The sequence below is a fragment of the Rhinolophus ferrumequinum genome, chromosome 21 (genome assembly GCF_004115265.2).
Source record: "Rhinolophus ferrumequinum isolate MPI-CBG mRhiFer1 chromosome 21, mRhiFer1_v1.p, whole genome shotgun sequence".
Taxonomy (NCBI): domain Eukaryota; kingdom Metazoa; phylum Chordata; class Mammalia; order Chiroptera; family Rhinolophidae; genus Rhinolophus; species Rhinolophus ferrumequinum.
Window position 1 is genome coordinate 4,609,584 of NC_046304.1, and position 72,089 is coordinate 4,681,672.

Below are 72,089 nucleotides of genomic sequence, written 5' to 3' on the forward strand. Positions count from 1 at the left end.
GGGCTGATGTCACTCCCAAATGTCACTCCAGGTCTTTAACCAGTCGGTCTAGGGGTCTGGGTCTGGCTCCCAGCTGGGCCCTGGCCCCTGTCACCTGCAGCCTATAAGCAGCTCAAAGAGTCCCTTCAAGCGAAGGAGGGCTTTAAGGGCCCCGTCTTTGGAGGTTCTTGTGAAACCGTGAGGTAGGTCAGCTGCCATCCCCCACACTTCAAAGCTCTCCCGGCCCCTGGCCTGTGCACATAAACATGTCCACAGTCTTCCTGACACTTGCCAGAGAGAGGACAGAGCCTTCTCAGACTTCATCTCCTCCCTTGCCCATGCAGGCCCGCCAGCATCGCCCAGCATCCAGGCCAAGCATGCTCTGTCCCTTGTTTGGAGAGTCCTTCATGAGACCCGACAAGAGGCGAGAGGCATGGGCGTTACAGAGTGGGAGAGGACTCAAAGGGAATGTGGGACTGGATTTGAAGTGGATCTGGAGTCGGGAGAGAAGGGAGGATGAGGGATGGAGGGAGGCTTTTGGAGAAGAACAGCAGTGACGAAGCGTCTGAATGAGGCTCTTGCTCAGACAGTAGGAAAGGTGGGTATGTGGTAGGGAACATTTAGGGTGAGTTTTCCTACCACTTAGTGATAATGCTGCGACAAAGAGAGAGAGCTTTTGCCTTCCAGTTCTGGCCTTTTTCCAGCATGTGCCTCTCTCTCCAGATTCCAGAGAACCCTGAAGAAGATGAGACAATGGGAAGTGCTTGCTTTGGTTGCCGAGAGGCCAAGGGAATTTAGGTTCCTGGCTGGAAAGGGTGTGGGCAGAGACTGGAGAGGTGGGGGACAGAGAACATGGCCACTGGGAGAAACATTACCGAGGAATTACCAGTAGGGCACGATGATTCTGTAATAGAGAAGTCCAGCCTGGCTCCAGGATTCTGTCCGGCGGTTACACGGCCATACTTCTCAGCCTGCTCTGTGCTGGTCCTCCTCAAATCTTGGAGCATTTTTCAGAGTTGGGGGTCACAGGTGAGATTAGAAAGTGCAAACGTGCCCCATTGCAAACACGGACAGGTCACTGGACTGGAGGGGAAGGGGCTGATTCTAAACAGCTTTTTGGTGTCAACAATTCTCTCTCCTGTTCATCCAAAGAGCATCTTGTTTCAGAAGAATACTGAAAAGAGCTTGTTAGAAAGGCAAATTCTTGTGCCACATCCCCGATCTCCTAAATTAGAAAATCTGGGGTGGGACCCAGAAAACTGGGTCTAATTAGGCTCTCTAGATGATTCTGGAAGTCAACCACCGGTCACACCCATCTCTGTACCTGGCCAGGTCTAGTGCAGAGTAAATGTTTGTTAAAATGAAATGAACTCAAGTATCTCATTTGCTCCTCTGGTATCAGTGATTTCAAATGAGATCATGCACATGTAAAGCCAGCACAAAGTAGGCCTTCACTATAGTGGCAGGAAGGATTGTTCCAACTAGTACTAGGGTCTGAGGACCGCATGCTTGGATTGGGCTGGGCTCACAGCAGGAAGAGAACAAGGTTAGAAGATTCAAGGGTGGGGGCATGGCAACTGCTGATGTCACAATGTCCCCATTTACCCCTGACTTCAGGCTCCTGGGCCAGCTGTGGGTGGCAGAGAGAGGATGTGTGGCAGCAGAAGAGAGAGGACAAAGGGGAAGTGGGATTGAGTCTCGGGGACTTTTCCAGACCAAACATAAGCACCAGGCAGGAGAACCACGAAGATACTGAAGGGAGCATGGGGGATCTCAGAAACCCCTCAGGTAGGCCTGGGTGGGGCGCTATGTCACATACAGGAACACCAGGTGTCCCCATGAAGAGAGTCCAGCGGGAAGGTAAAACTGCAGGGACCCAACTGCCAGGAGGCCGCGCCCTTCACTGGAGCCTCTGCTTGTTGAGGGTTGCCAGAGTCTCCGGCATTTTCCTTCTCACTGGTTCTAATTCTGGTCGCACACACCCCTGGGACTCTAAAACATAGTGATGTCAAACCTCATGGCCCCGATTCTGCTTAATTGTCTGCAGAGGGCTCAGTTTTTAAAAATGGTCAGGTGATTCTACAGTGCAGTCAGGGAGACAACTCTATTTAAACAGGAAGACAAAGCAAAACAAACGCGCACACACCATACCCAAGCTTCCTCCTGGGTGGTGGGGGGCAGGGCACCGTGTTGAGTTTCCTCCACAGATGCCTGGTATCTAGACAGAGCTCAGCAGCAAGGAAATGTGAAGCTAGGACTGGTAAGTGCCTTTACTATGCACAACCTGTAGAAACCTCTAGGGAAGATCATGAACAGCCACAAGGAACAGTAGACTTTTTGAAAAGTAACAATGAATATTCATGTCGCTTATTTAAACATAATTATAAACAGGGAATGAAAGGTATAAAGAAGAACAATTGGCAAATCTTATCATCAATGACGGCATTGCAGGGTAGATGTGGGAGAGGAGAGGAAACTCTCCTTTCTACAGAGGAGGAAGTGCTCCCCTTCCTGCCTCTGCCCATCCCCCAGGCACCACCCCAAGGTGGCACTTCTGGCAGCCAGAGACCCCAGAGGCCACTCTGTCTGTGTTGGCAGCTCTGGTTTTACACTTGCTTGAGCTACATCAAGCCAGTATGAGAGACGCAGAAAGGCAAAGAAGGGCAAGGACATGGGAAGCCAGGCTTTCTGGGTTCAAATTCAGGCTCTGCCCAGTGTCAGGGAGCGGACCTTCTGGGTCCCAAGGTCACAGTCTTCCTCCAGACCTCCTGACAAGCACTTCCCTCCCTTCCTCAGCTGACGTTATTTCAGGGATGTCTTCCAAATGCTTACAGCTGGGACTTGAGCAAAGTGTGGAGATGGCTTCCTCCCCCGTCATGGAACGGTTAGGCCTGGAACATGCGGACCTTCCCTAGGTGTGCCAATTGTAGCATTCTCACTTTGCTTTCCTGGGTCTGCCAGCATTAGAGGTCTGGAGTCGTCAGGCTGAGCAATGGATAGCCCCGGGGTTTTCTCCTCAGCTCCTCTAATCAAACTGAGAACTTGTCTGTTGGCTGCTTTATTGCACCGTTAGTGTGTGTGTCTGTGTGTGTTTCTGATGTGTCTGTGTGTGCCTGTGTATTTGTATGTTGGTGTGTGTCTATTTCTGTCTGTGCATGTGTTTCTGTGTGTGCGTGTGTCTGTGTGTGTATTTCCATATGTGTACCTATGTGTGTGTATGTTCATGTGCTTGTGTGTATATGTATCTAGGTATGTCTGAGTGTCTATTTTTGTGTGGCATGTTTGTGTGTATATTCCTATGTGTATTTCTGTGTGTGTGTTGGTCTTTCTGTGTCTGTGTGTCTCTGTGTGTCCGTATGCCTGTGTGGCTGACTCTGTGTGTTTGCATGTGTGTGTATGTGCCAGTGTGTGCATATGTTTATGGGTGTGTATGTTTCTGTGTGTACCCATGGGTGCATGTATGTTTGGTCTGTGCTTGTGTGCTGTGTGTGTCTGTGTGTGTGTATGTGTCTGTGTGTCTCTCTGTGCTTGTGTGCGTGTCTCTGTGTGTGTGTGTCTCTGTGTGTGTGTCTGTGTGTGTCTGTGTGTGCGTACGTGTGTGCCAGCACACTCACACTTTCTAGAGCACCCTGATGGCTGGGCCTTCTGTCCCTTCCTGTCCAGCGACTGTCAGGGTTCTGAGGATGAACGAACACCAGGCTGCCGGGCCTTGGGGAGTGAGGAAAAGAGCAACAGCTGGTACAGGCCCCTCCCTGGGGAATTTTGGCAGAGAAAAGGAGAAAAATAGAAGTCAGGAAGCTTGGGGTCAAGGGAAGAATTTTTCAGAAGAGGGGATTCTTGGGAATGTTTGAAAGCAGAAAGGGAGGGGACAATGGAGATGGACATTTGGAAACGCTGGAGAAGAGGCAGGGAGTGAGGCTGGATGGGAGAGGCATGATGAGGGTGGAGAGCAGAAAACGGATGTCAGCACAACTGCTCTCCGTCCCAGGACTTGTTACCAAGCTTGGCCCATGGTCTTCAGCCCTGCTCACGTCCCTCTCCATATCCATCCCTACCCCAGACCCATCTCCTCCCCTCCCCTGCCAGCCCCCGTCCCCATGTCCATCCTCATGCTATCTAATCCCCCTTTCCATCCTCATCCCCATCTCCATCCTCACGCCCATCCAATTCCCACTTTTCCAGAAAAAACTGAGGTCAAGAGAGGTCAGTAACCAGCCCAAAGTTACACAGCTGGCAGATGCCAGAGCCAGGACGTGAACCTAGCATCTGGCACCAGTGTGCAAGCCTGAACTCCCATGCCATATTCCTACGTGGTGGAGCTCCTGCTCCCTGGCCCCTGTCTGCTCTCTGACTCTGTTGTATGCTTGACCTTCTAATATTGCTTGTCTGTTCCTGACCTGACCTTTCACTGTTCAAACTTCAACCAGCCCGTGCATCTCAGGTCAGACTTCTCAAGCCCCCGGCTTGACCCTCACCCTAACTACTTCTTCCCCAGGACCTCATGGGATTTCCACAGTCCCGTGTTCCTCACGCCACAACATCTCTGATGACAGGACAGGCAGACGGGCAGGGAGACAGGCTCAAAGGAGGGTGTAGAGGAGGGGGTATTTTAAGTTGGAATGGGCCACCATCCTGTCTGTGGCCTCTAGTAAATGGCCAGTAGGGAGTCTGCAGCAGAGAGAGAAGATGGGCAGTGAATCCATGGCTCCCAGAGGGTGGAGCTGTGTGGAATGTGCCAGGGAATCAATGAGAAAGGAAGAAAAGGTTTGCCAAGTTAGAGTGAGTGCCTAGCTGAAACCAGACACGAGGAATGTGTAGCAGGTCAGGCCTGCTGCCTGGGAAATACTTGGCCTACTTTGATTTTCAATGTTCATTGTTTATTTCTAAAATAAATGTTTATTTTACCTTTGCAATTTCTAAGGTTTTTAGGAACATGGGAAAGAAAGATTTTGTTCTGGTTTTAGACACTTACTTTTGGCCTTAGAGAGACAAGGGCCAATTTGCTAATTACAGTCCAAAGTCACTGGCTGATGGCCAGGTCTTTAATAGGTGCGGCTGCCTGCAGTACATCTTTGGTGGCTGTGTTCTTCTCCAGCCAGGCCCAGGGATCATCATTTCACTCACACTCGCAAAGACCCTAACCCTCCCCTCCGCATTGCCCCTTGTTTTCCACCACACCCGATTTTTTGTTTCCTCTTCTTCCCCCAAACTCAGTCCAAGTCTCCTCACTGAAGCTAAAGAGAATCTCTCTGTCACACCCCCACACACACCAACACACGTACACCCACCCACACACATACGAGTGTCCACACACCCACACATAAACACCCACGTCCACATGCACGCACTCATCCACACCCACATATACTCACCCCCCACACTCACACCTACACACAGATACACCCATACACACCCACACCTCCCAACACCCTCCACACATACCCTCACACCCTCATACACATACACATAGCCACACTAATACATGCGTTACTGTAGGCAGAAAGAACAGGGCCTTGGGAAGAGAGGGGGGAGGAAAGCAAGGAGGATGTGAGGGGAGACAAAAGAAGGAGGAGATGAGATTATTCTTAAGAAAAGGGGCAGCTACCAGACCGGCCAGAACTAGATTTTGGTGGCTCAGGACGCCATCTTGCCCCTCAGGTGAACTTTAGCTAATTGTAATAGATTGTAATATTATTAGCATTACAGGCAGGGAAAATCTCCACCCCCCGTGTTGCCATGATAGTTCTGACAAAGGCCAAATAAGGACAAGACAATCTTACCTCCCAACGGGAAGGAGTGGGAATGCCTACAACGCCATCCCTAAATCTTGACTATTTTGTGCCCTCATTCTCATAAAATCCTAGGCCTCTTTGTTCTTCGGGGCACTTGCTGTTCTCTTGGCCTGCCCACTCCCATTATTTTGGGAATGTACGCTTCCTTTCTTTTAATAAATTCTCTGCTTGCTTGGCTTTGTTTGCTTGGCCTAATCGGTGTGTCCTTGAATTCTTCCCTGTGACTTTCACCAAGAACCCATTTTCCCACAACACACACACACACACACACACACACACACCCCAAAGCCCCTCCCCTCCACTGGTAACCCTACAATCACGCAGTGGCTGGGTTATAGATAACAGCCAATAATTCTTCCACGCAATCTTACATTTCCCTAGTTTTGCTTTATGTCTGTCCACTCTTCTCACTCCCTTTCTCAGCCCTGCCATCTTTATTTCTTAAAAAAATTTTTTTTTAATAAATTTGAAATTATACTAAGTGCGCAAAGACATACAGCTTACATGTTTGTGATTTATCAAAAGTGGACACCTGGTAACAACCAACCATGTCAGGAAGTAGGACACTGCTAATCCCAGAACTGCCCCCATCCTCTCCCATTTCTTACCAGTTCTCTAATTCTCAAAGGTAACTACTGGTACTCTCCTAAATTTGTGGTAATCACGCCCTTGCTTTACACTGAGGAAATGTATTCCCAAACACTGTTTTACTTGACTTCTTTCACTCAACAATATGTTTGTGAGATTCACTGGGGTTGCACATCAGTATAGCTTATTTATTTTCATTGCTATGTAGCGTTCCATTGAATGAATGTTCCGCTGTCTGTTCCATTCCATTCCATTCCACTATTTTATTCTAGGTAGATATTTGGGTTATTTCCAGTTTTGGGCTATTATAAGTAATGCAGTTCTAAATCTTCTTTGACATGCATTTTCATGTTACACATTTCTGAACCTGAATGTGGCATTGCTTGGTCATAGAGTGTGCATGTTTGTCTTTAATAGATGATGTCAAACTATTTTCAGTTTACATTCCCACAGGTATTATGGGCAGTCTCATTGCTGTGCAGCTTCTCTCTACTTGATGTTATCGGTGTACATAAATTTTAGCCATTCTTATGGGGGTAGATTGGAATATCATTGTGGTTTTAATGCGAATTTCCTAGAGGTTGAATACCTTTTCATTTGTTTATTCTACCGTTTGGGTATCATCTTTTGTGATGAGACTAGTCAAATCTCTTGACCAATTTTCTAGTTTTCAAGTCTTTTAAAAATTGATTGTGGGGGATTTTTAAACATTTAAAATATATTCTGTGTACAAGCCCTTTTTGGGTATAGGGAGTACAAAAATCTCCCATGCTGAGGCTTGTCTTTTCTTAATGGTATCTAAATTTTATCAATGGTATCTGTCATTGAACAGAAATTCTTAACTTTAAGAACTCTTTTTCGGTCCTGATGGCATGAAGATATTTTCCTATGTCATCTAGAAGTTTTATTGTTTAGTTCTAACATTATAAACATTTGTGAGTACCACCCACCTGGATTTGATTTTGTGGATATTTTTGAGAGGATGGGAGTTAAATGTAATTATTTTTCCATATGGATATTCAAGTGATCTAGCACCATTTATTGAAAATACTGTCCTTCACTCACTGCTGAGCCATAGAGAAACTTCTCTGAGATTTCTAGTCTATGCTATTTGTCTATTTATCTGTTGTTTCAACAATTCTACACTGTTTTAATTATTTTATTAAATAATTATATTTAACAAATTTAAATTTATTGGGGGCTTGGAAGTTTTGAAATCCAACATACTACATTCTTCAAGTGTGTGCATCTTTAAGATTGCCTTCTCTATCCTTAGCTCTTTTGTGTCCATATAAAATTTAAAATCAGCTTGTCAGTTTCTACTAACAATTCTGTTGGGATTTTGGTTGAGATTACATTGAATTTTATGGCTCTGTTTTAGAAGAGTCGACATTTTTACAATAAACATGGTATTTCCCTCCATTTATCTAGATTTTAAAGATTATTTTTTCAATAATGTATAATTTTCAGTAGAGAGAACTCACACATCTTTCGTTAGATTTATTCTTAACTTTGATATTTTTGAAGCAATTGTGCACACTATCATTTTAGGAGTTTTATTTTATGTTTATGTCTGATATTTAGAAATGCAAATGATTTTGCTATGCTGGTCGTATATCCAGCAGCCTTGCTAAACTCACTAATTCTACTAGTTTATTTGTAGATGATCTGGGTTTCTACATGTGCTATCATAGCATACTAGTTAAGAACACCGGTTTTAGGATCAGATTGACTTGATTTTGAATTCTAACCACTTATTCAATGTAGGACTTTGAGAAAGTTGCTTGATTTTTGTGAGGTTTATTTCTCTCTCTGCAGAATGGTGACATTATCTCCTAGGTTTACAGTAAGGAATAAATGAAGCATATATCATCTCAAGGCAGTCCTGGCACAGATAAGCCTCCATTATGATTTGTTATTACAATCATTGTCCTCGTTTCCTCCCTTCCCATTAACTCCACAGCTCTCCAAATTCTGGCTTTTATCCTGTCATTTAATGGAATTGCCCTCATAAATGCATTTCTAGTGTCAACTTCAGTGGGCTCATTTGGTCCTTGAGTTTCTTGACGTTTCTGTGGTCCCTGACATATCCTCTCTGTGATATCTTTTTTTCTGACAACAGATGTGTGGGGTTTTCTACACCAACCGACTCTTCGATTCTCCAACACCAACTGGGTGTCCTACTATTCAATTCAATTCCGACACCAACTACCTGGAGTTAGCACAGATCCCACAGGCTATGGTCTCAGTCCCACAGGCTGGCCCCACTTCCCACACTCGTTTCAAGTCTCAGAGGCTATCTGTCCTTCTAACTGGCTATAAATTTAAGAGTTCCCATGGCCCCTTCCTCAGGTTCGATGATTTGCTAGAATGACACAGAATTCAGGAAAATGCTTTACTTACGTTTACAGTTAATTATAAAGACTACAAGTCAGGAACAGCCAAACGGAAGGGATGGGGGTGGCACAGAGCTTCATGTCCTTTCCAGCGATGGCTCCTTCTCAGCACATCAATGTGTTCACAAACCAGGAAGCTCCCAGAAGCTCACTGTATAGGCATTTTTGTGGAGGTTTCATTATGTGGCCCAGATTGATTAGATCACTGACCATTGATGAACAGGACTCAATTTCCATCCCTGCCCCAACCATGGAGCTTCAGGTGGGGCTGAAAGTTCTAAGCCTCTACTCACAAGGTTGGTCTTTCTGGCCACTTGCCCCCCACCTTGAAGCTATTTAGGGCTCTTGCCATGAGCCATTTCAGCAGCATACAAAAGGCAATAAGTTCCAAAGGTTTTAGGAGCTCTGTACGAGGAAGAGGACAGAGAAAAAACTTTTCTTTTTTTTAATTTAAATTATACCACAGTCTCCTTGGCAGGTATTTTCTCTTGGCTTCTTGAGAGTACTCCCACACTTCTTTCTTCTCTCCGGTCGCTTCTGCCCTGTCATGGTTCAGTTCTCATTCTTTTTCTCAACTCATTTTATGTAAATGAGATATATGACAATCTTTAGTCTCATTCCCCTCACCCCCAAATCTATATCTATAACCATCACCGTTTTCTTGGATACCAGATTCATATGGACAACAGCTCACTGGGCATAACTACCTGGAGTTTGTATAATATCCCAAATGAAACTAAGCATCCTTCCCCAAATTGGCTCTCTGCTATTGTTTGTCTCCATCACCCAACTCAGGGACCCGAGCATCACTCTAGACCCGTTTCTCCTTTATCCCTATAGTTAGTTGCGATCACATTCTGTCCTGTGTTCATTCTCACTGCCATTAACTTGGTTCAGTTTCTCATAATTTTTTCCCCAGTTGTTAAACAGTTTATTTACTGATCTCCTTCCTTCAGCATTGCTGGCCTTCAGTCCATTATTATAGCAAGGCCATAGGGATCTTTTAAGATACCCCAGATGCTATAACAAATAACCCTCCACTTATCAGGGACTTAACATAATAGAAGTAAAATTCAGTTGGGTGTTTTGTGGTCAACTGCCATGCGGTTATTCAGGGATCCATGTGCCTTCCATGTGTGCTTCTGCAATCTCCTGGGACTTTGGATTCTTTTACTTCGAGCTTATGAATGGGGAAAGGAAAACAATACAGGGTCACATTGGAGCATTCATGGGCCAGGTCTGCAGGTAGCCAGAACTCAGACACAAGACTACCTAGGTACTAGATGGGGGGCATAGAATTCTTGGCTGGGCAATTGACTCCCAGTATCAAGTTGATACAAAGGACGGGATGTGCAAATCCTTGGTAGGAAGCCATAGGTCTGTGCCACAGGGATCTTTCTGAAAGGCAAAGCTGATAATGCTACTCTCTGCTTAAAGCCTTTCAAGTCACTGTAGTGCCTGAAAGATAAAGATATAACTTTTCAGCATGAATGTTCTAGGCAGAGGAAACAGGGAGCACAAACCCCAAGGTGGGATCCTTATGGTTTGACTTTCATCTTTGTTTACAATTCAGTTCTCTCTATAATCCTTTCCCTCCACCCATGTGCACCCTATGTGTTCGCCATAATTTTTGTAGTTCTCTGAGTATATTATGCTCACTTTGCTCTTATTCAGCCTGGCTTTCTGCTGCTCATCTTTCAAGGCTCTTGCATCTGGTGCTAGCTTCAGTCTCATCTTCAGCTAATCTTGGTTTTATACTTTATGCTTCAGCAATATTGAAATCTATTTTAAATTTAAAAATCATATCATGCTACTTCATGATACGATTTTCTTCCCTTGTCTCAATAATGCCTACTTGTTACTCAGAACTAAACTCAGGTGCTGGTTTCTCCTAGGTAACCTGTGCGATCCCCTCTCCTGTCATCAGCCCTGATTTCCATCAGAGCACGTGACACATAGCATTGTGCTGAGCTATATTCATTGAGATCTCAGGCAAGGAAATGGTCCAATCTAGTGATTCTCAAAGTGCGGTGCCTAGACTAGCAGCATCAGCCTCACCTGGGAACTCTTTAGACATGCAAATTCTCAGGCCCCACCCCAGATTTGTTGAATCTGAAACTGGTGGGGAGGTGACAGTCTGTGTTTTAAAATGCTCTTTCTTTGGGTGATTCTGGCACTGACGAGGTAGATCACTGGTCTGTCTCATCCATCTCTGTAACTTGCAGATCTGGCCTAGAATAACTGTTGAAATGAAGTGAATTTAATTCTACTCCAGGGAGTCGTCTTGAGTTTCCTAGGCTGGGTGAGAAATCACTTTTGATGTTCTCATGACACCTGAGTTTCCTTTTGTCATAACCTCCCTTATAGTATGGTAGAACTACAGATGGTGGCACCCATCGGGATAGGGATTCTGCTGTATTCACCTATGATCCACGTGCCTGGTACAAGCAGGTGCTTCAGTAAGTCTTTATACAGTTTTAGGTCCTGGGATGTTGGTGGAGAAAAGACAGACAAGTCCCTTCATCCCATGGAATTTAAATTCTAAGAGAACAGGCAGAAAATAAATTGTAAACAAACAAATTTAAGACGATTTCAGATAATAACAAGTGCTGTAATAAAAATAAAATCAGGTGGTACGGACTGAGTGGCTAGTTTAGCGTAGGGAGTTAGGGAAAGCCTTTCGGAGAGGGTCACAGAGAGAAAATGACCAGAAGCCAGCTGTGTGAAGATCTGTGGGAAGGATCCGGGAGGCAGTCAGCCACGGTAGGCATCGCATTCTGAGGGCTATGTGCAAACACTAGAGGAATATTTAGGTTGGGCAGTGACTGAGTACTGGTCTCTGTGGGGATAGAGCCCCAGAAAGCAGTTTCCAGGCTCTCGGCCTCACATAGAAAGGTGCTGGCTCAGGTAGTAAATGGCCATCGACTGTGATCAAATGGCCATCAGCTGTGGCTAGTTGGCCGTCAGCTGTAACCAGTGAGCCATTGGGCACTAATATAACTGCCGTGGCTACGCTAGCAGAAAATGGGGGCTAGCAAGGAGATGGTGGCTGGGCCTGCAAGCGGCGCAGTGAGGGTTGAGAATTGTGTGGCTCCTGTTTCCTGTGTCTCCAACCCAGCCGCCAGCGAGAGTATAGTGGTGTGACTCCCCTAGTGGTGTGTGTATGGCTCCGTGGGTCTTCCTTTTTGGCCTAGCCATATCCTGCGTTCTTGTGTGGGGAGTGGGACCAGAGACCCCGCAGACCCCGCCTGACACCCCGTACGACAGTCTCTGTTTTGGGAAAGCCACTCTGGCTGCAGGGCATATAAAAAAAATTGTATAGTAAGTCCTCACTTAATGTCATTAATAGGACCTGTGACTTTAAGCAAAATGACACATAATGAAATCAGTTTTAGGCTAATTGATACAAACAAGAGTTAAGTTTCTGGCATCTCGTCCACGTTATAATGAAACGATGTACAAAAATGACGTTATTCGAGGACCTGCTGAATGGAGACAAGAGTGGAGGCGGGAGGCCATCCAGAGGCCACAAGCGTATCCTGTGGTTATGGAGGCAGCCCCAGGAGCATGGTGTCTCGTCACATGGATCAAGGGGCCAGCTACCCACAACGGAATCCTGGCTCCACCAGAACAGATGTATGGCTTTGAGCGAGTCACTGAGCATCTCTGCCTCGGTCTTACCCTCTCTGTAAGAGGGGATGAAAGTTGCACTTAACTCAGGTTTGTTGGGAAGGCTCAATGAGGAACACGGGGAACATGAGCACCGTGCTGTGAGACGTTATCATTATCGTTAGTAGTCGTAGTAGCTATTGTCATAATAGTAGACTGTAGAAAAAGAATGGATTCAGGATATTTTTACAGGCTCAGTTGATAGGACTTGGTGGCAATTTGGATCCTGAGGATGAAGGAAAGTGGAAAAAATACTCCTTTTTCTTGGGCAAATGGTATGTTAATGGTGCTGTTTAATAAAATGTGGAAGACAAATGAAGGAGCAGGTTTTGGTGTGTGTGTGTGTGTGTGTGTGTGTGTAACAGGGTACTTTTGAGGCACCTAGAAAACACCCAAGGAGAGATGTCCAGCCGGGCGTTACAAGAGCAGGCAGTGAGGTGGTGAAACCAGAAGGAAGTGGGATGATGGAGCCAGGAAAAGAGGAAGTTTCTAGAGTGGCCAGTGGGTTCTATTGTTGCCAATAGGTCAGACAAGCTAAGAAATAAATACAAAGTAAATAACTGAGTTTGGCAACATGAAAGTCATTTGCTGAATGGACAAATGAAAATTTACTTCATTGGGTGGTACTTTTATTTAAAAATTAACTCATTTAGAAAGCCTGGTTGTATGCTCTCCCTTATGCCCACCAAGAATTAGGTGAGGGGGGCACCCCAATGACAACAGGGCAAACAGCTTTCTCAGAGTAGCCTTCAGATGGAGCTGTGATGCCCCCAGCTGAGTGGTTGCAGCAAGTTAAAAGAGATCACAGCTGTCTAAGTGCTCATGAGTGGAGAAATGGCTCCCACCTCTTCTTCAAAATAACATTTAGAAACCACCAGTAAAGGGTGACCAAAGTGAGGTGGAAAGTATTTCTGAAACTGGACTCACAAGTTTCCAATGACACCGCAGTTTGGCACAGCTGTTTTGCATCTAGGAGCATGTTGACACGCCCTGTCTATGACTTCCTTGCAGCAAACAATTAACCTTTCAGCTTTTTCTCTAATATCCAATGAGGAGGTGACAAATTAGATTGGGTGATTCTTAAGCATTCTTTGCAAACTTCCTTGTGCGTCAGCATCACCTAGAGGGTTTGTTAAGATATAGGTCACTGGGCCGTACTCCAGGATTTCTAATGCAGCAGGCCAGGGTGGGACAGGGAGGAAACACATTTCTAACAAGTACCAGGTGATGCTGCTGCCGGTCCCAGGACCACCTGGATGATCTCTGGTCTGGATCGCAAGCTCCCTGAGAGGAGGGACGGCGTCCTCTTGCTCACCTGGTTCAGTAGGAGGTACTCAGTAAATCTGAATGGAATGAGTGGATTAAACACGCCGTCTGTGGATCCCTCAGGGCTGAGGAGTGGGGTGAGTGCCGTGGTGAAGGTCAGGGACAGAGAGGCTGTCGCCCGATTTGTTGTTCCTGCTCCCCACGCCCTGGCAGTCCCACCCCGAGGACTCGGCTCAGGGCTTCCTGTGGCAAATCTTTGGACTCTGCATTCTTCTCGAACCCTTCCTAACTTGCGATTTTTTTTTTACATTTTGACTGTCAGAAACCTTTTAACAATTCTGTTCAGGCTTGCATCTTCGTGGGTGGAGCTGAGGCAGAGGAACACAGTGACACAAATGACTTAATGCGTAACATTTTTCTGGGATCCATTATGCAGCCCCCAGTGAAGTGAGTCCTCTCTCTGCTCCTCAGGGCCATAGGAAAGGGGGCGGGGACCTGGCATGTGGCTTTTGGAAGATGGAATTAAAGGCTCAGTCCGCAGAACTGTGAACGCTGGTGGCCACATCCCATCTAGCACACATGTTCTGATTGGAGGCACTGTACCCTCCCCATGCACACAGAGCTTTCTTTCTTCCTCTTGGAAAAGTGACTCTTTCACAGCCTGCCGCAGGCAAAGGAAATGGAAAGTCCCCAGCACCCTGAGCCCCACTCAGTTCCTCCAGGGCACTTTTCCTCCAGCTTTTCCCAAGTTCAGGCATAGCGTGAGGCCCTTGCATGCAAGCTGGGTCCGGCGGGGCAATAGTGAGTTGTGCAGCCGGAAGCTGTGGGTAGCACGGCCCTCAAGGGGAGAAGGCCCGTGTGCTGACCTCCGGGCCTTGACCACGTCTTAGCCAGAAAACAGTTCTGGAGCCCGGCCTGGCCCTCCTAGCCTGCAGCCCCAAGCACAGCCCCATAGCCAGGGCTTTTCTTGAGAAGCTGCTGATCTCAACCCTGCTGGCTCCACATTCCTGGATGATGAGGGAGGGATTCCAGTGTTTACTTTGAACAATGTTTTCCTGTGTCTGAACTGACTGGTTGTTAAATTCTTCCAGATTTCTGGCTCTACATTGCAGCTCCAACAGGACAGAAACAGGTTTACGGCAGTTGGCATGGGAGCGAAAACAGGGTCCGTCTGGGTACCTCCTGCATCTAGTTTCCACTCAGTGGATGGAAAACTGTTAGCCCAGCTCTGTGGGCTCTGCGCCCAGGAGGGATTTGTTGTGGTCTCCACTCAGAGCTTTCACTGTGCCTTTCACATTTCCCACCCTAGAGGGCAAAAGTTAGCTTTTCTCTTTTGAAATGTGGCAGGGAGTGAAAATCAGCCGAGTTTTGAAGGTCAGGCCTTGCAGTGTTTTCTCTGTTAGTATAAACCCAGTAGTTGGGCTCATAAGGAATTCATTTGGTGGGATGTTGGGAAACTTGAGTGCATTCCTGTTTCTGTGGCCTGCTGTGCCAGGAGGTTTCAGATATGCAGGAGGTCAGAACTGGATGGGAGATGGTAGGGCAGCAGACACACCCATACGTATCCTTATTTCTACCCAGGAGGAAATTGAAGAACCAAGAACTCTAGTGACATGAAGGATAGAATGTTAAGCTATAAAGAAAGACATGTCCCCAACCCAGCTGGTTAGATCTCTCGGAACTGGGCCTGTCTGGGATTGTGGTAACCTGTAACTATTGCTATTATTTATTGCTGAGGAAGATAAACAATGGTGACATAACCACAAGGGACCATGGGAGACATTCTTCTCTTTCAGTGTTGATACATTAATGGCTTTAAAGATACAGAGAACTTCAGGAAACCAATAGGATCATTTCAAACATAAAAGTGCCTTTTACTTCTACTACAAATAAACAGTTTTTTCATTCTTGTGTTCTAGGAAGATGAACAATTTGGGGACACTCTCATAGGACTGACCCTACAATGACTTGCTCTCTGTGGAGTCTTTGGTGAAGCTCCAGTCTCTTAGCAGGTGCTGTCCAGCCTTTTGAATTGGAACAACCCAAATCTGAGTAGGACATGGGACGGATGGTGGCTTTGAAACTCACATCATTTTAGACCTTGTGCTCTTAGACCCGGTAACTCTGAACCCCTTTTATGGTGTGTGTGTGTGTGTGTGTGTGTGTGTGTGTGTTCACAAGCATGATGGGAAGATTGATGGCAGTCCTGATTTCAGGGCCCAGGTGGAACCCAAACAGTATTTATATGGTAGTGTTGGATAAAATAGTTCACTGATAGAACTTGACATTTTGATTTGGCTGCTTTCACAAAGCCATGATGCCAAGGGCATTTTTACTTGGTCTTAAAAAGAAACCACTAAAATTTCAGCTTTCTATACCTCTTAAGTAATATGAAAGGCAAGCACTCTAGCACCATCTCTGAGCCCTCCTTCCTGCTTTGTCCCATCCCTTACTCCAATATTGACCCTTCTGGCCACCTCAGTATGTCTGCTGTGTCCAAATGGCCTTGTCAAAATTGACTGTTAGCAATGGCTCCATTTTCACATTTTATAGCCACAAATTCTTTATGTACGTAAGTTCCCTTCTTCAAGCAGAAATTATATTGTTTTCTAGATATGGGAGTGGAATAAAAGGAGGAATAACTCAGTGAAATGGCTCCCACTACTGGCAGAATTATTTGGCAGAAAGCCTTTCTCTGTTGAGTCTCATGGGTGGGATTTTTCCTCAGAATGTCTGGTAAGGGCCTCGTATCAGTTCTCTTGTTGTGTGACAAATCACCCCAAAACTTAGTTGCTTAAAACAAACACTTGTTATCTCATACTTTCTGTGGGTCAGGAATCTGTGTGTGACTTAACTGTTTGCCTGTCTCTAGGACTCTCCAGGAGGAGACAGACATTATTTTGGCTGGGGCTGTGGTCCCATCTGAAGGCACAATTGCAGGAGGATCCACTTTCAATCTCACTCACATGGTTATTGGCAAGATTAAGTTACTCACAGGATATTGATCTAAAGGCCTCTGTTCCTTGCTGGCTGTTGACTGGAAACCTCCCTCAATTCCTTGAAACATGGGCTTCTCCATAGGGCAGCTCATAATATGGCAGCTGGATTCCCTCAGAATGAGAGAGAGAGAAAGAGAGAGAGAGAGAGAGCGCTAAATTTTTCTAACCAAATCTCAGAAGTGACATCTTATCACTTTAGCATATTTATTTGATAGAAGTGAATTGCTAGGTGTAGCTCATACCCAAGGGGAGGGTGCCTCACAAAGATGTGAATACCAGGAATCGAGGATTACTGGGGACCGTCTTGGAGGCTGCCTGCCTCAGGCCATATGGGCCCAGCAGCTGTTGAGTCTGTGCAGCCTGTGGGCCCTGCCATCCCAGCAGTTCTGGTAATGACGGCCAGTGGCTATGACGGGCAGAGGGAAGTGAGTTCCATGTTCACTCTTACTCCTCTTGGGAGGTGCATACCTTCACTGGCAAGGCATTCCAAAGACTTCTCAGAGGCACATCATCCTGAATTTCTAAACTGGTTACACATGACTTTGACTCTCCCATCTCATCCCACTTCCACTCCAAGGAAAGCAGATGAGTCTAAAACAGCATCCATACTGGCTGCCCTCTACTTGGTCTTTGTCATTCTCTGAATAAAGCGCCACGATACAGCTGCTTTCTAGAGTTCATCTGGCTCTCACCTTGGATGCCAATGTTATTCAGCATCCTTGTTACCAAAATGAGCCCCCAGTCATAAACCAGAGAATGACATTTATACCAGTAGTTCAGGAGTCTTTGTATTCAACACAAAAGATCTGTGTGGTTCATGAAATACTTTTGTCTGCATTAATTGGATCGTCTTAACATCTGTAAGGCAGGATGTTTCTCATGCTAGATACAAGGAAACTGAGGTTCAGAAAGGTTAAGTAATTTGTTCAAGGTTAGACATAAAAAAAGTGAAGCTGGATTTCGAAACCAATTCTCCTGACTCCAAATTCTGCGCTCCACCCTGCGTCCCCTTTAATACTGCTTGCATACCTAAGCCTCCAGATTATTCCCAGTAGGAATTTGGCGAGACTTCTTGGCCCAATTTCACTCATTAAGTCATTTTAGACCAGCCTGCAGTGACCTGAGAAGAGAAATAGAACTCAGCTGGGACAAGGGATATCAAAGCTGGAGATTGCACAGCAGACATGGCTGGTGACTTAGGAGAGTTAAACAGGGTGAGTGTGTGTGTGTATGTGTGTGTGTGCATGTGCATATGCAAATGTGCACATGTTCACGCATGCCCATGTGTGTGATTTGTAGACTCTCATCTCAGGGACTATATAGATGTCCCACTCAGCGCTATGTGTATACATGTGAAAGTGAATATATATGTGACTAAGTGGACACAGGCACCTCAGACCGACCTGCTCAGGGTCAGGGATGATTTCCAGAGGGTCTCTGTTTGGTGAGCAGAGGGTATAAGTGGTATAAACAGGGCTGTTGGGATCTAAAAAGTGGGGTAAATGGGCTGGGATGGGTGAGATATGGGGACAATCATGTGGCAACATTTGTGTTGGAAGGTTTCCCTGCGCCCATCTTCTGACCTCCTGCTGTTCCAGGCTCTTCCTTGATCTTCAACTTATTGACCTATTTTTGGTGAGATGCATTTTGTTACTAATTTCTCCACTCTGAAAATTGGACCACATTGTTTTGGCATTGTGGAAGATATCACAGTCCTGTATATTAATGCAGAGGATAACAGTCCAACCAGTGGGCCTGGGCCTCATACTCAATGCTTTAAATGAATTATCTCATGACAAAAATCCTCATGGCAATCCACGGATAGTTTCTATTATTGTCCCTATTTTACAGATGAGAACACTGAGACTTAGGAAGTATAAGTATCTTGTTTCTGGTCGCATAACTGAGAAGCAGGTGGCCTGTACTGAACACATGATCTTAATTCTATGCTACACTTTACTCCAAACAATTGTTCAATAGGCAGCTTTTCCATATTAGGAACTTTGGCTAGTTCTCTTACTAGTTGCCCTCTTGAGATACTGAAATACGTATATAACAATATCACAGAAACACAAGAACAGCAAGGAGAGAGATGGGTTTTCTACAGTGATATACAAGGGTGTATTATAGGCCAGGCCTTTGCTGGGGAGAAGACGTCCACCCTACACACTCCATGAGGGCCCTGTTCCCAGATTTTACAAGCATTTGATGCATCCCTCCTCCACTATGCCAAGGAGACACATTACAGCCCTTGTTGTTTAATTAGATTTCTGACTCAACAAAAACTCCTTTTGTCAGAACTTTAAAATTTCCTGGCATGTTACCCATACATATTTTCTATGTGGTTAGAAGTTATGTTTCATTATATACTACTTGTGTATATTTGTGCCTAGAAAGATGCATTTGAAACTGGTAACTAAATATCTCTACCTAATTTCAAAAGAGCTCTTTCTTAACCTCTCAGGAATTGATAATTGCTGTTTTCTCTTTTAACCACAGGTAACAGTTTCCTATATATTCGACTGCCCATTTTTTCCCAAAGCTATCTATAATGGTTACATTTTGTTATATTTTGCCAGTTTACTTTCCTTAGTCTATGTTTCTCAGAAACATAGTGAAGTGAGCTGCACCAGGGACCTACAAAATCTTCCAGACAGAGAAGTGAGCACAAGAGGACATCTAAACAAGGTAAGTCGGTCTGACCTTGGGTTTGGACCATAATTAGTCCTCAAAGTAGACAAATGTGGGCCAAGAGTTAACTGGAATTTAATTATGTTACTTCTGAGCCTTCAGAAACACAGTGTAGGGAAAGAGAGAGACATATATCAAGCAAGTAACTCACAATGGGATAAATGGTCCTAATAGATGAGGCACAGAGTGGGGTTCTATATAAGCCCATCTGGAGGGCTGGCTGGCTACCCAAAAAGAGTGTCATAGGAGCAGTTCTGGAAGGAGAGATAAAGGGACTGGAGAGCAGGGGCCACACATCTAAATTTACAATCATTCTGAGGGAAGAAAACATCTGTGAAAAGGCGGTCACATCCACTAACAACAGGTGGAAGACACCTCAGGTGCTGCATCTGGTGGAGATGAGACATGCATATGCACAGTGCTCGTACACACACACACACACACACACACACACACACACACACGCAGAAAGCCCCCCCACACACACCTGGTCATGTTGGATGGGAGTGGAAGGGATAGAGCACATATTGGACCAATGGGAATGGAAATGGAGGTTCAGAGGAAAAGTGGAGTAGAACTTGAGATGGAATTCAGTACATTTAGGCCCCAGGGACTTCTCATATCAGACAGGTTTCACTTCACATTTCCTGGACTGTTGTGGCTCCAAGTTATTGTACTGTTGCTCTGCTGGGCAATTCACATGCAGTGTTTCATTCAATCTTTGCAATAATCTTACAAAGGAGTTATGTCATTATCATTTTATAGATGGGGAAAGTTTAAGCTGAGAGAGAGAGAGAGAGAGAGAGAGAGAGAGAGAGAGAGAGAGAGAGAGAGAGAGAGAGAGAGAGAGAGACAGCAGAGGAAATGATTTGCCCACTTAAAAGCAGTAAGTGACAGTGCTGGGATTTGAACCCAGGCTATTCCATTAGCCACATTTATTCATCATATTTATTAGGATAATGTCCCACGTTTTGCCAGTTGACCTTCTCTAGTGGTGGCTATTGTAGTCCATGATTTCCTTTGTGTACTGTACAAGTGTGCAGCTGCCTGATGTTTGGATTTCCAATAATCCTTAGAAATCCCAGGAGAAACTGCTGTGGCAATTGCAATAACATCTGTTTATGTAATGATTCTGATCCAAGTGCCTGAGGACAGAACAGTGAATGTGATAGATGAGATCCCTGCTGTTATGGCACTTACCTTCTCATGGGTTAAGAGAAAACAAACAAAAGTGTAAATCATAAGAAATGTCAATCCGGAATAGTGCTATGCAGAGAATTAATATAGGAGACATAGTAGTGACTGGTGGTAACTTTAGGCAGCCGTGAAGCCCTCACTGAAAATGCACATTTAGGCTGAATCCTGACTTCTCAGAAGGAACAACCTAGGTGAAGAAATGTACATCCCAGGCAGAGGGGACAGCTGGAGAAGGACCCTAACATGGGAACAGGCTTGGTAATGGTGAGAAGAGAAGAAAGACCACTGTGGCTGGTGCAGTGAGTTGTTGGGGAGCAGGGCTAGCTAAGGCTGGAAGGACAGGCAGGGGCGAGATGAAGGTCAAGGTGAGGAATTTGCATTTTATCGTAAATGCAATGGGAAGCCTTTGTTGACAGCAGGAAGTGTTGACAGTGGAATGATTTAATCTGATTTATGTTTAAACCCTGTCACTCTGGGTCCTCTGTGGAGAAGGAATTGTAAGGGAAAGAGTGGAAGCAGGGAGACCACCTAGCAGGTATTCAGTAGTCCAGTGACAAGATGTGGATGTCTTGGGTAAGGATGGAGATGTAGAGAAGTTAAATAATCGTGGAGGGTGGTGGTGGGAGAATAATGAATCAGATGTATTAATAATAAGAAGAAAGAGGAATCAAAGACAACTCTTAGGTTTTTGAATTGGGCAATTTGGTGAATTGGTGCCTCTCTCTCAGATGGAAAAGACTGGAGAGGAACATATTAGGGAATAGGTGAAGTGCTCTGTTGGAACCATGAAGAGTGATATCCTATTAGATATTATACAAATGAAGATGCACAGATGGCAGTTGGATATATAAATTTGGACATTGGGGAAGGGGTCAGGCTAGAGTTAAGATTTGTCAAAAATGAGATGTAAAGCCACAGAACTGACTGATGTCACCTTGGGGTCCTGTGGAGATCAAACAAAGAAGGGAGCTCAGAAATCATCCATGGAGACTGAGAAGAAGGGTGGGGAGGGACATGGGGGGAAAATAGGTCCATGTGGTGTCAGGGAAGCCAAACAGGAAAAGGTTTCAAGAACATGAGCGTGGTTGACTATATCCAGGGCCATTGCATGTAGGGAGGTAGGAGGGGAAGGGCCTGGGATGCAATGGAGAGGTGTTCTTTGATAAGAATAGGGACAGTTCATCCATCGTGGTGGGAGGGGAGGCGGCCTGCACAGGAGCAGTTGACAGGTGTGATGAGATGCGGCAGGAGACACAAGGGAGTTCCTGATAGATTCTTGGTTACTTCCCCGAGGAGCGTGAGGCAACGACATCAGCTGAGGAGAGGGAGCGGAGGTGATGAGGAGGTTTGAAATAGTTGTTTGTGGAGTGGGAAAGTGGAAAGACTTGGAAAGGAGGGATAGTAGGGTGGGCTAGTTACAGTGACTGCCAGCTAGAGGAGGAGGAGTGTGGAATATGAAAGGGATTCTGCAGCTAGGCAGCCTGAGTGAAAATCCTGGCTTTGTCACTTAGTTGTGTGATCGTGGATGTGATAATGAACATCCGTACGGGCTTTAGTTTCCTTGCTTATAAAATGGGGATCATACAGCACCTAACACATATGATCTTTGTGAGGATTAAAATAGTCTAATTAATATAGCTGAGGGGCTTAGACTGTACCTAGTGCATAGCGCACAGCACAGAAACTTTAGCTATTATTATTTCGTGTGAGACCAGTCGGCACAGCTGTGTTTTTCTCTCACCATGTTTAGTGGCTGAGCTGGCACATGCAGAAAGCCCACCCACTGCGTTTCACTAGAACTGGGGCTTGGTCATGCAAATATGGTTAGAGGGAGAGATGGGTAAGAGGGGTTAAGGTCATTTGCAAGAGGTTATAATGATATACCACGGGATTTAAACAGGATGAAGGAGGAAGTGAGGGCATGAAGGGGTGACTGAGAGAGGGCGGTATAACGAGTGGATGCAGAGAGAGGAATTGCTAAATGGGGAGCGGCTTGAGGGGGCGCGCTGGAAGGACAGAGGAGAACAGAGTGGGGTGCTCACAGCTGAGACTGTGCGTATAGTGTGGTTATTGGTCAGGATAAGAAAAGTGGACTGATCACAGGAGTGGGTGGCAGAGGCCGAGAGGAAGACAAAGTTAGTGGATGTGAGGTGGATCAAGGAAGGTTGTGCTAGAGATTTGCATGGATCGTCCATGAGACGGTGAAGAAACCACTGAGGATGGTAGGAGTAAAGTCGCAAAGGAAGCCAGTGTGCCAGGAGCTAACGTCGTCAGTGACGGAGGCCTAGAGGCTAGGGATCAGAAGGGGACAGCAACCAGGTGGATGGGGTGGTATAGATGGCGTGAGCTTCCAAGGAGCAGGAAGGAAAATGGTTTGAGAACGGCAGTGGGGAGTAAGGCGGACAAGTACCCACCTCCAGGTCCAGAAACCTGTAGGTCATGAGGGGACAAGCAGCCCTCCCTTGAGAGACCTGCTGGGGACTTGGTATCAGAAGGGTCAGGAGGGAGGACACTTCCTTTGGTGATGACCTCACAAAGCACTCTTGGCAAAAAGTCTCAGGGATACAGGGGTGTAGGGGTGTCTCCAAATTGCAGCTCTTATACTCAGCTTTTCAAATTTCAAGCACAATTTTATCAGTTTACCCAAGACTGAGTAAACCTTACACCTTTTGATCCCCGACAATTTTCTCAGTATAATGTGGTGATGCTACTTGCAATCAGGTCCTTTTTGCCTTTTCCCCAAGAGCACAGGGGAAGGACAGACTCTCTTCCTGGGAGGCTTAGGGAAGGTTTCACTGAGAAGCTGAGCTACACTCTGGATTTTGGAGGACATACAGTTCCTTAGAAGTGGGGAGTGGGAAGAGAATTCAGGACAAAGGCAACAGGTCACGCCAAGAAGTCAAGGCATGAGCGCTTGGCGAGCGTGGGAAACGACCGGGTACTTACAGTCACTGGAGTATCAAGTGTGTCTGTGTGTGTGGAGGGGGAGAGTCGTGGTGATACAAGCAAGACTGGGAAGCTTTTCTGGGACTACATTTTGAAGGGTCTTATATACCATGCTAAGGAATTGCATTTTATCTTGTAGGCAGCAAGGAGTAAATAAGTTTTGAACAGAAGTGTGACATGATCATATCTTTCTCAGTTGGTTTTCTCTGCTTAGAATGACATATCTGGTGTAGTGCTTGGCACATAGTAAGCATTCAGTAACTATTTGTTGAGTGAACGGATGCATATATATGTATAAATGACAATTCTTGCATTAGCCATGTGGAAGATAAACTGGGGGAAAGACAATAGAAGTTCGAAGACCTATTTGGAAAATGGACCCTGATCCTGGGGTGGAAGAGGGAAGGAGGAATTGAGTTTCTCCTTTGAAGGTCAGGAAGCATGATGATGTCATCAACAGAAGCAGGACGTGAAGACAGAGGAGATGTTTGTAGAAATGTGGGGTGACAATGAATACTGAGCTTTGTTTTGAACAGATTTAAATTTGATGAAAAGGCAGTGTTTAGAGGAACTTGTTTAATAAGCTATTGGAAATAAGAATCTCTTAGAAGAGAGATGGGTCCTAGAAACATATTTTGGTTAATTTATCAAGGTCCCAATGGTACTAAAGACATAAAGTGATCAGGCTTTGGGGAAGTGATTAATTTTGACCAAACCCCAAGGAAAATGATTATAATTTAAGATGCCAATATAATAATTTATAATGAGACATATACCTATGTGTTATTTGATATATCAATTTTCAGAAGATTGCTGAGTGAACAAGAACAAAAGGTGCCACTTTCATCGAGTCATGTAGCCAAGGAATCTCCCTTTTTATCCATTCACTTCTCAGAGAACAAACATTGACATTTCCAAGTCCATGGTACTCCATCCTTTGCACAGTGCTAGAGGAAACTTGCAAACTCTAGAAGGATCTTTTCTACACTTCCTTGCTTTCTCAATAGAAAATATGGGACACAATTTGACAATTTCTTGATGGGGCAGGGACCTCAATAAGAGCATCTATAATTTTTATTGGGAGTAACATTGTTGGAATGGCCTCATTATAATGGGGGTTGGGGTGGGGAGTTGAGACTGGTGGCCCCTTCACTAAATGGCTCATGCTTTCTCTACTTTTACAGGAAATTGGTTTGCTTTTTACGGTTCTTTGGTCCCTTAACTGTTACCCCATGTCTTGACAATGGGGTGGAGTATTTTGCACCTCCTTGTTTGGAGAAGGTTGTTGGGTGGCCACACTTGGCTGCTACATCTTGAGCTCCAGGCACCAAAACTTGAAAGTTTAGAGGGGATTTTTCATTGACCCTATTGCTATGTCCTTGCTAGGACATCCAGTTTTAACAAAGCATCACAATGTGTAGGATACTTTTGGGGGCAGTTCCCCTGTGCATATCTGGTCTTGGCCACAGGGAGCTGATTCTTTTTAATTTCTTCTCTGACCCTCCTATGACTGGGGTGGCAGTGGGGGGCTCTGGCTCCAGTTCTCCTACCTGAAATCTGCCTCACATCGGCACTGGCAGTGTAATTCACAGACGCCATTTCAGTTTCTGGCCTCGTCATTATGGTCAGTGTGCTCCAATGAATGGGAGACCTCGGAGCTGGTAAGAACCCTAGAGACCATGGGGGCAAACATCTGACCTGCTCTTTGTCCATGTAGATAGGGGAGCAGGGAAAACACTGCTCACATCTCAGCATTGGAGGGGTAGTGGCTTTGGCAAAAATGAAATTTTGGGGAGACTAGCAACCATCAGGAGCCAGCATTTTCTGAGGACTTTGCTGTACAAATATTTATAAAAAGTGAAAAAGCGCCAATGAGTTTTCATTTTGAAAGACACAGCTCTTCACTTACAGTGGCTAACATTGGAAACAACTTAAAATCCCTAAATGGAGACATGATTAATACTGGTTCATTCAGTTGATGGATTATTGAGCAGTCTCTAAAATAATTATGAGGAATCTTTCAGAACATGAGAAAACACAATGTAAACTTAGAGCAAAAATGATGGATTCAAATGGATATGTGTATTTTGTGACCATAACCATGTGAGAACGGGATGAGAGCACACAAGTCATAGTTGTGGGATGGTACTGGGATTGTGAGATTACAAAATAACATTTTTCCAAACTTCCTATCATACTTATATATTTTTTCAGTTATGAGGACACACACAAATAAATATAGCAAAATACAAGTGGCCATCAACAACATGACACATGCCTTGAATTGCTCTTCTAGGAAAGGAGATGGTTTGTTCTGCTTCCTCCTCACAATCTGCTAGCGAGTGTGATTCTGGCCGCACGTAGGAAGGAGTACGGGGCTCTGCTCATTGGATAGAGTTGTCTTTGCATCACATTGAAATTAGCCTCCTTCACTCCATCTTCCAACCTTAACAGTGCTGGGCACCATCGAAAAGCGTTTCTTCCTTTGCTTCATCCCCAAATATTGCATTTTCCTTTTGCTTAATTTCCATTTTGTGACTTGGTTTAGGACTAAAATTATTGCTGAGTATGAACGAAGCGATTCAGGGCAAAGTACAGTCAAACTCTTTAAATTTCAGGAGGCGATTTATTTGGACTGTGGTTCAACTGGGGTCAGCTCATCCTTGACCACTGGGAGTTCTGATTTAATCATAATTTGAGTTTATCTGTGACCCAAGATTTGGGTACAATGTGTGATGGATGGATTTTCTCACATTTGGGTGTGAACTAGGAAAACTGTGTGACACTGAGGACTTGCCACCAGGCTGATGGAATAATTGAATCCTATATAAAGCAGCAAATTTAGTTCTTTGCTTCTAGGCAAAGTCTCAAAAGTAAGTCACCTTCTTCAAAACAAATGCTAGCCTGGATTGCTAGTGCTTTGAGCACCTCTAAAAAGAGGTGGCCTGGCCCAGTGATTGAGGCCAGTCCTGGGAAATGCCTGTCTGTTTCCCCCACGTGTTCCCTAGGCTCATGATACCCACTTTATTGCAGGGGAGGAGGACTTCCGTTTTTCTCACTGATTAGACATTGGGAGGCCACACATTTTCATGGTCCCATTGCTCATGAGCCAGCTGTCAGGCAGAGAGAGGGTCTCTGAGTGCAAATTACCTAAAGTCTTTCATGTTCAGTTTCCTGAATATAAGATTGCAGGGCTATTTCTTGCTGCCTGTTTTTCCGTATCATTCCTTCTTGTCTGCCTGTTAATGTGCAAGTATACCCCAAAGTGTCCACAGAAGGAAGGGTTGAAAAGTTCTCCTCTGATTCTGTCTGTTTGGCATATTCTGAAAATTTAATTTTAAAATTTGGAACTTGATCTAGAGATACTATGGCCACGTGTGCTTTGTGCCTAATGGGTCTTAAGATGGTAATTTTTATATTTATGATTGAGTATTCCTTGGATAAGTATAAAATTAAATTAGTAGTTGTACCTGATAGGTGTACAATGCCTAGTGTTTCTTCCTGTAGTGAATTTGTAAGCATTTATTCAGCCAACTCAACCCTGTGGTTCATAGGCAGAAAACATACCGCTTGGAAACAGCCCGTGTGATCTGCACCCTGGAAGAAGAATGTGGACCCTGAGCAGAGAAACACTTCATTCAGGATTTGAAAACACTGAGGCTGACTTTTAAATAATGCCCACTGCCTATCATCCTCCTGTCCTTCAAGATTCAGCACAACCACCTTCTGTTCCTGACCCCATCTCTTGATATCTTTCCCCATTCAGGCTGAGTTAGGAAGCTGACTGTCTGTCTCCTCATGGGTCTGTGAGCTCCTTGCTCCAAGGCTCTGCCTCGTATTGCTGTTCCCCAGCACCCTGCTGCAGTGCCTGGTACATGAGACACACAATAGCTGTCTGCAGATTGACTGATGTGACTTGTTTTGGCCTATGCTCAGGGATAGCTCTACTTTTTTTCCGAGGACAAAAATGACATGGATTATCCATGGGAAATAAACCTGCTTTGTGAACCCTGGACATTGAGAAAGGTAGACCCCAAAGCAGAGGGAATATGGAGAATTCACGACGTGTTTGGTGAGCGCAGGACCTGTACCAATATAGATTTGTTGAATCATGCATGAATGAATGATTGAATTGATGCTGCATGGCCATAGATACTTGAACTCTATTTCCACTTTGCATGTCTCAAGGTAAACACATAGTCCTTAGAGAAAATTACATAGAGTACAGAAGCATGATCACAAACAGGGTATCTCCACCCCCCACCATAACGGATGAATTGATGATGCCAGATCTGTGTTAGAAGATGGACACTTCTGATTAGACTCCCTCCTCCCGCCCCAGATAAGGTTAGAGATAACTGCTTCCCTCCAGAAGGAGGCATGGTCTATGTGCGAACATGCTGTCAACTACCAAAGCTTCCCTTCAGATGCAACTTGATTTTTTAACAAAGAGCAGTAATGGGTTTGTTTCTCCTCTCCTTGAAGTTGTGTGTGTGTTTGGGGGAGGGACAGTGATGAGGAAGAAAAGACGGCCAGCACAGGGAGAAGGGAGAGAACTCCTCTTCTTTCCCGAAAGGCCAGCTTGTTCATCTCACCCTTCCTTCCCTCTATCTGAACAGCTCCAGGATTCCAAACGCTCCCCGGCATCAGTGCTGCCAAAGTCACACCAAACCATTATCTTGTATGCACCCCAGCGAGAGCCCATCAGGTAGAGGTGAGACTATGGCAAGAGTTTTCCACAGCTTCCATGGAACAGGGCAGGGTAAAGAGGTGGAGAGAGTCATGATAAGACGGGGCTGGTGGGAAGTCTGTGGTGTGTGCTCTGCATTTTGAAATGCACTAGAGCATGTATTGAGCATGTATTTAGCCTGTAAGATGAAGCGGTGGGGGTGGGGGGACACTCGGGATGGATATCAGCACATAAAAGACGCACTGCACCAGATTGATTCATGCCCAGAAATGTTTCTCCAGATCTTAGAGATAAGCCTTCCAAGACACTGCTGGCTTAAGTGGCAGCTTCCTCTTCAGCCAAAAATAAATGAGGAGCAACCAGAGGGCAGACAAGGAAACAGAGGGCGGGGGAGGAAATGAGAGGTTGAGGAGGATAACATGCAGGGGTGAAATGAAACTGCATCAGCTTCCTGCTTCAGAACTGGGTCTGTTTCTGGCGCCAGACAAGACTCTTTGGTATGGAAGAGGGAGAAAAGGGCGAGATGAGACACTAGCAAGACAAGACACTTGCAGATGAGAGCAGAGAAGAGAGGAAAGAAGCTGAACAGAGGGAAATAGGTCTAGTTTCCAGTAGAGCACTAAGCCCTCGTGTTGGCTTCTTTTCTGGGTACGGACACTTTCGTGGGACCACCCTTCTGAGGCTGATTTCAGAGGGAGTGACTCATTGAAGACCCAGCTATATCCTAAGTTGATCCTTCCATCCTCTTATGTCATAACATCCTCTGATGCTCGCAGTTCTGAAACAAGGGCTGGAGACGGATTTCAGAATCCACACATTTTCCTGGTTACGTGTTCCATGAGATGCCCTACCTAACGAATGAATGAAAAAGTGAGTGAATGAATGATTCCATGGTCAAATGAGATTAGAGGAAATCAATGTATCTTTAGGAGAGTTACAGAATAAGTTAACATAGTACAGGCTCTGAGAAGGCCTGCGCTAAAGGAATGTGTTAAACATGTCAGTTTTCAAACACCTGACTGAGGACAGGCCTGGTAAATTTACACTGCACAGCATCACGGACTATGGAAATAGTGCCCCTTGGATTAAGCAAGCTATGTGGCCATATCGGGTGATCTTTCTTTTTTTTTCTTTAAGTAACCTATTAGCATTTTAAGAGATTCTTGCATTCTAGGGGACACAGCTTAGGAAACCCTGGGTGAAGATAATGTCTTGCCTGTCGTGAGTATGCAAATGGCACTACTTTCACAGCGTTATTGGGGGTAAAAGTCTGAGTGGGGTTGACTTGTGCCAGTGCATTCATCGATCAGTCCTGCCTGGAACCCACAAAATCCTTTTGCAAGATGGTTTCCTGAGATAAGGATGCAGCTTGTGGCGACAGACAGAGAGTGAGATTAGCTTTCATGAGAATACCATTTACTGCCACAGTTTTCTTAGCTCAGTCCTTTAAGGCACTGGTTCTGCTTTGATCTAAGTCAGTCAGTTCCGGTATTGGCAGGTGGTGGTGGAAATGACCAATTCCGTGGTCATTTTAAGTGTTTAAAGGTCACTGATACGCATGCAGCACATAGAATACATATAATGAAGAATTCTTGAATGAAAATATGAGTCTAAGAACTGCCAAAGGACTGAAATAATCTCCTGTACCTGTTTCTTACCTCTCATGTAGTTAACACTCTATAAATCCCATAAATCTGCAGTGTTTTTTTTTTTTCTTTTAGTTTAGATTCTATAATAGTGGTCCCCAACCTTTGCTGCACATTAGAATCGAGATTTGAATTCTGATGCTGTGTCGCCATCACATTCCAATTAAATCACAACGTTGGGGGTGGGAGCTAGGCATTTGAATTTTGAAAAGATCCCTGGTGATTCCAATGTGCAGCAAAGCTGAGGGATCCCTGGTTTAGAAGCACATTTATTTCCAGACATTTTATTATAACAGCCATGCCTCTGTGAGAGAAGCAAGACAGGAATTCATCCCCATCCGCATCACGTAAGCGAGATAACAGAGGTCCTGAGATGGTGAGGATCATGATCAAGGCCATACATTTGTGGCAGGTGCCAGGCAAGTGTCAACTCCTTTGAATTTGTTGAGGCCAAACCCTGCATATCCGACTAGCTTCTGGGAATGGTGGGATGAGAGATTGGGTCGGGGTGGGAGGATTGAACATGGGCCTTCGTGCCTGTAGGAGAAACAAGAAAACCTTTCAATGGTATGCCTCCGGCCCCTCCCGTCAATGCTATTCCTGTCTGTACACTGCTGCTTTGCATTTCATTTATAGGGAGACAAAATGGAACCTTTGTGCCAGGGTTGAAGGAAATTATAAAAGCCCACAGCTTGTCTTCAGACTTAATGTCAACTATTTGTCTCCTTTTATTTTCCAACAAACAAGTCCTCGCCATGAGTTTTGAGGCTGTCTCAAACATCCCCTCCCTTGGTTTTATAGTTTCCTAGTTCCTGCATTAGCAGGTATGAGAAAAACCTGCCATTCTCGAGAGTTGTCCTTAGCAGCCACAGAGAGCTGTTGTAGGGGTCCGATGACGATGCTTTCTTCTCAGGTCACTGCCGTGCTCTGGCTAACGAGTGAGAAGTTTTGAGCAAGAGTGTGGGTTATACAATTGCAAGCTGTGGGGGACAGAGTCCCAGAGAGCAGTTCCAGGCTCTCGACCTCACATGGAAGGGTGCTGGCTCAGGTAGTAGATGCCCATCAGCTGTGACTGTTTGGCATCAGCTATAACCAGTTAGCCATTAGTCCCTAATATAACTGCTGTGGCTGAGCTAGCAAGGGCGGATTGCAGTTAGCAAGGAGTTGTTGGTTGGTTGGCAGAGAAGCGGATGGTGGATTGAGGCTAGCAAGTGGGGTTAGCAGCGTGGATGCTGGATTGCAGATCATGTGGATCCTACTTCTGTGTCTCACCCGGCCGCCAGCGTGACTGGGGTGCAGAAGATCCCTCATTGGGGTACTGGCAGATGTTTTGCTTGCGTGTCTCAACCAGCTGCCAGCGAGACTATAGTGGTATGACTCCCCTATCTATGGCTCCGTTGTTGTTCCTTTTCGGCCTCATCATATCCTGTGTTCTGATGTGCGGAGCGGGACCAGAGACCCTGCATGACACAAGCTCATGTTGAAACAAGCAATTCATTAATAACTGAGCTTCTTTGAGACTTCAGGGATCATTAGCTAGAAACTTAGAAAAAAGAATAAAAGGAATTATCCAAAATTCTGAAAATACCACCAGCTCAAAACATTTTCCCACCACCTGACATAATTCAGTAACCCTACTGTACATAGGGGAAGAAGTACAAATGCATTCCTAACAGGTCTACAAATATGGAAGATAAGTGAAGAATTCTTTTCATTGTAGGTGAACAGATTGGGCTGGGTAACACTTGGATGACAGACTCGATGTTTTTGGGGACTTGGAATGGATGACCTGAAATTCTGAGGTCCCATGGCAGGTCTGAGAAGGAGAAATAAGATGCTTCCACTTCCAGTTTCTTTTCTTACTATTATGTAAAACGCTCTCAAGGTTAGAGGATTATTGGATCCGTTTTTCTTGCCCAGCCTCAGAAAAATGATATTGTAAATTCTCCTAAAAATGTATTGTCAAGATTGTTAGTAAGACTTAATAGTAGGGACTCCTAGATCAGAGGAGGTTTGACAAAAACTAGTGTTTTTTTTTTTTTTTTGAGAGTATGAATGAATCTCTAAGATGCTATCCTTTGTTAGCTGTGTTAAAATAAAATGCTGCCATTTGTGAATAATTTACTTTAAATACAGTGGAATTTAAGGTTGTCCTGCAGACTACACACTCACTTGCATTCCACAATGGTTCTTTGATTAGGAGAGAAAAGGGGTAGAAAACCTGGGAATTGCTTATCTCAGGGGAGTGTCACACATGAGCAAGTCAGCTGAAAGAAGGAGTTAGAGTCATTATTCAGCCCTCAGACCCACTGAATTACGTGGGAGTTAATTAGAAATGCAAATTCTCAGGTCCCCAAAGCAGAGCTCCTGGGTCAGAGTCATGAGGGGTGGCAACCAGGGGTCTGTGTGTTAACAAGCTTTCCGGGTAATTCTAGTGCTCACTAGAGAAGCATTTCCCTAGAGTGGTGGTTCTCAAATGTGGTCTCCTGACCGACACTGCCAGCATTACCTGGGAACTTGCTAGAAACCGCCTGAGACTCTTTTTTCATTGGGCACTGGCAGGTGATGATAGAAATGCTTTATGGTACTTTGAAATGTCCAAAGGCCACAGAAATGGCAAACCTGAACATATAAAATAACACATTTTCGGATAAAAATTCTCAGATGTGTCTTTTCCAGTTTTAGAACTGGAAAGGAACTGAAAAGTTCTCTTGGATCTCTTTCCTACCACTACACTAGGTAGTTAATAATAAAACCTTACAAATCTTCTGCGTTTCCCTCCCCACCTTTGCTTTAGAACACTGGCTGCTGAATCAGCAGTTATAGAGGTGGGGCCCAGCAGTCTGAATTATAGCAAGCCCTTCAGGGACAGGTACCCCTAAATTTAAGAGCCACGAGACCACTGCACCCATCATATTGCCCACATACAAGGCCATGTAGAGCATGAAGACTTCCCTATGTCAGCCTGTGCCTGGGGTCCTGAAGTTAACTCCTGGCAGCTGCCCTTCTCAACCAGTGCCAGGCTTAAGAAGTACAACCCAGAGGGCAGGAACTAGAGCCACTTTCAGTAACATGACCACACGTGGACACTGGGAGAGAAGATGGTTGGGAAGTGGGGACCTTTCTTTCTTCACTTTTTCCATGGTCCAACCTCCACACAGCCCCCAGGGTGCCCAGAAATCAGTCCTTGAAACCTTGAAGACCAGAAAGCAGAAGGCCTAGAGACTGACATGACCTCCTGTGCTGGGCTCACCTAGACTCTTTCCTTTCCATGGGAGGTGTGTCCTCATCTCTGAGGGCAGGATCATGCAGATATCTTTCTCTTGGGATCCCAGGGTCGCTGCTGATCGCTTTCTTCTCAGGTCACTGCCGTGGCTCTGGCTAACGAGTGTATTTTCCCAAAGGTACTTGGACCTGTGATGTGAAGAACCCTTAAAAATGAGCAAGAGGACTGATGCAAGACAGATGAAGACAGACGGAGGTAGGGTGTGGGACCTTAACAATGGGAGCTTCTGCTGTGGGGTTGGCTAAATTTGGAGGATTTTGGGGGGGTGGGGGTGGGGAGACAAAGAGGTGGGGCGCAGGGGTGGCCACTCATGTTACACTGGTAGAGAGACTATAGCGGATTTGGGAGCTGGAAGAAGCTTGCTGTTCATTTTGCTCTAGATAGTTTTAGACAGTTTTAGTTTCACCTCTGCCGGAGATAAGCAAATGCCCTAACCTGTGAGATCTGTGAATTCTGCATTTGTTCTGAGGAGACAAGGATGAACAGTCAAGTCTGTGCCTGGGAGATTTGAGGCACATTTTCTAGTGAGACATTGTATCACACATCTTGCTTTCCTCGGGCAGAATGATACCATTGCAACATGTTCTTTCCTGATAGATCTGTCCCCAGATGAGCTCCAGCTCCTGAACACCGATGAGGCAGCCTGGGAATAACTGTGTGATCTGCACTGTCTCTTGACTATCCCCATTTAGAATGCTTTTTACTGAATTCAGGTTGGAGGTGGCAAGATGAACCTTTTAATTCCGCTGCCTCCCAAACTCCTACTGAAGTGGCCAAAGAAATATAAAATCGAGGGAAGTATGCACCACTTAAGAAAACAGGGGAAGGTAAAAGCTGCAGGAGAATAATTTTGAGGCATTTTCCCACTAATGGAGTGACGTTTCAAAGGGAAGAAGGAAGGACTGACCTGCCCTTGATTTGATATCTACAAAGGGATAAGGCTGCTTGGTAAACTAATGGGTTGAATTTCTAGTCAAGCCCTCTCACCCCCAAACACCTAAAACTTCTGGCCAGTGGCTACAATGAAAAGTTTAGGAATTTTGGAGCCCACTGGACTTGAGTTCAAACCCACCATTTGCTAGTTGTGCCACCTAGTCAGCCTCAGTCTCATCCTCTGTTAAATGGGGATAATATTCATTCTAAGGTGCAACAAGGATGAAATAAAATAATGCAGGCAAGGAGACATAGCCAACCTTTTCATAGTTACCATTTACTGATTACTATAAGCCAGATACCGTGCTAGACGCTTTACATAAATTATTTCCTTTAATCCACAAGAAAGCCCTATTAAGTTGATCTTACTCTAATCACCATTTTACACAGAAGGGTTAAGACACTTGCTCAAGGTTCACAAGGGCTAGTAGAGAAGGAATTTGAACTCAAACGGTCTAAGAGCAGAGCCCATGCATTCAAGCCCTAAGCTATACTGTTCCAAGCCCTTAAAATATGCTACTTTATTTAATCCTTACAATAGGCTTATGGTAACCAGTTTTTATTGGTGAAAAAATAGAAGCTCAGAGCTAAACTTTGATGTTATACAAAGATCTGAAACCAAGCCTGCTTGACTCCAAGTTTCCCACTCTTTACTATCATGCTGTTCTTTAATTGATAAACTCTATGGCGTGTCATTCTGTCTCCCAACTTTGGATTGGATTTTATTCCCACTGAACTCAAGGGATGGAAAGGCTATTATGCATGAAGGGGAGAAATTCAGAATGTATTTCCAATACCCTCCAATTCTTTGAAGAATTGAATTATTGTCTGCGAGAGCCTCTAAATTGCCTAATTTCTCTTTGCTGGTAGAACTCACAGAAAACATTGGGCTTCCCCTGAAACTGCTTGAAAAACATGACCCTTGGTCAGCCTATGTCACATATACCTCCCCGATGGTGAGAAGACTCATTGAGAAAAGCAAAGCTAGAGAGCTGGAATGCATGAAAACTCTTGAGGAAAGTGGATGGACACTGAAGCAGAACAAGTCTTCCAGCATCATCCAGCTGAGAAGGAGAAAGTCATCCACGACATCCAGCAACATGGTGTTCGAGGACACGAAGCCCATGTTATCAGTGTGGGATGCTTTCTCTGTGCTGGCCCCGGGGCACATTGTTTTCCCAGAGCCTGTACACTTGCAAACGGATTCCAGAGACTGTCCCACCGCAAACTATAACAAGATCATCTTCTCTCGAAAACCTGTAATGAGGATGCTTCCATATAGCTCACTTCTGCCCAGCAAGGAAAAACATTCGAATGTTTTGCAAGGAGTCCCTGCAGACATCCTCTGAGATTGTACAGCAATTAAGCTCCATTTGCCACACATTTCACTATGTCCTTTAAATTTGAACTTTCCCCTGCTCGTGTAGAGATTGGCTGAGATAAACCAGATCAGAATTTGGACTGTGGGTGGGTGGGTACATCCCCTCCAGCATCTCAATCAGATGGAAGCCCCAGGCTCTAGTTCCCACCATAGATGCTAAGGACCTAACTAGTCCGGGTCCAGGCAGGAGACAGAAGTCATACCAGTTATATTACCAGAGATAATTTAATATAAAGAATTATTAACCAGGTAACTGCAAAGGCAGGAAGAGAACATGAAGTTATCAATGGAGGTAGCACCGCAAGAAGCAGTTATCACCTCCAAGGCTGGGGGAACAAAGGGAAGATATTGGACTTACTGAAAGTTAGACCCTTGGAGAAGGGGCATGTGGGCTGAATCTCAGATTTCTGTGGTGGGGGAGTGGGGATGTTCCTCAGCTGGGGCTGGTGTCTATGAGCTCAGAGGAGAGCCTCTGTGGGGATGGTACCTCTGCCCCTGAGGAGGAGAAGCTGTTTTGGCTGAGGTTGGTTCTGTGAGTTTTGGGAAAACCAAAAATTGGACTCGAATGCTTCTGGAAGGAACTGGCACTGCCTGAGTGAACAAGAAGCGTTGCTAGGGGAAAGAGACAGGGATAGGAAACCAACAGAAATAAGCAGGAAGCAAACCAGGAAGTTCCTTCCTCCTCCTCTAGCCTGGTAGGCTCCCTCTAGCGCCCCATGGGGAGAGTCTATCAGGGTGGAAAGCAGGAATGTGGTCTGCAGAATCCCAACCCCAGCATCTCAAAGTATAGAACAAAAGGATGGACTTGAAGCCAAGAGAAAACTACCTTAATAACCAGAATGGCAGGGTTCCCAGTGATTCCCACCTTGCTGTTCCACTTGGCATCTGAACCTCGTATTGAGATGTTTTTGCTTTGGAGGTTTTACAAAGTGGCAGTAGGGACCTAGGTGTCCCCTGCTGAGAAATGAAGGATTTTCTCCCCTAATACTTCTTTAAGTCTTACCTAGTGGGGTGGAGTTGGTGGAGGAGAAATTCCTCCTTATGGGACCCCAGTTATTATTTGTCAGGTTACAGCTAGAACTGGTCCACTCATTCTCTGAGCTCTTCCTAATTGGCCCCAAAGCAAGGAACACTAACCTCAACTCAGTCTCAAAGCAAACAGGCTTTGTCTTTAGACATAAGGGGATCTTGTTATCATGGGCATACCCAGCTGGTCTCAGATTTGGGGTTTATCCTCTAAGCATAGTTCCATTGGTGGCTTTTCTTTTCTTTGATCTCACCTGAGTTTCTGTGTTTATATTTCTGAAGCAGTTAATATCCATCCTGCTTCCCTCACAGAGACTTAGAGGATGCAATGTAGTACTTGCTATAAATACCATTTGAGAAAATAGAATTTGCCCTACAAATGCATTCTCTCCATCCCAGAGTGTCGTGGAAACTTTCGTACTCAAGTCTGGCTGCTGTGCGTTGTGTCGAGACAGCTGCACAGATGAGGAACTCCAGACCCATTGCTGGGTTCTCAGCTCTTGGCCAGAATAAATTCTTGAAAAAGGATAGGTGGTTTTCAGTGAATCTGAATAGCTGTATTCTGTGTTCAGGGAGCATTTATAGACATGGAGGCAGATGATAAATTCCTCCAACAAGAATTTTTATCTCTTCTATCCTTTTATGGGATTTTATCGCCAGAGTGGATTTAGGAAGCTATGGATTATAGAGCCTCTTTGAGTGTTAGAATTTCTAGGGATCTGGCATTATTGCTTTGAGGGCACAGCAGTCACACCGTTTTTTAAAAAATATTTTTTCTAGGTGCTTAGTAGCTTTTATGAAAGTATGTAATTTCTAAATTTAAATAAAGGTTTTTATAAATAGCATTGTTTAGATTAATTTCTCAGTCTATTATAACAAGACAAACATGAGCCAAAGACCTCATTAGCACCTTATATTGTGATGAGAATTGCTTGCATCTGTGACTGCAGTCCAGCTGCATTGCCTCCTGGGGCAATTTTAAGAAGGAAGAAGAGTAATTCCTTTTGAAACGGAGGACTCTGTTCAAGCCCAAGCTGGGGTTCACAGGTCTGGCCACATTCGTATGAGCACTGAGGAGGCTGCTGGGAAATCTTTCTCCCAGGGAAGAAGCAGATGGACAAAACCATCAGGAACCAGTAATTAAGACTTGATCATGGGGAGAATAGGGGTGATCCCGAGTACCCTGTCTTGTCTGTTGCTTAGCTTTCTCTCCTGATCCAGACCACCTTGAGCTCCATGGCGGTGGGGACCCATAATTCACATTTTTAAAGAACTCTTTTACTAAAATTCTGGAAAGCCCTGGAGTACATATGAAAAGTTGGGGAGAGAGCTTCTCCTTGATTTCACAACGTACCAGCATGCAGGGGCCCAGTGCCCTGAGTGTGGACAAGGAGAAGCCAGGTCTGTAGAGCCCAGTGGACACTTGGCGGGACCAGCTTTGTTCAAGAGAAGCCAAGAGACATCCCTGGTGCTCCCAGAACAGGCGTGGAGCCCTTCCAGGGCCTGAAGTCCATCCAATACGAGCAGGTGGGGCACGGAATGGAACATAGATTATTCCTAATGTAACTCATCTGCCTATCCAAGTTGGAGGGGCCTGGGGTGTCTCAGGTTACTCGAAACATACTGAACTTCCATTTCTAAGAGGGAACTAGCTTTCTCTGATGTTCCACAGTCTCTTCTTATTTATCTCCTCACCATCTGGAATTTTCTGTTTGGCAGGAGAGTTGTTTCTATTAGTCTCCCTGCTGTAGTAGGTTTATGAAACACCAGAATATGTATTTTATTGGCCTGCTGTGCTGCTTTGTTACTAAGGCCCCATTCTACACATACCGAGTAGCTGCTTTTGAACAAATTCTCTGGTTCCCGCGCACAGTATGGTATTTACCCATTTGCGAATTCCACGATTGGTGTTTAAACAGTTGATGTTTAACCTCAGCAACATGACTGAGCCTGCTGGCCATTTCCGCTCTGGTGGGGCTACTGGGACAGCAGATAGTTTCACATTCTGTCACTGCCCAGCCATGGCTTGGGAGCACGTATTGGAGGAGATTCAGCTGCTTGACAGATAAGAGGCTGCAGGAAAGTCTTCAAGGAGGTAACTGCATAAACAAAGCTGCTGGTACAGGTGTGTGCAAGCCAGATGCTTGGGGTGGCGTGGGAGCCACCTGGAAAGGGAAGCTGGGGTAGGACCACACAGAGGGGCCTGCAAGAGCTGTGGATTTTATTAGCAGCACAATTGACGAGCACAGCATGTTCAGCAAACCCAGTTCTTCCTTTTGTTGGCCCAGGTCCTCATGTAGAAATCACGAATGCCTTACAAACCCCCTTAGTCTTTTTTTTTTAGGACAGGGAGGTCAACATGTGTATCTTGAGGTGGGGATTTTGATAGGGTTTTGATGGGGTCCTCAGAAGTAGCTGAGATGTCTCAAGGAGCAGGTGATACCACACAGGAGTCCCGACTGGGGACTTAATGTGTGTCCATGGGGACAGAAAACCAGGAGCAGGAACCCAAGCCCCGTAATGCCACTCGTGTGTCGCAGAGGTGATAAAAAGACCGCGGAAGTGCTTTGGGAGATGTGCACAAGCCAATGTCCACATCTGGGCAATGTGGCTCCTTTGAGCCAGGCCTGAGTCATTCATTCCGAGGAGCTTTTAGGAATCCCCACCCTTATCAAGTGAAGGGCACATTTTCCGAGCCTGCACTTTATCAGTGCCAGATAAGATAGAATGGGAGACTAGGGAGGGAAGTAAACAGGACCTGAGATTTACTGCCCTGATGTCCTCAGAGCCCTGACTGAGGTAATCAGGAAACTCTTGCTCTTCCTCCTTCACTCCCCCTTCCCTGACCCCCATCTCTTCCCAGGGACCCAAAGCCTCAGCTAGTTATCAGACACTTGGAAATCCCACAACATCCTAAACCTGTAGGGCCTGTCCCTGGCACTGAGCATGTATGTGGGCTGCCTCTGGGGCTTTGGGAGTCGGGGTGGAGCAAGCAGGGCCAACAGGGGATTCAGGAACACCTCAAGTTTAGGTGGGGCCCACTGCCACCCTATGTTCTATACCTTGATCCTGACCGTGATCCAATTTCTACATGGGGCCAGGCAGGATAAACACTGTCATGAAAAAAACATTGGACTTAGTACAGAGACCTCTGTCTCTTCCCCTAGGCTCTCTGTTCTAGGGCGAATAAAAACTCCCATCTCTCCTGAGGTCTTTCTAGGAAACTTATACTGCTGAGTGCCCAGCAAGACTCATGGCACCCATTCACTTACTCTGTAGATTCAATTGTTCACCTGCCTAGAACATTCCATTATTTTTGGTAAAAAAGGGATGTGAGAAGCCACAGCATTTCAGGCAAGTTAGAAATCTGCCTCTGTGGAACCGTTTCTGTGTGTCTGCAGTGGGGAGAATTTTGTGGAGAGCAAAGTTAGTCCCAGAGAAAGTTGCAGCTGGAAGGAAGCTCATTCTGAGTGCAACAGGCCCTCTGCCCACACTTTTACATGTTTGAGGTCATCCATGTCCATTTTACTGCCTGTAGGCTTATATCCTTGCTTACCTGGTTGACCAGCCAACACTGAAGTAAGTGAGCCCCTTTGGGACTGGAACCCAGGCTCTCAACTCCAAGTCCAGGCTGCTTTCCCTGTAGCCTTGTTCCCTCCTCCTTCTCCACCTCGGTTTCATCAGTGGCACCCCTGCTGGTGTAGCCTCAAGGGGGGCAGATGTGTTCAGCCTGTGGCTGCTGACCTTCAGGTTCAGCTACGCTGCTGTGGTGAAATGTCTTTGTCAGAAGTCTCTCCTTGTGGGGCACAGTTGCACAGAGCCAATTTCCCATGTGCTGCTGGACCAGCAGAGGAGCAAGGACAGTGAGTCTGGAAGTGCCACGGACCTGGGCAAGGTCAGTCATGTTCGCTGTCATATTCCCAAAGCCCTGCCATGATCTGGCACATAGTTGGTGCTTCGCTATTTATTGAGCAAGTCATTTACAATGGTTAAGTCCTAACCCCCCAAACAAAATGGATTGGGAAGAGGTGGTTCTTTCATCATGTCCAGGGCTTGGTAAAACCACTTTGTCAGGTTTTGTAGAAAGTGTGAGGCACTGAGCAGGCAGCTTTATTATAAAGATCCTCCTAGTCCTGAAAATATGATTCAAATAACGGATCAGTAGATACCTTTGCTGTGCCTTTCCTTAGAGGATACTGGAGCGATAGAAGGAACAGTCTCTTAAAACGTATCACTTTGTGAGGGGTGAAATGACTAACTATTGCATTGTTTTGTACACCTGAAACTAATGAAAAAAAAAACAAAACAAAAAACTTAACACCTAGTTCTTCTGTTCCTTTAAAGGACCAATCTATGTCTAGTTGGTGAAATTCCTAGTTGATGAAGTTTTTTTTTCCTGGCCTGTATCAGAAGGGTCAATTTCACAGACTTAACTTGTTCTCTCCCTCTCATGTTCACAGCCATGCTGATGGACACCTGACAAATATGCGCTGAGTGCTTGCTTGTGCCTAGCACTGTGCCAGGGGCCCAGCCGTGAACATGGCAGACGCACTCAGGTTTCTAGCTGGCCGTGGAGACATCGGACAGGCATGTTTTCAGTTGCAGTTGTGATGCACATTACAAAGAAGCACAGGGTTCTGTGAGAGCGTATTTGCTTTAGGCTCATGACAGGTTCTCTCCAGTCTCATGAAAAAGGGATTATGGAAGGAGGCAGGCTTAATGTCAGGACAGCTGCTCATAAAAAGGAGTGAGGTCATGGTGAATTTTTGGCCAAGTTGAATTTTAGTCTCCTGGTGAGTTTTTGAAACTTTGCAAAGCTGCTTTCAGTTTACGCTTGGCCCGGGCTTTCATATTTGTTTTTTTGTAGCACCATGGAGCTGTCAGCTAGCTCAGACATGTTTTAGGGCAGGGCCTCTCTCTGGACCCCTTGCAACAATACAGAGGCAGTGCCCACATTTGTCCACTGACTGTTGCAGGACACTGACTCTCTGCCTGCTTTTCTCTCCTGGAGGACTGGGTTGGGCTGCTTCAAAGAGACCTCGCGGCCCCTTTACTGTTCCAAGCAGACCTTAGGCCAGGGCCAAGTCCAAGCCTTCAGCATCTGCCCCTAGCCCACGGAGCCTCAGTTCAACTTGCCCAGGTCTCCAGAGCAAAACCCAGTTCTGGTTTTCCATGCCTTCTCTATGACAGACAGTCCCTGCTTCCTGCCAGCCTCGCCAGGTGTTTGTAGACTGGGGCAAGGGGTGCATTTCAGCCTGGGAGGAAGCACTGTGCTGTTCCATGGTTCCCCCAGCTTGACATTGCCCTAGCTCCATTTCCTTCCTCCATTGGGTTGTATCCATAGGTCTCCTCCTTCTCTCCATCCCTCCATTCTCCCTCTTTTCCTCCTTCCCTTTATTTCGTCTTAATTGATATTTGTTTTTCTGCCCTCTTTTCTCCTTCCCTTTATTTTCGTCTTAATTGATATTTGTTTTTGTCATTGCAAAATTAAAGGATACTTGTTTGAAGTGACTTAGGCTCCCTGAAGTATGAGTGACCAAGATGACCCTGACCACACAAACTGTAGGAGAAGCACATCTCTTTAATGCTGAGCTATGAAGCAGCTGAGCCTCTATCATGAGAATGATGCGAAGTTCCCTGGTACTTTCTGGAAAGCTCTGAGGAATAACTGCATATTTCACAAAACCATTTTCATGGCCACCTGTCACCCTGGCCATCTGTCTTACTCCAAAAGCAGTTGCTTCAAGGTCTCAGGTCAGTGCTGTCTCACTTCTCCTGAACCTAGCTATTGGGTCCGCCTGAAGCTTCCCAAACCACAGATCTGCCCAGGTTGTAACAGTCAACACGTCTGACCTCAAGGCTTGGGGATAGCAGAAGCACCACAGAGTATAAATTACAATTGCTATCAGAAGTGGCTACTTTGGGGAGGTCCACAAGCCTAAATCTGAATCTGTTCCTTGGTGAAGGGCCAGCTCCACCTCCACATGGATCTCAGAGCATCTCCATTAATTCAGAATCCAGTGTCCATTCCCCCTTAATCCTGGAGATATTAGAGTCTCCTCTGCCTTTCCACTGCCTCTCTCTTTTCTTCATTACAAGGAAAAATTGTCACTGCCACAAGATGGAGTTTAGTTCTCCTGGCCCAGCAAAGACAATCAATACTCAACAGACATTGTGTAATTAGGGTTTCAAGAAAGTTCACCAGAGCAAAGATAGTTCTCTTTAAGGCCCCATTGCCAAAATATGGGAGAAATTATGCTTCCTGATGTCCAAGAGTGTGTAGCTCTTGGATAGAACACACTCACCACCACCACCAGCACCACCACCACCATCTCTATCTGCAACTCCGTCATTATCACAATTATCACCACCGTGATCACCACCACCACCTTCAACATCACCTCCTCCATCTGCAATTTCATCATTATCACCATCACCACCACATCACCACTGAGCAAATTTATGAAAGTGCAGGCTTTATTTATTGAAAAATTAGTTTTTAAACCAGCAAAGGCACAGTCTCAATGAAGGGTCAATTTTATAAGTCAGACAGAGAAAGACAAACCCTGTATAATGTCACTTAAATGTGGAATCTAAGCAAGCCAAACTCAGAGAAACATAGAGCAGAGTGGTGGCTGCCAGGGTCTCTGGGGGTGTTGGGGGAAATGGGGAGATGTTGGTCAAAGCTACAAACGTCCAGCTATCAGATTAACATGTTTTGGGATTTACTGTCCAGCATGATGATTATAGCTAATAATACTGTATAACATACTTTAAAATTGCTAAGAGAATAAATCTTAAACATTCTCACCACAAACAAGAAATAGTTATTATGTGACAGAACGGAGATGTTTGCTAACGTTATGGTGGCGATCATTCTGCAATTCATAAATGTACCCAGTCAATACCTTGAACGTACACAATGTTATATGTCAATTATGTGTCAATAAAGCTGGAAAGAAAAGACCTCTTTTAGAACAGCTCACAGAACATTTAATATCTCCACCCGAGGCATCTGCTTTTGGTTATTTCACTGACTCTCGACATCCCAAGAACCCGTACATCTGCACAAATAAACAAACTCTCTAAAGTGGTTCCTCTCAGAAGAAAAGGAGGATGTAATCAAGAGACGAGGGCGGACTTTCTAGAACGCAGCAATCATCAACATTCTTCACCTGACTTCCATGGACCTTCAAGGAGTCCACAAATAGAATTCAGGAATCCATGAACTTGGAGGGTAAAAAAGTTTACATCTTTGTTTTCACTAACTTCTCATTGAATTTTAGCATATCCTTGAGTGAAGTGTTTACAGTACTCATGACTTTGTGACCAGTGGACATTACAGGTATTTTCATACCACATGATGGTTGTGCATATCTTGAAAGATTGTGTATGCTCATTGTTTCTTTGAAATTCTGCTAGTCATTAGACTAGCTGCTACGTGTGGTTATTTAATGCATTAGTGCAACCCACAGTACACTTAGCATACATCAGTTGTAAAATACTTTGATTATTTAGTTTCAAATTTTTTGGCTTCCTTTTTTAGTCCTATGTACTTTATTTAAAAAAAATGTTAGGAACCCTTGGCCAAAGGTCAGTTTTTGTGACATCAACACCTTTCGGATCCTGATTCTATTGAGCACCTAGGGTAAATCCTGGAATCCCCGTCCCCTGCCCCCTCCCCGGCCCCTGACATCTACCCCAGGATGTAACCATGTTTACAGTTTGGCATATACCCTCTCAGACCTTTTTTTTCCCCAGTGCAAATATAGATATATTTAATGTATATATACACACAATACATACATATCATAATACACACAATTATTTTTAATGGGATACATATTTTGCAACTTGCTTTTTTTCACTTAAACATCTTTCCCTGGAGATGCACATAAATTGCCTCCTTTCTTTTGGATTGCTGTGAGGTGCCAGAATTCGTTTATCCGTCCCTCTCCTGGTGGATATTCAGGTTGGATCCAACTTTTCCTTATTACAACTGTTGCTGCCGTGGGTCTTGATGTTGTTTCTGAGGGTCTCCTCCCCTCCCCTTCTCATGCTCACTTCCTTCAGTGTCCGCTGCTTCTAAGGCCTGGTCCTGAGGAAACTGAGGTCAGTCAGCTGTGATGTACAAGTATGGTATGGGAACCCATATTTGAGCTTCTTTTCCTGTACGCTCTTGAGAAACCTATGTGCCTGGTGGTGGGAAAGTTCTGGCTTCTAGAATGCTCCACCAAGATGATCAGAGATCCTGGTGCTCAAGTGACCTCAAAACAGGATAATTATGAAACAAAGCAAAGGTAGTGACTACCTCACCCTTCTTTTTATATCCTCCAGCTCTCTGCAGTGTCATAGGGTTCCTTGTCTAGTTGCACATGCTGAGAACTGCACAACCTCAGCATGACAGAGTAAGGACACAATTTCACATAGACTATAATGGAAACTAAACTCTCTGGAGTAATGTAACATGACAACCATGGCCTGACAGGTATAAATGGCTAAATAAGTATTTTCTTTATTTAACAAAATATCATTGTTTTTACTAATATGAGATCTTACAAAATACGTTTCTTTTGCCTTTCTCACTTAACAATACATGGCTATCAGTGAAGCCAACAGGTAGAGATCTAACTCACTCTTTTAAATAGCTGGGTAACAGTCCATGGTAATCAATATTTTCTGATTTGATTTCAGCAAAGTCTTAGAGCTCTAGAGCGACTTTCTCCCTAACTTGCCCTCAGATTTGGGTTGGTGTAATAACGCCTTATATTTGTAAGGAGTGTACAAATCAGTGTGTTCACTTAACTTACTTAATGCCCTGGCCTCTGAGATGGGGAAGACCCAGGTTAAGAGAATGTCCCAAGCTGACACCAGCAGAGAAATGACACCTGACTGCAAGGCTTCAGCCTTCCTCACCAGACAGCGTGGCCTCTGCACACAGGCTTATGTGGGCCCTGCCCGTTCCAGAGTACCTGTTCTGGATCACCCTGGAGTTGGCAGCTCACGGCTCCTCCAACGAAGGCATGGTGCAGCCACCCACCTTAGGACAGATGTGCCTGACAAATAGCCATGGGATTCTGCCCTGATTAGACCCAGAACTCACACTTATCAGTGTTGCCAACTGTCTGGAAACTATCACACAGCCTGAGCTCAAGCCAGCATGTTGGATATAGGCTGAAGGCCTGGACGGGCTGTGTGTGTGCTAACAGCTCTGCTGTGAGTCCAGGACTGGCAGTAGACCATGCAAGGTGGAGCTATGGGGTCCCTGACATGGCTCTTACCTGCCAGTTGGGAGAGATATCTGAGAATACAGGCATCTCATATTTTCAGTCACCTGCTGAAAAATTACCTTAATAAACACAGATCTACAATGAGGACCGAGGGATAGCACCACCTGGAGCTGTGTGATTGGACCATCTCCCTGTGACCATACAGGGTAGCTCTGGTAGGAAGTGATGCTTGATTGACTCTTGAAGAGCAAGTAGTATTTAGCATGGCAAGTGTGTGTGTGTGTGTGTGTGTGTGGTGGCAAGGTGGGGAGATTTCACTTAGAAAAAACTGCATTGGTGAAGGTGTTGAGGTGGAGTAGTCTTTTAAAGAATATCCACAAATTCTTTGCTACTCCTCCGTTCAGGAAGTGGAGCTTGATTTCCTTCCTCTGGAGCGTCGGGCTGATCTTACTGACCTACTTCTGATGAGTAGAATATGGGAGAAGTGATGGTATTTCATCTCCACGACTAGGTTATAAAAAGACTGTGACGTTAGTGTTGGGGGCCCACTCTCTGCCTCAGATCACTTGCTCTGGGGGAATGAGCTGCCACGTCATGTGAACAGCCCTGTGGAAGGCCCCCTGTGACAAGGGCTGAATCCTCTGCCAGGAGCCACATGAGTGAGTTTGAAAACAGATTCTTTGGTCCCTTCAGAAGACTACGGCCCAGGCCAACACCTCTGAAATCTCATGAGAGATTTTGAGACAGAACTACCTAGCATAGGCTCCTACTAGGAACTCTCTGAGATAAGTGTTTGTTGCTTTAAGCTGCTCTATTTTGGAGTAATTTGTTATGTAGCAATAGAGAACTAATTCAGGTGGAAGGGGATTCAGCACATTCAAGACATTAGAAGGTCAGGGAGGTCTAGCAGAAGCAGTGGATTTCAAACTTCAGAGTTCTTAAGAACTGCCTTATGTGTGTGTTAAAAAGACCCCCTCATGATCAGAGAGCATAATTCAGTGGGTCTGGTTGGGGCCTAGAGACCTGCATTTTAAACAAGCATCTCAGATAATTCTGATGCAGGTGGCCTGATGTGCACACTTGCAGAAGCCAGTGTGGGAGAATTGGTGGGCTGAGTGACCCAAGTTGAGTCTGGAGTGGTAGGTAGAGAGTGAATGTGGGTCACCTCAAAAAATAAAAACAAAACGCAAACATTTTTCCTAAGAAAAATGAACAACCAGTGTAAGGATATAAGCAGAACAATAGCTAAATCTATAAACAAAGGCTCAAACCCATTTGGATTTCCTCTCTCACTGACCTGGCTTATCAACAACCCAAGGCAGAACCTGAAATATGAAGAGATGAGGAAAAGGAGGATTTAAGGCCTGCCTTTGGAGAACTCACAAGTGATTTTAAAATGCATATTCAGGAACTCGAATACTCAATTGAGAACTGTCCCCTTCAAAATTATCAATGTGAAAGGTATGCTCATTCCAACAAAACTGGGACTGCTCAGAACCTTTTTGAATTCCATTTTTGGTAACCATGTTCTGAGTCAGCTCACGGGCTATCTCAAAATCCAGCTGCTTTAGCAACAGAATGAGCAAATGAATGGAGGGGATTGTTCGAGATCATTTTACAGAGATGCTTTCATCTCACCCAATCATTTTGAAGATAAGGAAACAGAGGGTCAGAGAGGCCCAGTGATTTGGTTGAGTATTTGAATTTAATGCATCCATGTCTTCCAGGTCCACTGTGGATGTCTGTCATGGACAAGGGAAGGGGGCCTGGCGACCAGCACTGGAGTCTGGATGGGAGCAGGTGGAATTCCTTTGGGAGGGTTCTTCAAAGAGGTGAGCATTTTAGAGCTGGGTGTGAGGAGAATGACATGAATGGATGTGAAGGAGAGAGTGGGATATACTATGTATATCCAAACGTGGTCTAGTAGCTACAATTCCTTTTCTTAAAAAAAATAAACGATAGGTTTTTCCAAAAGATATTTTTAAATAACTTTTTCTTTTTCTTTTTTGCCCACCAGAGCACTAGGCAGATGGTGTTTTCACCCATGTCCTCTTCCAGGGCATTCTTGGTTTCTCTTGGGCTCCAGGAGATGTAGGAGAAATGTAGGTTTTGCAAAACTCCCTGAGCTCATCTCTAAGCCCACTCCATTCCTTTCTATTTATTCCACCATCTTGTGAAATGAATTAAAGGGCCGTGTCCATTGTAGAAGGTCGAGTGAAAAGAACTTGAGGGGCAAAACACTGTATTTTTAAAAAGGCAAAATGTGTTCTGCAGCAGATAACCCATGTCCTCTCCCATCCATGCACATGCCCTTGGCATCCCGTTCCGGGCAACTCTTCACCTGGGAACTATCTTTGCACGCCCTGGAGAGAGGGGCTAGGGCGTCAAGGTCACCTGGGGGGCTCCTCTGAGGAATGGCGAATGGGAGTTGGTAGTCTAATAGCCTAGCTTCCTCACCCCTAAGTTGGGCAGATAACCGAGGCATGTTCCACGTGGACTCTAGACTCCCAGCAGGAAGGGGCCTTGGTTGCCCGAGTAGCAATCTGTTCAAGGATACACCTTGCATCGGCCTCCCTTCCTTCTCTGTCTCACTTCTCCACTCCTCTACGAGTGTCCCCTGGGTCCACCTTCCAAATAGACTCCTTGTTCTCCAATTTTCATCTCAGCGTCTGCTTTTAGGGAACTCAACCTAAGACATCATCTAGGCAATCCCTAATTATCCATCCATCCAGGGATAAAAGGGGCCCTTTCCACAGGAAGTTCTTTATTTTGCATTTCACATGGAGCAAAAGAGCTCTTTAAAAAATTGAAGAAAGCAATACATGCATGGTAAAACAAAGAAACAAAACCTCCTGGAATATGCCAAGTAGTTCTCTCTGTCCCACCACCCTGCCTGCCTATTCCTCTCACTAAAGGCCACCAACCATTAAATGGGCTGATGGGCATCCCTTGGAAATTTTCTCTGTCTGTTCTTAAAACCTGAAGTCAGATCATGTCACACATCCTCTCGGTAAAAAGCTAGAATCCCTCAAACAGCCCACAGACACTCAGTTCCCTCCTCTGTACCTCACCTCCCAGCCTCTCACAGCTGCAGTCTCCCGGGCCTGCTCACTCTCTCTCCATTATGCCACCAGGCTTTCCTTTCGGGACTTTCGTACCTGCTGTCCCTTCCCTGTCTGTAGACACAGCTCTCTCCCTCACCTCCTACAGTGAGCTTTTCTCTGAGAACCTTATTTGAAGTCGCAGCCTTTCCCCGGCACTCCCCACACATCTTTTTTAAAAAAACTTTTTATTTAAGTATAGTTGGTATATAAATTTATACTAGTTTCAGGTGTGCAATATAGTGATTTGACATTTATATACCTTAAAATGTGATCACCCCACTAATCCTAGTAACCATCTGTCACTGTGTAAACTTATCAAAATATTATTGACTACCGGGGGTACCAAAAAAATGTATACACGTGACTTGTATTCATCTTTTGTTATTGGTATATATTGAGTATTACAATTTTAATACAGTTTTTTCCTTTCTTAAAATGTGTACACATTTTTTTTGGGCACCCTCTGTATATTCCCTTTCACCTTTTTCACCGTTCCCTTTTTCATTTTTCTCCATATCACTTTCCACCTTGTGGCGCAACACACTATCTACTTATAGCTTATTGTTGTCCTCCTATAAGAATACAGCCACATGAACGCAGAGGGTTTATGTGTTTTGTTCACTGCTGTCACCTCAGGGCATAGAACTGTTCCTGGCACACAGGAGTTGCCGGTAAAGCTTTGTTGAATGAATGTACAAGTGTGTGCATACACACACACACACACACACACACACACACACTCTCACGTCATAGGACACATGTTATCCTGCCCCTTGCTTTTTCCACTCAGCAACCTTGGAGATTGTTCCTCTTAGAACATGTAGAATCATGGCTCCCTTTTAGAGTGTGTTATCGTGTGAATGTTCATAATGTTTTCAGCCAGTTTCCTCTTGCTGAGCATTTCGATGGTTTCCAGTCTTTGGCCACCGCAAACAATGCTGCAGAGTGTTCCACGTCATTGCTCATAAGAGGGGGTGCATCTGTAAGATGGGTTCCTCGAAGTGCAGTTACTACATATGTGCAGCCTTGTTTGGACAGAAAGCGCCCAACTGCCCTTGGAAAGGGTCACAGCTATTCACACTTCCCACCATAGTTTTTTCCCCATAGCTTAACTAACACCATGCGTGATCAAACTTTTTAATCTTTATCAACCTAATTGGTAATAAATTTTATAGATTTTAATTTGCGTTTTCTTTTTTCTTTGCATTTTATGCCCCATTTTTTATTTCTCTCACTCTTTCTCTCTCTCACTCTCTTCTGTGAACTACTTGTTTATATATGTTTTGCTCACTAAAAGAAAATTGAGTGGTTGGCCTTTTACTTGTGGTTCACAAAGCCTATTATCATATTAAGCCCTCTGTATATTAGTACTTTGTTCCTAATCTGTCTTTCAAATATTTCCCCCACCTTTTTGTTTCTATTTTAACATAATTTTAGTATTTTTGGTATGTTTGAAATTTTAAATATTTATACAGTCAACCTCATCAATATTTGTATTAACAGCTTTTGAGTTTTCTCTTAGTTAGAGAGGCTGCTTTTCCTCTCCCAAGATTGTATGAAAAAATTACTTCATGTTCCTTTCTGATACTTTTATAGCTTTTCTCTTTTTAAAATATATATTTTTACCTGTAATTTATTTTAGTATAAGGACATGAAAGAGGACTCAGTTTAACGTTGCCCCCAGTAGTTTGCCAGTTTTTCCAACAATATTTATCCATCTTTCCCTCAATGATTGGAAATTTGCCTTTCTTAAATTGTTCTGTTTTCTAGTCTCTTGTGGGACTCTTTATTTTGGCTCATTGATCTGTCTGTTTATTTACGTGCCAGAGTCCAATTGTCTTTATTCATGTAGCTTTAAAAATCTCTTTTGCTATCTGATAAGAGTAAGCCCAAAGGCCCTTTCTGAGATTTTTCCTGACTGCCCTGGAGCCTCTTGGCAAGAATGAAAGCGATTTTTAGGTAGTAAAATTGCCCTCTTTTCTCTTAGTGACCAGAATGGTTATCGGAATGTAGGCTCCTTGATCCTGTTAACCAACAAGCCCCACTTTCCTACTGAAAGGTCAAACTTTATAAAAAGGTGAAAGTAACATAAAAGCTAATTGTACCTCTTTGCTTCCCCGAAGTTATAACCCTGCCTGCAACCCTAACGTCTTGAAGCTGTGACGTGGGTTACCTCTAGCAGGTGTGATCCGAAGGGTGGAAACTTGAATTTACCAATTAACGTAGCCGTCTGCAGGTATTCTCTTTCCGCTTAAATAATACCAAAATAGAAGGAAAATACAAGTCAGAAAAAACTGCCACCGATGGCACTGTTGGAAATGACTGGTGCGAATGATTCTATCAAACAGTTAAGAAAAACCGAAAGCATGAAGCATGGGGCTTAGGCAGTGGGGCTGACACGCAGCCAGAGCGAGCGCAGAAACGGCTTCCCACCGCCCCTTCCTGGCCTGCCCGGGGGCTGCCTCGAGTCCCTAGACACTGACTCAGTGGGAGCTTGGTATGAAGTTAATGTTTTGAGTGGGTGAAGCGTGGGAAGCAAAACCAGATATTTAAACATTTTTTTCTTCTTGGTTTCTTTCTCATGGAATATTCCTGGCTTCTACAGGAACAGGCCCCCATTGTGCACCCCTGCCTTGGGCAGCTTGGCAAGGGTGCTGTCTGCAGCCTCATCCATCTTTGAGAGTGTGTGGGGGAGCCCAGGTTGCAGAGCTCAGTTCCTCAGAGAAGCAGCTATTAGCCCCAGGCTCACCCCAAAGCAGCCCAACCCTGACTTGGAGTGAGCAGGAATGAGTAGTCAGCTGGATGCCTTCTGCTCCCTTCCTCCAAGCACCTATTGCCACAGAATCACTGAAACCTCATGAACTGAAAATAAAGCTGCCCAGAGTTTGGCGCTTAGAAGCCAAGAGGAGCCCACCTCACCTTTATGCACATACCAGGGAACAGCATTTAGCCTGGGCACCCTCTCATCCATTTATTGAAGACCACGTTGATATGTGTCTGAAACGGAGAAGGGCAGGTCAGGAGAAAAGTGGACGTTTGGAATGGAATGAATAAACTCTGAGTACCAGTCAGGTGAGAAGGACGTCACCTGCTTTTAGCCCAGGGCAACCTCAGCGTCTTCCCGCAAAGTTCAGTGTCCAGTTCACCTGACAGGTGTTTTGCAGGCCCTGGCCCAGGGGTGAGGCAAGATGGGCCAACACAGCTGTAAGTGGCCTGGCCTGTGGGATGTCCTCAAGGATGTTGGTGTAGAAGCCGCCCCAGGGGTCCGCTGATCATCTAGTTGGCTCCACCTAGCCAACTGCGGTCACCCCTGCCTCATTCCCTTACTCAGTCTGTATTGTTCTTTTCAGTTAAAATGCTCTTCTCTGCTGCAAAACTTCCTCATATGTGCCTCTACTCTCTTCCCAGTGTTCTCCACTTTGTCATTGTATTAGGGTTCTCCAGAGGAACAGAACCAGTAGGATATATACAGAGATGCATAAGAGCAGATTTATTATAGGAATTGCCTCATGCAGTTACAGAGACCAAGAAGACCCACAATCTGCCCCCTGCAAGCTGAAGAATTGGGAAAGCTAATGGTACAATTTAGTCTGAGAACTGGGGGACTGATGGTGTAAGTCCTGATCTGAGTGTAAAAATCCGAGAACCAGGAACAGCAGTGTCCAAGGGCAGAAGAAGATAAATGGCTCAGCTCAAGCAGGGATAGAGAATTAGCCCTTCCTTCGCCTTTTTTGTCCTAGTCAGGCCCTCCGTGTTTTAAATGGTGCCCACCCACATTGGTGAGGGCAATCTTCTCTACTCCGTCCATCGATTCAAATGCTAATCTCTTCCAGAAACACTTTCACAGACACACCCAGAAATATGTTTTACTAGCTATCTGGACATCCCATAGCCCAGTCAAGTTGACACATAAAATTAACCCTCACGGTCATCCTCAGAGAGGTCTGGTAAACCGGGAGATGGAGTCAAAATTGAATGGATAGCATTGCCTTCCCTGCAGACCAGCAGACAGTATGCGATGTTCTTAGCTCTAACCACACACAGGCTCACCAAGCAGGGGCCCATGTCAGCCGTCCAGTGGGCATCTGATCTGCTTCAAATGACGTTGGAAAGATTAAACGAGGTAATTTATGGAGAAATAATGACAATTGTGGTGTTTGTTTATTGAGCGTTTACTATGTGCCAGACACTATTCTAAGTTACTTTGTATCACTTCATTCAATCCTCAAAAAACCTGTGAAGTAGCTATTTCTATTATTTCTACTTTTATAGATAAATCACAGTAAAGTGCTAGGGTTTCGTGAGCCTGAAAAGGTGCCTCTCTCATAGAAACTTCTCAGTAAGTGTGGTAGCTGCAGCAGCCACTTGTACTAATTCATTTAAAGCCAAATGTGCTCACTTCTTTCCAGCACCGTGTACATTTGGCAGCTTGCCAAGTCTATGACATTATGTTGGCAACTTGAAATTGACCATGGTGGGAGTATTTACACCATAGAAATCGGCAAACTCGACAAATCAGGGTTTTTTTTCTTTTTCTTTTTTTTTGAAGAGCCCATTTCACCAGCATTACTACTAATATTATGTTCCTATTGACATAGAAATCATCTTAGACCTGGACCCTACTAAAATCAGTGCACCCCAAAAGTGAGCCCTCCCAGATTTTTCAAATGGAGATTTCTTAAACATCTTCACCAGAGTGATAATAAAATCGAATTAGGGAAGAGTTTGACTCCTGTGGGCTTCAACTGTGGTAGCAGAAGAAACTTACAGGGGGGTGGGGGTCTGTGATCAGGGCCAAATGGTTTGGAGAACCTCCAGGTCCAGTTTGGAAAGCCATGTGTAATTTGTCATTACTAGGTAAGTTGGGTCTCATTGTGCTGTGCCACAGCAGTTTTCTAAAAGCAAAGATCCTGCCCAATCGATTGTTTGAGGGGAGCTGTAAAGAGAGCGTCATTCCAGGAGATGCTGGGGAAGGAGGGGCAGCCGGGCAGAGCAGATTAACACGGGGTGGTGTGGAGCTCCAGTTCCGCATCCACCTCCCTGCGGGAACTCAGGAAAGTCACTGGAACCTCTGATCTTTTCCATAAAATATGAGGGTTTGATTTAGAAGAAGCTGGAGAAGCCAAGCCATCTAGCCCATCACTGGCATACACAAATGCTTTGTTCACAAAATGCTCTGAAGACGATAAATCATTACTCCAATGCAATTGCCATGATTTTCATCGTGACATTTCTCCTTATTTTTGCGTAAAACCAAGATGTATGTTGTAAGGAAAGAAAGCTGACTTGGTGTTTGGATGCAATGGCTAACAAGCAGAGAAAGAAGAAACCAGTTTGTGTGCATATCAAGCAATCAAATGTTTATTGGGGACCCGTAGTTATTGACTCTGAGCCGCCTGGGTCTCTTGCATATTTGTAATCATTTCCCTGCCCCTCCGCCCATAGATTATGAGATTTTTTTTTTTTTAGGGTGGAGCTAAAATTGTATTTATTTCTTCACTGAATTCTATCTACTATGTGCTTCAAAGGAGATCAGAGGCAGATAAGATGAAATTCTTCAGATGGGGGCTGGCAGGAGGATGGCAGAGAGGAAAGTGGTGGGAGGCAGGAGGCAGGATGTGCTGGAGTACTCCCTGTAAGGTGAGTAGTGAACGTGCCAATGAAGCTGAGGAAAGGTGGGGTCAGTAGGGGGCAGAGGGGTTGAAAGACATACTCAGGGTGACTTGGGGCTGAAGGTGACATTAGTTTGGATAATGTGACTTTACAGGGAAAAGCTCAAAAGAGACACAGCCCCTATGCTCGCAAGAACTTTTGATGCGTTTGGAATAGTGAACCGAGATCCCTGGGCCACGGCAGAAGTAAAGAGATGTGAGATTAGAAGTCTCCAAGGCAAGGAGAGCAGCACGTCTAAATAAAGCACGATGTATAAGTTGAGCTGAGCTGCCAGGCCAGAGCCCTGTGTGTCAAAGCTCAGGTTACTGCAGGCCCGTGGCTGAGGAGGGAGCAGACCGTGGAAGGCACCGTGTGCTCTGCCCCGACCCTCTGGGCTGGGCTGGCTGCCTTGAGAGGTACATGCTGTGCCCTGAGGAGCTGCATGCATTCAGAGTGATCACTGGCAGCTGGCCGCTCGGTTACACCACTTGAGATGCAACCTGAGGCCCCGGAATCCCTGTGATTGGGGCCCTGGGTATGCCGAACAAACCAGACACACAGAGAACATCATCCCTCAGCCTTTATGTGCCCTGAAGCTGGAAGCAGGCTCTATAATCCAGGCGCCTCTCATTGGGTGCCCAGGTAGTCCAAACCCCTGCCTGCTAGGGTGGTAGTGAGTACCCTGTCCTGAGCGTAATCAAAAAATGCCATTCCATGGGGGTGGGGTGAAGGGGTGGGGAGGCTTCCATCCTCACACCAGTGCTGGGGTTAATGGATATGAAGCTTGCTTCTAGTGCTGAAATTCTACCCTTCTGAGAAAGTGCATTTGTGGTGGCTAGAGGTATTTATAGACCAAGAATCCATAAAGAAAGTCCTGTAATGGATGCACGCGAATTTGCCAGGTGCTCCAGAAAGTTTCCGGTGCTTGCTCACCTTGGTGCCCCCTGGACTAGAGTGGTGCTCCTTCCAGCTGGCACTTCCTCCAGGACATTTGGTCATGTGCACAAGACTCTCTCCCTGAAACTGCACTGGAAGCCCCTCAAAGGCAAGAATGGCTTCTTTCTCCTCTTTGTACCTCCAGCACTTAGCAAACAAAGTGCTTCCTATATAGGAGGCACGCCACTAAGATTGGGGAACAGAATTGAAGGAGGGCATAGAGCAGGCAGCCACCTGATGTCTCTCCTTCCAGCCACTCTGCTTACTGCACCCCCTGCCCAAATGTAAGAACTTTCAGTCCCCCAGGACGGGGATGTCAGGAAAATGGTCCCCAGTACGTGCTTCCTGAGGAAGCACAGCCTTTGAATCAGAAACAGTCGTCTGTGGGAAGACGAGCAGCCCTTCCAGCTTGGGTTTCCCTTTCCAGAAGATGGCTTCCCACGGAGGCAGCCAACTCTGTAGAACATTTTGGATCTTGTGGCCTCTTTGGGGGAAGAAGAGCCAGTCCTGTCGGTTGGCTTAATTTTGAAATACTAATTAGGTACATACAGGACCTCCCAAGAGCATCTAAACCAAAGGTTGACCTGCCCTTGAAAATGGCTTGGTTTTGACGTGAGAGTAGCTACCCTGGAGACGGAGCTCCCGTTAGAGTGTTCTTTGTGTTGTGGATGATCTTTCACATTAGAAACGAATTATAGACATCCATGTCAACTTCATGTAGAAGATATGATCCTGAAAAAAGATCATAGGTAAGTCGAATATTTATATATTGAATGATTTTATATTCATGCAAAACTCATTAGCTCCATCAGTGGTGTGTGTGTGTGTGTGTGTGTGTGTGTGTGTGTGTGTGTGTGTGTAAACTTTTGTAATCATGGAACCCTTCCTCCCAATGAAATCATGTGGGGTAACCTGCTTGGAGCCAGGAGGAGTCTGGGTGGAGGTTGAAGGAGGGCTCTGGAGTCTGGTCTGTCCCTCTGTCCTTCCCCTGGAGAAGGCCACAGGAGCCACAGGAGCCTGTGCACGAAAGCTTACATGCCTGGGACCTCAGTAGGAAACGCGCCAGTTTTAAGAAGCCCTCCAACGATGAATCCTTAAGACACGATTTAAAACATTTTTTCAAATGTAAATTGCTATTCTCACGAGCCACATTCCCCCCAGTATTCCATGCCAGGAATTTGGGTTTTAATGCAAACCTTTTGCTACACCTACACGACCAGAAGAGGCTCCTTTGTGTTTCTCTAAGCAACAGATCCCTTCCCTCGATCCAACTCTTCCTCCCAACTTTCCTTAGGCCAAAGCTCTCTGTGCCTCTTTGTCCAGTTGTCCACCCCGACCCCAGCATTTATCCAAGTGACTCTGAGTGGCCAGAACATACCCTTTGTTCCCCAGTCTCTCCAGCTGCAGACCCTCACTGGCATCTACATCAGAAGACCCAGGCTCCAAGGAGCAGACCCATCCCCACAAGGGCCCGAGGAACCCCCTAGAAATGAGGCCAAGCCCCAAGGGTGTCCCAGGCAATAGACAAGGCAGGAGCAGGGAGCCGTCCATCCAGCCCACTCCAGACCCCACCCCCACTGCACAGAACTTTGGGAGAGAAGGGAAGTGGAAGGAAAAGTAGGCAGCATTAATTACAAGAAACTGTGCAGACGAACACAGTTTACTTCCCCCTCAAGAAAAACTTCAGTAAAGAGTTGTGGTGCTCTTCTAGGTTTGGGGCTCCAGTTTGTGTCTCTTTGGGATGTATTGGTTGCCAGATCAGGAATCAGGAATCAGGAATCAGGAAGCTAGATTGGGAATCCAGTCTGCTGAGCAAATAAGGGGAAGCCCCCGACAGCAGAAGAAATAGCTGTACTGTCTTTGCTGAGCAGTCCCAAGCAGCTGCAGTCAGCTGGGCCCAGCCCCACACCCCATGGTTCCACGGCTCCCAGCATGAGCCACAGTGACAGCATTTCAACAAGGCTGGCACCAGGGGCTGCCGTAACAAAGTGCCACAAACTGGGTGGCTTTAATAACAGAAGTTTACTATCTCGTTGTTCCGGAGGCCCAAAGTCCACACCTGTAACGAGTGAGCATCAAAACCCGGGAACAGCTTCAGTCTCAACGAGCAGATTTGAGTTCACTTATGAGGTTCTCCTTTTTCCTCAATCTCCACTGCATTCATCAGAGAAACAGAAACCTAGGGAAAAACCCCGTGCCCTGGCTGAAAACAGGGAAGGGTGAGGCCACCAAACCAGACTTCTGAGGAATTTCTGCAAGACACTATGAGGACAGGAAGAAAGGGACAGCTTGGGAATAAGCATGTGTGAGGGAAAAGGGGAGGGATTCCCCCAGAGTGACCTCTAAGGTGGGGCTGCAGGGACCAAGCGTGCATAGGCCACGGTGCTGTCAGTGGGTGTTAGAAGCTGAATTGTGTTCCCCCTACCCCCAAACTTAGATGGCGAAGTCCTGAACCGCGGTACCTCAGAACGTGACCTTGTTTGGAAATAGGGTCTTCAAGTTAAGGTTATTACGGTAGGTCCTAATCCAATATGACTAATCCCCTAATAAAAAGGGAAAATTTGGACAGAGACACACACAGAGGGAGACAGCCATCTACAAGCCAGGGAGAGAGGCACAGAGCGCATGCTTCCCTCACAGTCCTCAGAGGGTACCAACCCTGATGACACCTTGATTTTGGCACACTGTGTGTATGTGTGTGTGTGTGTGTGTGAAATAAGGAGCCTTTATGAGTGCTAACATTATCAATGCTTATATTTATTATTGCACCAATCTTAGCTCTTATACTGGCCTTACCAATATGAATTCCATTACCTATACCATGTCCACTAATCAACATAACTTTAGGTGTACTCTTTATACTAGCTGTATTCAGTCAGCTTAGCTGTTTATTCTATTTTCTGATAAGGATGAGTTTCAGATTCAAAATATGCCTTAATTCCATATGAAGTAATATTAGCAGTTATTCTATTATCAGTTCTATTAATCATATATATTAAATATCTACACAATTAAATATCTTTGCCCCCTCCTCCTGGAAAATGAAGAAGGAATCTTTTCTGGCTCTGCCTTTGTTGTCCTGTTTGGGTCAAAGGCTGGAGAAGAGAATAGGGAAAAGCTAAGAGAGGCTAATTTGATCTACATAAAAAAAGCATAACTCTACCCTCTACCAAAACCAGGAGGCGGGGCGTGGGGGGGAGAATACACAAAATGGGGAAGGAAGTTAAAAGAGCTTGAACAGAAACGGGAGGGAGAAGCAGGGAAGAACCAGTGCAGCTGGGATTTTTTTAGAAAAATAAAATGAGAGGAGAGAGGGAAGAGATTTGAGCAGCTGCTATGTATGATTAATAGTACTGAGAATAGAATAATTGCTAAAGTTACTTCTTATGGAATTACTCGTGTGACTGCTCAGAGTGCACCAATTAAGGCATATTTTGAATCTGAAGCTCATCCTGATCAGAAAATAGAATAAACAGCTAAGCTTAATACAGCTAGTACAAATAATACACCTAAATTTATGTTGATTAGTGGATATGGTATAGGTAATGGAATTCATATTGTTAAGGCCAGTATAAGAGCTAAGACTGGTGCAATAATAAATATAAGCATTAACAATGCTAGCAGTCATAAAGACTACTTGATAAATAATTAAATATTTCATATATATATATATGTGTGTATATATATATACACACACACATATATATATATATATATATGTATGTATATCGCGCGCGCGCGCACACACACACACACACATACACAGAGGGTGCCAAAAATATATATACACATATTTTAAGAAAGAAAAAAACTGCATTAAAATTATAATACTCAATATATACTGATAACAAAAGATGAATACAAGTCACGTTTGACTTCTGTAATTACAAGAAGTGCTCAAAGTGGTGCCATCAGCATCCAGACACTTCTGATTATGGTGAACTACAGCTTGAGCAACACTGACCAAAGTGTCCACTTGTATCGCTGCACATGCTGTTTCAATTTCTTCCCGAAGTACCACCAGTGTAGCCGGTTTTTTACGGTACACCACATCCTTTAAGGTCTCCCATAGGTAAAAGTCAAGGCATGTTAAGTCAGGAGAACATTCTTGGATTTCAAATGTCACTTCAAAATGGTCTTGCATTCCTTGAACAACAACCGTTTTTCTGCTATTTTTGACTGTCCAGTCTGTTGCATGGTGATGCTAGCATTCATTTGATTGATGTTATCTTTCGAGGAAAAGTCATACTACACATTGCTGCCATAATTCAGTTCAACTTCTCAAAGTAATATATAGATAACATCTCTTAAACGTGTATACATTTTTTGGCACCCCCAGTACACACACACACACACACACACACACACACAGTTGACCCTTGAACAACATGGGGGTCAGGGACACTGACCTCCCACACAGTCGAAAATCCACGTATAACTTTTGATTCCCCCCAAACTTAGCTGCTAATAGCTTACTCTTGACTGGAAACCTTATCGATAACAAACAGTTGATTAACACACACTTTATATGTTATATGTATTATATGTATGTATTATATGTTATATGTATTCTTGCAATAAAGTAAGCTAGAGAAAAAAATGTTAAGAAACTCATAAGGAAGAGAAAATACATTTGTGGTGTTTATTGAAAAACATCCGCATAACTGGACCCATGCAGTTCAAACCCATGTTGTTCAAGGGTTGACTGTATATAATTTGAATCCCAGTCACTTAGAGAAAATACAAAATTTGCCTTTTTCTTTGTCTTAGCCTAAAATGTTTATGCAGAGATATTCATAATATCAGCCAGATCTCTGAACTCCCCAGATTACACACATATAAACCTCTTTCAATAACTACCACATCTACTATCATTTTCCAGTGCCAATGTTTCATTTAAAACCTATTTTTTGATTTCATATATAATTCATGTTTACTCTGGAAAAAAATATACAGAGAAGCTAAAAGAAAGGAAAATGAATTCTACTACTTAGAGATCACTATGAACCTTTTTGTATATAACCTTTCAGATTTGTTTTATTGAAATATACACATGAGTATCTATTTATCTATCTATCTATCATCTATCTATCTATCTATCTATCTATCTATCTATCTATCTATCTATAAACATACATTTACAAAAGTGGCATTAAACACATACTATTTATATATTTACAAAAACTGCATTAAATGCATACTACGAGTATTTTGTAAGCCCTTCCATCTTTCCATATCAATACACTATTTTCATCTTCATTTTCAATGACTGCTTTGGTCACTGTGGAAGGGTCCCAGGCAAGTAATTTTCTTCACAAGGAAGAGGAAGTAGAGTCATTGGCATTGCCACATTCTGCTACACAGGCACGTATGAAATAATTATTGATGGATTGAGTAAAACAAAGAGAATAGCTAACTTGTCTGGGACACATTATAATGACTTGATTGAGGGATTTTTGGATCATGAAAGGGTTGTCCTTAACTGAGTTGAAACAATATTCTCTAGCAACTTTGATTTTAAGTTTGCGTGTAAAAGTCATACATCGAACAGTCAACTGCCAAAACCCGCTAACGAGGGCATTCGTGAGTCCAGACGGCCTCCTGAGGAGTGTTCCAGTGAAACCTTCAGGCTTGTTTTATGGACACAGGATATTTAGAAAATCTGGCCAAACTTGAGGAACCACCCACACTTTAGAGAACTTTTAAAACCAAACTTTCTGGGATTTATGCATCACCACACAAAAATTTCCCTTGACTTAGATGACCAAGAGGGAAAACAATACTGTTTTTCATAAACAGTTGAATCTCTTAGCTCAGGGAGCAGTGGCCGAGGAGACACCATAAATAGCAGAATCATATAGATGTCCACATGTCTTTGTCAAGGTCAGAGGCAGACCTACCGAAGCTGCTGTCTGGCTCTGGTTCTATGTGATGGCCATGGTGGGGGTTCAGAGTAGGGAGGTACAGGCACTGCTTGTCTTAATAAATGCCCCAGTGGCTGAAAATTGTTGCTAAGGTATCTGGCGTTCTTAAACATTCCAGACGGTTCAAGGGCTTCTGACCAGTGTATGTGAATTTAAGAGGGAATACATAATTATATTCTGGAGTGCCCCATAACCAAAATTGGACGCTCGTTATCTGTGTTCTCTGAAGATTGGAGAAGGGAGACACTCCCAGCCTGGCAGCTCCCTTCTCCCCACTTATTTATGACTCAGAGTGACTCAGTGGAGATACACTGATGTCCTCTCCTTTGGGTGGCTGATTTCTTGTGGTGCAAAAGGCCCCCTCCCCTGCTCCACTCAGTGTGTTATTTCATACCCATCCTGCCAATTAGGAAGCTCAGGCTGCTTCAACTATACAACTGGGGGGGGGCATAAAGTCAACCCCCCTTAGTTTATGCAGGAAAAACCTTGTCACTTTAGTGAGATGGTATTAGGAACTATGTATGCCAATCCCACTTCACACATCAAAGTAGATCTAATCTGCCAATACTAGGATTAATCGTTGCCTGCCTGTGAGCTCCAGGCATTGATTTCTATCTAGGTTTTTTAGCTCCCTAACCTTTAGAGTTATTAATATTTTTGACCAAGGCTAACGCTGTACTAATGGGTTTGGTTCCACCTTTGGGAGGCGTAAGAGATTCGTCTGGATGTACGATGTGCTTGAGACATGGACACAGGTGTGGTTACCGTGGCCCCACCTTCCCCAACATCTGGCCTGTTTGCCAAGGACACACCTTGCTCCTTCTTCTCTTACAGGTTAATCACCCAGAAGCTGTAAGTCTGGTTCCTACGCACATGCTCAATATCTTGTTGGTTCTATCTCCGTGAACAGGGTGAATTGTAAAAGGAAGTCATTGATCTTTAGGTCAAAAGGCGCTGATTTTTACATTTTCTAAAATGGTGATAAAATACACGACATAAAATTTACTACCTTATCCAATTTTAAGTGTACGTTCAATGGCGTTAAACACATTCACACTGTTGTGCGACCATCACCACCCTCTATCTCCAGATCCCCTTTCATTTTGCATAACTGCAAATCTATACCCATTAAATAATAACGCCCCATTCTTCTCTCCCCCCAGTGCCTTACCACCACCATTCTGCCTTCCGTCTTTATGAAATGGACAATTCTATGTACCTCATAGAAGTGGAATCATATTAGGTTGGTACAAAAGTAATTGCGTTTTTTGCAATTCTTTTTAACCTTTTAAACCGCAATTCCTTTCGCACCAAACTAATGCAATATTTGTCCTTTTGTTTCTCTTGGTGTAATGTGTTCAGTGTTCATCCATGAGGTAGCATGTGTCAGAATTTAATTCCCTTTTTATGGCTGAATAATATTCCACTGTATGTGTCTTCCACATTTTGTGTGCCAATTCATCCGTCCATGGACACTTGAGTTTCTTCCACCTTTTGCCTATTGCAAGGAACGCTGCTATGAACATAGATGTACAAATACGGCCCTGATTTTTTTTAATTAAAGTTTATTAGGGTGGCCCCGAGTTTTTAATTGAACATTTTTACTTTGAGATTATTGTCAATTCACATGGAGTTAGTTCTATGTACTTTTATTACTTGTTCATCCTCCCACCACCAAAATCAAGATACAGATCCGGTTCATCCTCACAAGGATCCCTTGCATTGACAGGCCCCGATGGTCAGCTCTAGATTTTATGTTCCATTTTGAAAGGATGAGAAGCAATCACATAGCTCAGCCCTCATCTGGCAATGTCCTGAGCCAGGTTTCCCACTGGCACCGTAAGGGGAGCCCCTGAGAGATGTGGGTCTAAGTGATGGCTTCTCAGCCGAAGCTTAAGCCACAGCCTCTGGGGTGGTCCCTGGCGCTCAACAGCACCTTGGCCAGTGCTCCCATTTCACACCCCTTCTCCTGGTCCTCGACCACCATGCTTATGCTGTCAATCCCCACACTGCTAGTCAAATGCCAACCAATAGCATTGGAATTAAATCCCAGGAAATGGCCTCTCCAATGAAACACTTCACTAGAACAGTGCCGTCCAATTGGAATAAAATGGGAACACTTATGTTGTTTTAAATTTTAGAGTAGTCACATTGAAAGTAAACAGAAATGCTTGAAATTCATGTTAGAAATCTATTGCATGTAATCCAATACATGCAAAGTGTTATCATTTTAACATGGACTCAATGTTAACATTTTCAAGGAGGTCTTACGTCCTTTTTCTCATACCAAGACTTTGATATCTGATGCACAGTTGACACAGCACATCTCAATTTGGACTAGCCACATTTCAAGGGCTCAAAACCAGATGCGTTGGACAGTGTAGATTTAGAAGCAAACGGTGCAAGCACGCTCTGTGACTACGTGTTGTCTGAGGAACGTGATAATTCCATTGATCTGAGCATCCAGCTTGATCAGCACTCAGGTAGCCATGCCTCCGGCCAGCTGGTGGCGGGGAATATACCAGCCTTGTTCTTAGGATTTTGTTACCTTGGGAACCTGTCATTTATCAGCAGTTCTAGTTGGATCACTTGTTTAGTGGCCTCAACATCAGAACTTGTCTAGAGGACCAGAGAAGAAGGACTTGGCCCTGTCATGTATGTTGACGCCTTGTGACACAGTGGAGACAAAGCCAGCTGTCAGTAGCTTTTAAAGGAATCAGAGTGGAATTCCAGACTGTTAGAAAGAAGTGGAATTCTGGAACTTGGTACAGTTCTAGATGGAACTCTGGAAGTTGGTATAGTTCCCTGGACCCAAGGGGCTTAGGAATTCCACACTAGTCATCGCGGCTGACCTCATGGGCTCCAGCATGAGGGACAGTCCCTCTATCTCCCCCCAAGCACTTCTGTCCCAACATTCTTCCCAAGAGTTGGCACTGCCACCCACTTCCAGCCACCTCAGGGAATAGCTAGAATACCAGCAGCCCACAGGCGTCCTTTGTCAGCTAAAAGCACCATGGAAATGGGTGGTTGGATAAAAAGTCCTCTGTGTGTTGTAGGCTGGGACAACGTCTGCCACAGCCTACACTTTTATTATGGGCATATTTCTCTATATGCTTAATGCTCCTGAGAGAAGTGCAGATTTTCTGCAAAATGCGTGGCGTAGTGGGCTTGCACACTGATTGCTTTTCTTGGAGAGACTGTTATTCAGAGTCTGACCCCTACTTCCCACTCTCATCCCCAGCGAGCCCAAACAGGTGCACAGCACACATGAGCTCCTGGCGTAAGAGGTATGTCCAGAGGGAGTCTGTATATTTTGCATAAACTGGATGAAATATATTATTAAGGTAAATTTCACCCGTTTCATTTTACTTTTTTTAACGTGGCTACTTAAAAGCTACATCTGTGGTTTGCATTGTATGTCTTTTGGGCACCACTTCTCCAGTGGGTGCTGGGCTCTGTGACACAATGTACTGGGGAGTCTTGACAGCCACATTCCAGCGTTATCCGCCACACTAATGAACCAAAGACTTGGAGCAAATCCCTTCTCTGGGCTTCAGTTTCTTCATCTGCGGAACAGGAGAGTTGAACTAGATAACATCCAAGTCACCTACAACTTTCAACTTCTCTGCTACCTAAATAACGTGGGTAATTGAGAAAGAAATGCTAGTTTGGCACAGCCAGTCTCCATTCCTGCAGGAAGACAAGGCTCACACTCACACCGTTCTGATAAAAAGTTAAACAGCAGAGTATTAGTACATGGACGGGGCATTGTGAGCACTTTGCATTTATTCATTAGCCACCTCCCAGCTGAATTCCCTAAGGACTCTTTTCTCTTTGGAAACCTGAGCTCCTGAGTCTCATCATAGCCTGGCCCAGGAGGTGTCTTGAACCGGAGAAATCCTCTTTGTAGCCAGCTCACAAATGCAGGACCCTGCTTCTCAGAAATCAATTTCAGGGCAAGGGAACAAAGACATTAACTGTCTCTTCCAGGAACACTTTTACAGAAATCTTTTAAGAGCTGCAGGAGGTGAATGCATCTGGGCTCTTGCATTGTTTATGCATACAAACATTAAAATAAATATTTAAGATGGGCAAACAGAAGAGCCAAAATTACTCACTGGACTCTCGTTTGCATCACAGAAGCCTGCAACTGGTTTCTCTGTTTTGCCTTCCTCTATGCAGACCCCTTTTCCATCAGCTGGCCAGCGTTCCCTTTCTCGCTTGTCAGTTCCTCGCTTTACAAACCTTGAATGGCTTTCTTTTTCTTGGAGGCAAAGTCTAGTCTGGTGTCCTAGTGTTCTCCTTGCTCTCGCCCCATTCCCCTGCCTGGGCTTCCCTCCCCCACTCTCCTCACTCTTACAGATGATTCCGCTTTTCCCAGGTCAGCCTCGCCCAACTCCTAGCCCTGGCTCAGAGGGTCCTCTTTGCTGGGAAGGTCCTTTCCTCCAGTTGAAGCCCTTTTGTGTTCATGCCACTCTGTGCTGTCTAACACGGGGTTTTTTTTCTACAATAGCTAAGGAAGCACCAGCTTCCCTTTACGGTGGGCTTACTTAGTGATCCATGCTACACCTGCTTTATCTCACTTCATCCTCCCCACCCATACCTGGTGGGGACCCAGGGAATGGCAGATTGGGGTGTTTGAACCCAGCCAGTCCACTCTGGAACCCACACAAGTAACCTGATGCTGACTCTCTTTCTTGTCAGGATTGATTGATCTTTTCCTCTGCACTCCCGGAGCACATTTTCTTATCTCTTTCATAGCACTATGAATCTACTTAGCTGCCATAACAAGGCACCGCAAACTGGGGGTGGCGGTGGGGGTGGAAAAGTTTGAAACAACAGAAATTTATTTCTCACAGTTCTGGAGGCTGGAAGCCCGAGACCAAGGTGTCAGCAGGGTTGGTTTCTCCTGAGGCCTCGCTCCTTGGCTTGCAGGTGGCCGTCTTCTCCCTGTTTCATCACGTGGTCTTCCCTCTGCACGTGCATGTGTCCTCACCTCCTGGTCTCATGAGGACACCAGTAGATCGGATGAGGGCCTTCACCAATGACCTCATTTTAACCGAATTCTTTAAAGACCCTGTCGCTAATCACATTCTGAGTTGCTGGGGGTTAGGACGTCAACGTGTGAATTTTGCTTACCCAAATGTGTCCTTTGTGGAATGAAACACAGAAATAAAGCCATCTGCTTTGCCTCTAGGTAGAAGGGGTCTTAGAATGCCTGGGGATCTGGTGGGCTTTGGGTGAGGTCCTGCGGTCCAGGGGAGGGTGGGCTGGGGGTTGAGCTCCAGGTGCAGGAGGCAATAGCACTCGTGTATCAGAAGTGAAGGAGGCAGGGTGGGTTTGCAGGCTGCTACGGTGCCTGGGATGCACTTGTGTGTAAGTACAGGCCAGTGAGGGGGCCAGAGAGTGACAGTGGAAGTCACCAAGTATAGCTGGGGCTAGCTTGTGGGTGCGATGGAAATCAGCCCCAACCTGAGTTTTCTTGGCTCCGCGTTGCACATGAAATCCAATTACAGGGTTAAGATGAGGAGCTGGGCAGTGAACTGGCAGTGGGAGGTACTGAGATAGGGCTGATGAGCTTGGGGTGTACCTGGCCCATTCTTCAGGTTCATGGAGATTCTGGAAAGGGATATTTTCAGTCCTCATTATTGCTTTCTTTTCTTTTCTTTTGTAAGAAAGATACAGCAAATCCTGCTGAACTGCCCCCAGGGTTCCCTGTCTTGGTAAATGTCACCATTCGGGTGCCAAATCCAGAAAAATGACCTCCACCCAGAGTTCTCCCTGAATGAATCCATCTCTAGTCCCGGAGAGTCTACCTCCCAACGACCTCAGGAGCTCACCTCTTCTGCATGACCGTGTGCAAGCCACCAGCCTCTCGCTGGCACCCACTGCCGGGTATGGACTTCCTGCCACAGCCTACACACCTCCCTTGCTGTTCGTTTTATGCTCAGCAATCAGAGAGGTCTTTCCAACATCTGCATCACTCCCCTGCTTGGAACTTTCCAGTGATGCTCCCTTGTTCTTAGGATTAAGTCCAAACTCTTCATGTGACCTCCAAGCCTGTGCAAGCCCCAGACCCCTGTGACCTCCCACGGTGCCCCCACAACCCTCCCGTGGGCCACGTAGAATGTTGTTAGAATTCTGCACCCAGCGCGGACCTCCTTCTGCCTTCCGTGCTTGCCTCAGTCTCACTCATCCTTTGCATCAGATGACACCTGTCACGGAAGTCATCCTTAATCCCTAGTTTGACATCACACACTACTCTCTACAACCCCTGGCACAACACTCACCATGTGGAGGGCTCCGATTTACCTGGTTGCATCTTCCATAGATTCTTGCTTTCTTGTACCCCCAGGGCCTAACACATAGGCTTTGCCCAGAAAAGGGACCAATATACCTTTATCAACTGTACGAGCAGCTCATGCACTCCCATGTGAGACCAGTCTCCCTGTTTCTGCTTTAACAGCTCTGACTTCTAAGATGCTGTCCTCTTTCTGACGGACCTCATTAAAGTTGGGGTCTGCAGTCTTGGTTATTTGTATTGAGGCCCAAACTCTCCACCAATCTAAATAACTCCAACAATGCAGGTAGGAGGGAAGGAATAACCCAATAATCTGGGTTGGTTCTTCCTTGTCTCTCCGGGGCACCTGGCCAGTTAGAGTGCTATGTAGGATGGGAGCTTGTGGGACGAATGGAGCCCAGAACAGAAGAGGAGTTTGGCATATCCTCTGCTGTTCGGAAATAGCTCCTGTATCAGGTGTTATCGGTCAGGGCAGGACCAGGGGCATACTTTTGTGTGTGTGTGTGTGTGTGTGTGTGTGTGTGTGTGTGTGCTGTAACCTGAGTCATATTCTGTTTGCCCCTGGGGAAATGAGAACATGCAGGTTGAGAGCTATGTTTGCCTTGGTAATACTGTGTCTTTATTTCCATACAGGGGCCTCAGACACAGTGGGAAACCCATGACATTACAGAGGACACAGCCCGACTGACCCCATAACTTGCCAATTGGAAAATGGTAAAGGTGCACTGTGCCCTCCCCAGGGCTTCAGCTGGCGTGACCGCCTGGACTCAGATGCTAGAGGGAGTTCAGTGATTCATAGGATATGGGACAGCTCACATGTGACCAACTCCACGTTTCAAAGTCAACAAAGGCTACTCAGGTCATCAGTTAAAAATCATTTCTGTGTCTGTCTGGAGAAGTGGATTCCACAGTGGCAGCCACAGAGCAGGATCTGTAATGTAGTGGGAGGCCAAATATAGTCAGGGCAGAAAGAACTTAGCAAGAAGGACAATGACCACTTGGGACTTCTAGTTAAAGAAGACAGATCGGATGCATGTTTATGAAACTCCACCAACATTGCAGTAGAAAGGTTGAAAAAAAAGACAGAAGACTGTAAGGATAAGGGAAACGAGGCAGGACTCGGTTGCAGCAACATCTCGGAAGGTATAAAGCATAAGGACAAACAGGAACTGATTTACAGATGTGGGAAGCTCATTGCTAACTCTGAGTGAGGAAAGATGAAAGGTGGTCCCGTTTATACCACATAACCCTCCAGAGGCTCAGGAATGGCAGCATCACGTGCCTTCAGAAATGGAGGTCCAAAAGAGGGTATCCCTTGAAAGCTGCTTAAGAAATTCGATTACCCCCTCCCCATTTCCTCTTCTCTTCTGCACCACCAGGGGACTACCTGTCCCACATGCTGAGAAAAACCAGACTTTTTTTCTTCTTAAGATGTTTAAACTGAAAGTCTCTGGCCTGGAGGACACTGGACACAATGAACCAATACCCAAATGGCCATTTTGGAATGCTTCCTAAAGGTGGTGAGTTGGATTCTGCAAGAGGTGGTGGCCCTGAATTGATAAGGAGGGAGGAGTTTTTATGATGGGCGATGACTCATGACAAAGTAGGGAGGCAAGAAAGGGCTGGTTGTTAAGGAGTGCGGCTTGGCTGAAGCTGCTGGGGGATGGTATGGGTTGGACAGGAAATGAGAGAGGAAGGAAGTGGGCTCTGAGGACCACGATGAGGCCAAACTGGGGGCTCAAATTCAGGAAGAAAGCTGCTCACTACGTTCAGAAGTAAGAACACGAAATGATGGGAACAGGATTTCAGGAAGACTTTTCTGCAAGTGAATGTCTAGTTTGGGGTCTGGAGAAGCTGGTGCAGGAAGCCCAGGAAAAGGCCTTTGACTATAAAAGCCAAAGGGTAGGAGAGTTGGAGCTACAGGGGTGGGATGAAAGTGGGGAAAAAAACCGAAGAGCCCTTTCCCGGCCAAGGCGAGTGCTGTCTATTCCTGTAACTCTGCTCATTGGCTTTCCTAGGACACTATTACTCTTCATAAATGCAAACATTTTTGGCAGGTAAGAACACTAGATTGATGAAAGCAAAGCCCCAATTCTTTGAATTATTTGAAGGAATCCTGGCCAAAAAAATGAACTTGACTTTTTAAACAGAAAAAAACATATTCTCTAAAGAGATTTCTCTCTTATCAATCTTTGGCCACCCACACAGCTGTTCACTCAGAGAGACCATCCAGAAAGGCCGTGGACTTTGTCATGCTCACTGACAATCAGGCCTGAAGCTTCCCCCAGGTCCTCTCCACCCCACCCTTCCTTCCTTATGGGATCAACTCTCTTTCTTTCTGATGCTGACGCTGAGCACCTCAACCCAAACAAGGTAAGCACAAGGTACCTTGTAGGTAGGAAATGTTCAGTAAAGCCAGCTGTTGTTTTCAGTCATTACAACCAAACCTCACTGATCCTTCCCACAGCTCTGATGGATCAACCTTTGACCTACAAGGAAGTGGGACTCAAAGTGGCTTGACATCACACAGCTGGTTCCATGAGCACAGAGGGTAGGCAAATAATGTTACTGACTTATTGTATGTCATCTTTCTTTATTCAAATTCCAAGACATGTACAGTCTTGCAGCAGAGATGCTTCTTTTGCCTGGAGTCTAAAGGGTGAAGTCAAGTGTCCTTCCCTCCGATAATATTGGAAATCTCCTGTGTTTGGGGTTTTGTTTAGACACAAGATCTGCCACTGTTGTGGTCCTCTACTGACTTTTAAAAATTTTTTTGGCAAAGTATTCCCAAAGTAAAATTTACCATTTTGATCCTTTGAAATGTACATTTCAGTGACATTAAACACATTCACATTGAGTGCAAACTTCTTCTGATGTTTTAAGGCCGGTCTCCCGGCCGTATTCTTCATGAACAACCTGCTCTCTCTTGCTCCCTGAGGAAGCACCCTCATTCTAGCGGCAGTCTTGGAGATAGTAGAGCCTTAGAAATCATGTCGTTCTAACGTCCAGTAAGATGCAACCCTCTCTGCAGCCTCCTGCTCTCTGGTCTCCAGAACTTTGCTCAAACCTACCCTTGAGTTCACCACTCAGTGAGGTAGACCATTTCATTCCTGGGCCACATTTATGCTGCCAAACCCCACAGGCCTCTCTGTACGGTTGCCTACCAGCCGCTGCTCAGCCTCCTTAAACACATTCCAGAAGGTTCTTCCATGTTCTACAGGAGAATTCATCAAGTATCCAAAAAGCCATGCAGTAGCAGAAACACTACTGGCTTTGCAGTCAGGTCTGAGTTCAAATCTAAAATCTATTGATGTCCCAGGGAAAATCAGTTATGTTCTCTGAGCCTCAGTTTCCTCTTCTGTAAAATGGGGATTCTAACTTCAAGTTGTTGTGTGGCTAAGGAATACTACACTAGAAGCACCTCATACTATTCATGGAATGTAAGACGCTCTGGAAATCATTTTTGTTTAAATACAGAAAAGACCTCTGTATTTGTTTAAATACAGAAAGTCACCAGTAGCCCTCACTTTCCTTCACATAGCAGGGTTTCTATTTATCTATAATTGATCCCCTCCACTATCATTACATGTGCACTCAGTTGAGATTCTACGGTTTTCCATTTGCATTTCAAAAACTGTAATGCACTTAAGTCTGGCTAAATAATCCAGAGAGACAGTAAATAATAATCAGCCACCCATCAAATGTTTATAACACTGTGTATTTGCACAGAACTAGAGGCTTTGGTTATTGTTTATATAACAGTCTATGATTATTTATGTAACAGCTTATGATTATGTAACTGCTTACGAGTCTGAGATGGAATCCAGACGTGTCTGTAGAAAAGGGAGAGGGTGGACCTTGGCAAATGTATTTTCATGAGAATCCTGGGAGGGTGGCCATCCTAAGGCCTGAGGAGCCAGGTAGGATAAGGCTCTTTCCAGTTGCTGCAAGGGAGGGGTGATTCTGTGTGGGTGTCACTCCCATCCATTCCCAGTACAGCACGTGTGCAAATATCTGGATTCAAGAAAAGGAGAGGATCTGCAGTAAAAATGAAGCTGTTCTATTGAGAATGCTCATAGATAATGGGTCAGAAGGAGGAGGTTGGCCAAGAGCCAGGGCGAGGTGGATTATTGTGGTAAATGTTGCCCCATCTGTGTCCACTGGTGATAAGAACAGGAGAAATTCAAATGAATTCAATGCAGAATACTGCCCTCAGGGTGACCAGGGCAGTCAGGGGTTATAATAAAAAAATGTAAGTGGCCATAAGTGGTCACACTCATGTGTTAGGAGGGTGGGTCAGGAAAACTAATCTAGGAGTTCAGGAATTGGGGAGGAGGTAGGGGTGGGAGCAAAGGTTGGGTAAGACAGATAGCTCTGATCAGTGATGTAGCTGACATTGATAGTTGCCCTTCAATATCAATTCTCCCCACTTAAAAAAAGCTTTTTAAAAAATTAGT

General features: G+C 45.0%; 1 protein-coding gene across 4 annotated transcripts; it reads left to right on the plus strand.

Moving 5' to 3' along the window:
- Window positions 1–1,688: 1,688 nt before the first annotated feature.
- Window positions 1,689–37,368, plus strand: CDRT4 (CMT1A duplicated region transcript 4). Of its 4 annotated transcripts, none has more exons than XM_033089151.1 (4): window positions 1,689–1,767; window positions 19,269–19,377; window positions 33,264–33,340; window positions 34,949–37,368. In XM_033089151.1, exons 3-4 carry the CDS (start codon window positions 33,298–33,300, stop codon window positions 35,425–35,427), a joined length of 522 nt encoding a protein of 173 aa, XP_032945042.1. In that variant the 5' UTR covers window positions 1,689–1,767; window positions 19,269–19,377; window positions 33,264–33,297; the 3' UTR covers window positions 35,428–37,368. The 4 variants fall into 4 exon arrangements, with proteins under 4 accessions (XP_032945042.1, XP_032945044.1, XP_032945043.1 ...); XM_033089153.1 differs by lacking the exon at window positions 1,689–1,767 and adding an exon at window positions 2,134–2,239; XM_033089152.1 differs by lacking the exon at window positions 1,689–1,767 and adding an exon at window positions 17,807–17,903.
- Window positions 37,369–72,089: the final 34,721 nt, after the last annotated feature.

Coding starts and splice junctions, on each gene's coding strand:
- CDRT4 (XM_033089151.1), top strand. CDS start 33,298: ATGAGCAAGAGGACTGATGCAAGACAGATGAAGACAGACGGAG. Junction 33,341..34,948: donor ACAGATGAAGACAGACGGAG/GTAGGGTGTGGG, acceptor CTTTGCTGGTAG/AACTCACAGAAAACATTGGG.